Genomic DNA, 72,089 nt, shown 5'->3' on the forward strand with positions numbered 1-72,089 from the left:
AGAAAGAAGATGGTGAGAGTTTTAGATATAAACTAGAGTTTCTGATAGACTTGTTGCCCGAAACAACACCAATAGCGAAAGCACCCTACAGAATAGCACCGACATAGATGGATGAGCTTATGATGCAACTTCAGGAGTTGTTGGACAAAGGTTTCATTAAACCTAATTCTTCACCATGGGGAGCTCCAAGAAAAATTATGGAAGCATGAGGATGTGTATAGATTACAAAGAGGTGAATAAAGGGATAGTGAAGAATACATACCCATTTCCTAGGATAAATGACTTATTCGATCAATTGAATGTTGCAAGCTATTTTTTAAAGATTGGTCTCAGGTCATGGTATCACTAATTGAAGGTAAGAGAGCAAGATGTCGAGAAGACAAGTTTCAAAACAAGATATGGACACTACGAGTTTTTTGTTATGTCATTTGGACTAACCAATGCTTCAACAAAATTTATGGATATGATGAATAGGGTTTGTAAACCTTTCCTCAATAGATTTGTAATAGTGTTCATCGATGACATTCTGGTTTACTCAAAGAGCCAGCAGGAGCGTGGAAAACACTTACGAGAAGTATTGGAAGTTCTAAAGAAGGATAAGTTGTATGCAAAGTTCTCCAAATGTGATTTTTGAATCTGAGAGCTTCAATTCTTGGGTCATATGGTTAACCAAGAAGGCATAATGGTTGAACCGTTGAAGATTGAAGTTGTAATGAAGTGGGAATGACCAAAAAGTCCCACTGAGATTTATTGAAGTTGGATATTACCGAAGGTTTATCCAAGGATTTTATTCAATAACTGCTCCATTGATAGTTTTGACCCATAAAGGAGCTACCAATACATGGAGTGAGAAGAACGAGAATCTTTTGAAAATCTAAAGAAGTGATTGTGTGAAGCACCAATCATTGATGCACCCGATGGAGTTGAATACTTTGCAGTTTATAGTGATGCATCTGGAGTTGGGTTAGGTTGTATTCTACCCAGAGAGATAAAGTGATAGCATATGCATCCAAACAACTGAAAATCCATGAATATAACTACCCCACTCATGATTTGGAGTTAGCAGTGGTGGTTTTTGCACTAACGATATAGAGACATTATCTTTATGGCACGAAGTGTAAGCTTTTCACCGATCACTAGAGTCTTTAGTATCTCATCGATTAAAAGGATTTGAATATGAGACAAAGACAATGGATAGAATTACTCAAGAATTATGACTGAGAGATACTTTACCACCCTGGTAAAGCGAATTTCATAGCGGATGCTTTGAGTAGAAAGTTAAACCTGGAGAGGAAAAGGCTAAGAACATTGAGATTGAAATTGTCTTGAAAATTGTGGAAAGTATCAAGAAAGGTCATGAAGAAGCATGAGAAGGAGAAAACCGAAAGGAAGAATCTCACAAAACCATGTACTTTATTCGAAACAAACAACCACGGGTTGAAGGTATTCCAAAATAGAATTTGGGTGCCAAAGATGGGAGGTATAAGAGATATTCTCATGGAAGAGTCTCACAAAAACATGTACTTTATTTACCCTAGCAGCACCAAGATGTATATGGATTTGAAACCAATTACTGGTGGCTAACGATGAAGCTTGATATTGCAAAGTATGCAGCTGAGTGTGTGACCTACATAAGAGTTAAAGCGCAAAATCAAAAACCATATGGGGATTTGGAACCTTTACTAGTACCAATAGGTAAATAGGAAGACATCACCATGGATATTGTAACCAAATTACCCAGAACAAAAGAAGGCCTCAACATGATTTGGGTAATCATAGACCGATTAACAAAGAGTGCACAATTCATAGCAACTAATGAGAAATGATTTATGGAAAATATTGTAAAATTTTATGTGAAAGAGATAGTGAAAGCTCACATTGTTCCCTTCATAATTGTTTTAGACCGTGATAGTCGTTTTACTTATCTATTTTGGTGGACTTTACATGAAGAAATGGGTGCAAAAATGTGTTTGAGTACCGCTTACCATCCACAGACCAATGGTTAAAGCAAAAGGACGATTCAAACATTGGAAGATAAGTTTAGAGCTTGTACTTTAGAGTTTATGGGTAACTGGAATGAGCATCTACCATTGGTAGAATTTTTCTACAACAATAGTTACCATTCAAGCATTAAGATGGCACCTTATAAAGAACTATACAGATAGAAGTTTTGTACACTATCTTGTTGGCTTGAAGCTAGAGAGAATAAGTTTATGGGTCCTGAGATTGTTCATCATATCGCCATGAAACTGAAAGTGGTCATATAAAGGATGCTAGTAGCTCAAAACTATCAAAAGAGATATGTAGGTAAGAAGAGAAAACTAATTACATTTAAAATTAGAGACCAAGTGTTGCTTAAAGTCTCTCCATGGAAGAGAGTTATCAGATTTAGAAAGTAAGGAAAGTTGAGTCCAATATTCATTGGGTCGTTTAAAGTTCTTAAGAGAATCGGAAACCAAGCTTACAAGTTGGAGTTGCCAGAAGAACTGGAAGGAACCCATAACACCTTTCATATGTTTTATTTGAGGAAGTTCATGGGAGAAGTTCCCAATGTAACTCCATTTTTAGAAAAGAGGATCGATGAAAACAAGAGGTTGATTCAAGAGCCTGAAGCGATTGTTCACCGAAATATGAAGAAATTACGACATAAGATGGTTGAATTGGTGCTTATGCGATGGAAGCATACGGTATGGCCAAATCTCAGCTGGGAGGCAGAAAGCAAAGTGAGGATTCGTTATCCACATCTGTTTGTTGATGCATGATTCCAAGATGGAATCATCCTAAGGGGGGGATAAGTGTAACACCCATGTTTCTCACTAGGAATTATTAGAATATCTAACCAACGTTGGTCCATAATTGTAATCCTTACATGAATAAATAAAAGGAAATTGTTTAAATCTATGTAATTTATGTGCTTATATTATGTGTATATAATATTAGGCGAAAACTTAATAAATAGGGCTACAACAATTATTGAAATAAAATATTAATTATGATAAATAGTCTTGATGAAAGTTAAAGTAGTCGTGATGCGGATTCCAAAGATATAAGGAATGCAAAAATCTAACTTCATAGGAAGAAGTTATGATAGTTTGAAGTTTCGCTTTCAACCCGATACGATAAAGTGTGTTGTATAATTGAATTTTAAAAAAGTTGCCTATTAGCCTAAGCAATCTAAACAAAAGTCGTATTAATCTTAAAATTGAGAGTGTAACTATAAAGAACGTCTAAATCTGACTTCATACGAGAAAGTTATGATTTTACAAAGTATCAGCGCAGTTATGTTAACACATAAATCGAATTTTAGATCGGTTGGTTGTTATCCGAAACAATCTAAATGAGAGTCGAAGTCCTCATCAATAGGAGTCCGTCGATATAAATATAGTCGAGAACGGATGTTGTATGAGAAAGATATGAATTTTAAACAAAGATTAGCAGTCTAAGCCTTCTAAAATAATAAATTAAAAATAAAGTGAGAATTAGCCAACAACGTCTAAATGAAAGTTGTAGAACTCGTCGATAGCTACACGTGGATAGAAATAAAGTAAAAAGCGGAGTTCATATGAAGAATTTACAAATTTTTGAAGTTTACCTAGTGCGCCACGTGCAAAAAGGTGCGACGCGACCTTTTAAAATATTCCATGCAACACCAGCCAACGAGGGATACGTGTCGGCAAGCGAATGGATCATCTTGTATGAAGGTTACAGTGGGCACCTCTAAGAGGCACGATGCGCCTATAAAAATTTTGCCTATAAATAATGTCACACCCCAAAACCGATGGCGGAAACGTTCCGGGGCGGAGGACTTCATGTAAGTATCACAACCAATGTACATAGTAAGCATAGTAAACACAACCATTACATTACATAGGAAAATTTACATTTGTTTAAAAGTAAAGTAATACATGTTTTATATATATACATTTGTATATCAAAAGTAAAGACGAGACTTCTATATGCTCCATCTTCTCCAAAAGAAAGCGGGTTACTTGTCTAACGTGAACCTGAGAATACAAGCAGTTTTAGAAATATCAGCATAAAGCTGGTGAGTTCATAAGCAGTTTGTTTCTGTGAAAGAAAAAGTTCCTTTAAGTTTGCAAAAAGTTGTTTCCCAAGAAAATCTCATATTTTCTTATAAAAGAATTGTAGTTATCCATTTGATAATCAGCCTGTTTATGACAAGTCAAGTTAAGTTATCCCAGGAAAAACCCTTATTTTCCTTAAAAGTAGGTGATTGGTCATCGATCTGGAATGAAAAGTACAAGTATCTACCATACTTGCAGTGTTAAGTAAAGTTTCCCTGAAAGTTTAGTTATCCTTGGAAAGTACATTAGTTTTAACACGTATATAAAACTAATAAGTAGGTTGTGAACTAATACCTAAGGGTATTACTGATACCCTCTAGTAATCAAACAGTTATTACTTTGAGGTTAGTTCACTAAGTTCATTATTACTTAAAAGTAAATCTCCATTATCTAAGTTGCGAATTCCATAACCATACGATAAACTAGATATGGCAATAAGAAGTCCAATATCATTTTATGACTTTTGTCACCCGTAGACCTGTCGGTCCCACTGTAGCTAGCAGTAAGGTGTGGGGTAGTCAGCCCCGTATAGATCTATACAATCAAGTCACGTTCTCCCTCCAGGAGATTCTAGTTACAGGGGCGGTCCTCCACTCGTGTATCTTCGTGGAGTGTTACCGAGGACGTGTCTCCAATCTTAAGAATAATGAATTTACAAGTAATAATACGGAAAAATCCAGTTTTATGAATGGTATGTAATCCTTTGTGAAATATAAAATATAACATTTTATAATAAGTTTCACATTTAGTTTGAAAACTAACTCTGCAAGTTAAACGGTTGGTAATACAATTTTCAGTGTTAAAAGCATACTAAACATGTAACATTTCATACGAAATAATAAGTTTGAGTACAAGATTTCCTTGTACTTTTGCTTGTATTCCCCCCCTGAAAACATGAAAAATACGGAAAAAGGTGTAGGGGTATGAACTCACCAGACGAGAAATGTGCCGGCTAGGATGCTAAGTGTCAGTTTAAGGCTTGAACACGCACGAGGTTCCTATGTAACATAAGGAGATACATAATTGTATCTAATTAGACCTTGAACTACTAATTGAGTAAGAAATACACTCCGTTACACGAAAACACTTCATCTCAAGTGTTGGAAGTGGTACGGGTTGCATCTAAGGGTGTGTAGGGCCTAGATAAGAAGTTTACTCTTCGAGTGTAAACCCTTAGGGGTGTTTACGGCCCAAAGACCATATCCCCATGATTTTATGGCCGTAAACTCATGGGTGGTGTGTTCTTGGATGTTTAAAGGTCTTACAATGCACAAGGGAAGGTTTTAAGGTTGCATCGAAGGCTTAGGAAGTGATCGGGACTTGAATTGACCTTGGAAAAGGGGTTTACGATTCTTGAAGGACCCTTGGGGAGTTTACTACCGTAAACACATGATTTTACGGCCGTAAACTCATGTTTGTCCATTATTCATGTGTTTTGGTGGTTGTAGGTTAAGCATGCAAGGTTCTAGACCCAAATATAAGCCATACAAGGTGTTAGGGGCACTTAAACACCCTTTAGAGGTGTTTACGGTTTTGGGAGACCTTCCCAAACCGTAAACTCAAGTTTTGTTCATTTGTTCATGGATTGGTGCATCACATGAAGGAATAAAAGTTTCTAGGCACTCATGGAAGCATTTGGAGGTGTTTAAGGGGCAATTTAACACCTTAAAAGGTGTTTACGGTCTATGAAGGGGTGTTTACGGTCCAAGAATGTTCTTGGGCCGTAAACTCATGTTCACTACCCAAATGGCATGATTTTGGTGTTCTAAGATCGTGTATGCAAGTCTTTAAGTCATAGCTAAACACTAGAAAGGATTTGGAAGGGTTTTGGGGCTTCAAAACCCCTTTAAAGGAGTTTACGGTTTTGGGAGATGTTCCCAAACCGTAAACACATGATTTTGAGTGTTTTGAATGATTTAAACACAGATTTTCATGCTTAACAAGTTAAACAACAAGCTAGGATAGATTACTTACAATGTTGGAGCTTGAAAGGGGTGTTTTTGGATCAAACTCGAGTTTTACAGAGAGAGTAGAGAGAGAAAGTGATGAGGAGGTGGGAAAAAGTTCAAATGAAGTCTCTCATCCTTTATATAAGGTTTGAGTTTGTGGCCAAGTGGGAATCCACCAAATACCGACGTTAAACGGGGTTTAAAAATTTTACCCGATTAAATTACCGTAACCCGACTTAGTAACTAAAACTTTTCCAAATGAATATTTAGGGTGTTTTAACGTGTTTCTAATGTGTTCCGACGCTTAGGAAGTCACAATAAAAGTCCCATTTTAATTAACTTACTCCAAAAGTTAACGGAAATTTTTAATAAAAATAAATTTTATTAACGGAAATGGAATATTGTGACAGAATAAATTTCGGGTTGTCAGAAATAACCTTTTTCTGCTCATTATTTTCCCCACGCCTCTCCATTTCTCTATCAAACTTTCTACTTCCTTAGCCTGAAAATTCTTAGCATTTAGGATATTTTGGCGAAGCCTTGAGGTCCCTGAGAGCCTGGTTATCCAAAGTTCTACCAATTCAATTTTTCGGAATTTTGTCAGGAAAATCTCTGTAAGTTAAGCTACACTTATATTGCTTTCAGTGTAAATTATATTTATATTTATAGTTGTTATTATGAATTTATAAATAAGATTTTTCAATGATTCCAAATCATATTACTGATTGAACTAGTTGTGGGGGTGATGTCTAGGCTAGATTTAGTAAGGTATTTAAAGCGGAATTTCCAAACAGACCCTACCTCCAATATGATCTTACCTGGTTGCTCCTTACTTGATAGATCTTGATGTACATATTAGGAGTGTTGAGGAATCTAGACAAATCATTAGTCATAAAAAATAATAAACTAATACTTAATGATAATCGAACCTAGGTCAAATCAAATGAAAGGCTAAGTGTTGAAGCGAAGCGCTGCCCAACTTTCCATTCATCCATTTTAACAAGTGAGTGAATAGTTACTTTCAACTTACACATAGATATAAAGTATGTAGATGATTAAATGTTATATGTGCCTATTATATGTTAACCTTGATATTTATGTTACATGAATTATATTTTTAGTACTTGATTTAATTGTATATGTATTTTCATATATAAAACATATTGGGTAGTGATGGGTGATAAAAGTGATGAGATGATGATAAGAGGACTTGACTATTGATGAACCATTGGAAACGTTGGCAGACTCACAGCCTGTAGGTGTTAATGAACTATCTATATATTTTATGTACGCTATCCTCCTATAGTTGCCTTATTGACTTATATTTCTAAATGAATCCCCCAACCAGTATTGTCTACCCGTTGCTGATAATGATCTTTAGGATACGTCCCTTGAGATTAGTATTTTATGATCAGTATGTGAGAATAATGAGAATGGGTAATCGGGTGAACTATTTGTTTTGAATTATATAATTAAAGAACTTAATTATTGTAGTTTGAAAACCCTATGTGGTCACTAGGCCCCCAAGCCTGAAAAACTCAGTTTCTTTGTATCATAGGTAGTGGTACGAAGGCATAAGGATGATGAGTGATTTGAAGAGTTTGTTGTCCATTAGTATAAATAAATGTTATAAGTTCTGTAAGACAATGTTTATGCTTATGTATCTCTATTGACGATGACATCCCAAGTTTTTATATATAAATGAAAAATGTTTCTTCAGTAATATATTATGTTTTGGGAACAAATTTCGCATTAAATTTTATACTCTAAAATAAATAAGCATAGATAAAAAGTTTTTAAATTGGCCATGAAAATGGGGATGTCACACTATGGCTCATATGACACCCTCAATGTTCCATCTAGATCATGCACATCCCTATGCAGGACACGATAAAATGGTTTTCGGTAATGGTAATATTCTACCCATTTCTCATATTATAATAGCATATATTTCACCACATATTCCTTTAAAAAATATTCTTGCGGTTCCTACTTTAGCCAATAATCTACTTTATGGTCAGTTAATTCTCAAATGATTATACCATTGATGTCTTGTTTTCTCGCAAATCCTTCAATATCTAGGACCGAATGACAAGGAAAATTTTGGGAAAAGGCAGACATGAGCATGGTCTTTATGTTCTCAGTAATACATTCGAAGCTCTCTTGGCTACCACATCCAAGTTGCATGCATCTTTTGAATAATGGCATACCAAATTAGGCCATGCGAATTATGATATTATTTCTGTTTTGAATAATATTGGTTGTTTATCTATGATTTCTATTTTACCCAAAGCGAGTGTTTGCTCTTCTTGTCAGATTTCTAAACAACATTGGTTATCATTTGATATTAATGCAAAAGGGGCTTTACATGTTTTAGATATGGTTCATTGTGATTTATAGGGACCGGAACCAGTTATATGTGATGATGGGTTTCATTATTAAGTAATTTTTATTGATGACTTCTCACGCTTCACTTGGTTTTATCCTCGTACGCCAAAAGTGAGTATCCACGAGTACTAAAGTCATTTCTAGCCTTTATACAAACTCAATTCTCTACCAAACTAAAAGTCTTTCAAACTGACGGTGGTAGTGAATTTATAAATGATCAAGTACACACCTTGTTTAATGAAAATGGTACTCATATCAAGTTTCATGCCTCTACACACCTCAACAAAATGGTAGGGCATAACGTAAGCATAGGCATGCCATAAAACCTGGTCTTGCAATGTTATTTGGTTCCCACATTCCTGCCTCATTTTGGGTTGATGTCGCAATTCATGTCATTAGTCGATTACCATTAAGAGTTTTGAATAACAAATCCCCAATTGAACTCATTTATGGTCTTCCACCTAATTATGACAAACTTTGGGTTTTTGGTTGTCGGGTTTTCCCTTATGTATGGGATTATTCCACTCACAAACTTTCACCCCAAATCATTCCATGTGTCTTTCTTGGTTATGATACTCATTACAAAGGATATCGGCGCGTGGATCCAACCACTTCACATGTGTTTATTACCCGAAATGCCACATTTGATGAAAAATGTTTTACTTTTTCATCCACCGCTTCATATTTAGACCTTGAAAAGCTTCTAGTTACTATATATAATGAACTATGTAAAAATCCATCAGTTCCGACCCACCATCCTCATTAGCCTAAAATTAATGATTCACTAACGCCTCCCCACGACCAGACTCCACTGAGTCCAATTTGACTAGCCGTTACACCCTCTGCTTCCGTTCGTCCAATGCAAACTCGCTCCAAATCTGGTATTTTCAAACCAAAATATCATGATGGTATTTCCTTTGCTACTTAATCGAGTTTGCATCATGCTCTCTTCACATAAAAAGAGCCTATAGGTTTCAAAACCGCCTCTAAATATCCATCCTGGTTTAACGTCGTGCATGATGAAATCCAGGCTCTCCATGAACAACGCACTTGGGATCTAGTTCTGCGACCTACATTCTCTAATGTTTTCAGATCAAAGCGGGTTTTCATACCAAGTACAAAGTAGATGTTACTATTGATTATTTAAAAGCCCACCTTGTTATACAAGGTTTCAACTAAATACCTGGTTTTGACTTCTCTCACACTTTCAGCCTGGTAATAAAAGCCTCTATTTTTGGCATTGTGCTATCTAATGCTATCACTTGCAATAGGTATTTTCATCAAATAGATGTTAAAAATTCCTTCTTAAATGGGTTTCTCAACGAAATTGTGCACATGGAACAACCTTCGGGCTTCATTGACCCTAAGTCTCCCAATCATGTAAATTGCCTTAAAAAGCCTTATATGGTTTAAAAAAGGCACCCCATGCATGGTTTCAATAATCGAGTACGTTTCTTCTCCACTAAGGATTCATATGTAGCTAATTTGATACATCTTTTTTGTTTTTCACAAAAACTCGTGTATCTTATACTTGTTGGTTTACGTTGATGATATCATTCTCACGGTCAACGATGACTCATCCATCTGGGATTTTATTAATAGTCTTCATGCTGAATTCGCAATCAAATATATGGGTACTCTCATCTATTTTTTAGGCCTTGAAGTCTCCTGTACCATCAACAGTCTGTTTTTTAATAAATCCAAATATGCTCATGATATTCTTACATGTGCATGTCTACTAGAGTCCAAATTGATTGTTATGCCGTTGAGTACGAACGATATCTTTATTTCCTTTGGCACTCCTTATCATGATCCAAATCATTATTGTTCTTTAGTTGCTGCTTTACAGTATCTCACCATTACTTGACTCGATCTATCATACATTTTAAATCAAGCCAGTCAATTTTTGCAAGCACCAACGGTTGATCACTTTCATGTGGTGAAAGGAATCATGTATTATGTTAAAGGGACAAGTGCTTATGACCTTACTTTTTCAAATGTACCCACATGATCCTTAATTGGTTATTCAAATGTATATTGAGCACGTTGTATTTAAACTAGATGTTCCACATATGGTTATTCTATTTTTATGGGTGGCAATCTCGTTTCATGAAGTGCTATGAAACAACCAACTGTTACCTCATCAAGTTGTGAGTTCGAGTATCATGTTATGGATAACACTAATGTTGAGCTCATTTCGGTCACACATCTCCTTCTTGGCATACATGACTTACCTCTAGAACTCCCAAATATATTATGTGATAATCTCAGTGCCAATTTCTAAGTCAAAATCCAGTGTCTCACAAACGTGCCAAACATATTGACATTGACCACAATTTTGTTCAAGAGCTTGTTTCATCAGGAAAGCTTCACGCCAAATTTTTTCATACCAAGCTCCAAGTGGCCGAAATCTTCACCAAACCACTACCAAGGCCCATGTTCCAAGAATTTTGAGATATGTTACATGTGTCATCTCCACCGTTTGGATTAAGAGGGGTGTTAACGAGAATGTATAATATCCCCTTATTTAAATTGATTTTATTTCCTTTTGTATGTCTTTGTATTTGTATTTATACGATTGTAACTCTGTGTAAAAGATCAAGAAACGATAATCGTTTAATACCTTTTATAATATCATCCAACTTGCTGAGATTGTTAATATTTTACCTTTGTAACCTATAGTAGTCAATGGTAAGGGTAATATATGAATTGCTTCAACAAGTTGGATGATATATGGTGTACAAAAAAAAAGCAAAGAGGCTAAATTCAAATATAATCAAAGTTAATTACCCTCTTGAGTCGTTTTTCCTTACTTTGAATTTTGAATAAACACGTAACTCCCTAGTGTGATCGTCAATTCTGATGGGTTTTGAGCACTATAACAACCCTATGGTGCACATACAACCCTAATGATTTGGATCTAAGTTTTCTCAAATTATACATGCAATTTTCATTTTTCCAAAGCATGAACCCTAACTAGCATACAATTTAGAGATTTACAACATAAAGCAAGTTAGATGAATACCTCTTGTTGTAGCTTGTAGAACTTGGCCTTTCAAGAGCTTAGTACCTCAAGTGTGATACCTTAAATAAGTCACAATCACGAAAAGAAAGAGGAGGCTTATGAGAGAGAGGTTAGGAAGCAACAAAATCGGCTAGGGTTTCACCTTGGAAGAGATAGGCTGATTTTGGGAAGGATAGGGGTTCAATTTATAGTGTGGAATCCTTAGGGTTTCTGTAACATCCCAAAATTCAAGCCCAAAAATTTCATTTTTGATTAATTAATTCATAAACATTCTTTAGAAAATATTGTATAAACACGTCATCCCAAAACCAAGTATCATATTTGAAACCCACAACCATGAACAAATGTCATATCAGAGTACAATCCCAGAAAACACCGTGCGGAAATCATATGTGAGTGTGTGTGATGCCATGCTACGCCGTCGGCTCCTTCCCCTTGGATGAAGAGGTACCTGAAACCAAAAACTGAAACCGTAAGCACAAAGCTTAGTGAGTTCCCCCATCATACCACATACCATACAATACCATCGGTATCTTTCAACCGGTAATCATCATCGATATCTTTCAACCGGAAATCGTCATCGGTATCTTTCAACCGGTAATCATCATCGGTATCTTTCAATCGGTAATCGTCATCGGTATCTTTCAACCGGTAACTGGGGACTATTCCACCCCCTATCACTAGCATAAAATAGCAAGATATAAGCACACATTCAGACATATCCGAGTACTGACCTACCCCTTGGTCCTACGGACCACTGTTAGGGAAACTATCCCTATCATGCAACATATCATACAGATATACCTCATAACCAAATGCATACCAGGCCAAGATAAATTATCACAAAGACAATTATCTTCTAAATACTCCTCAATGGTGGGCTGACATTGTGGCCTTAGACCCACCCCTACTGGAAGGTAACTCACCTCGTAGCTGCTGAAGTTTGCGGGAATCCTATGACTGCTGCCACTACTGCTCTGGAAATCCTCCGGCTAAAATTCCCACAAAGCACTTAGTCAGAAACTGACATCTACCCTTAGGGTAAAAATGACCATTTTACCCCTTGACCAAGTCAAAGTCAAAGTCAACTTCTAGTTGACCTGACTCGCCGAGTTGACTCGTCAACTCGCCGAGTCCCTATCCTTCCATCAGACCTCATACGCGTCTCTACTCGTCGAGTTAGGTGATGATTCGACGAGTTTTCCTTCTAAATGAACACCGACTAAATCCACATCTGACTCGCCGAGTTTTATGAACAACTCGTCGAGTTCATCATCAACTGATACTCATGTCCTAACTTGACTCGCCGAGTTGTATGAACAACTCGTCGAGTTACTCTTCATCCTACGAACATGTTCTGACCTCGACTCGCCGAGTTGATGAACAACTCGCCGATTTCCATGAAGATTGTCTTGGACTCGCCGAGTCCGTTCATGCACTTGCCGAGTACCATGAACTCCCAGAACACTTTGCTTAGTCCAGAATGTGGGGTCACTCCCCGGGACTCTCTAAAACCCTTCCACACTCAACTGGCCCTTATGACCTTCATTGATATGGGACCAAAACCCTTGAACTCGCCGAGTCCAGGAATGGACTCGCCGAGTCTATCACATTCCTTACTAAGAACTTCGATTTCTGATGTACAACACTTAACCAAATGATAGATCCAGACCCCTAAACTCGATCTAGCACGTAAAGTTACAAACTTTACGTGCATGCATGGGACATTTGAGCTAAAAAGGCTCTAAAATGGTTCTTTTGTTGTATGGGGCCTTCCTTGGTGCAAAAAGCAACCTAGATCTGACTTGTGGCTCATAAAATGACATGATACAGAAGCCCAAACCCCCAACCATGTTTGCAAACATGGTTGGCCACCAAAAAATGGCTTATAAAAGCCCTAAATCACCCCAAAGAGGGATCTAACAAAAGAATGAGCAAGGTTCGGACTTTATACCTTCCAAAGACTGCAAATGATGAACCAAACTCGAATCCTTCAGTCCCCACTTGATCCTTCTATGCTCTTCCTTCTTCCTTGAGACCAAAACTCACAAAAATCACTCAAAAAGCCTTAGGTCTTCACAAAAACGGCTAGGGTTGATATGAGGAGTGTTTGGGAGCATAAAGGGGGAAAGGAGGCTGCATAAGGTTGTTTAAATAGGGTGCAAACCCCTAGATTAGGGTTTTTGTCCAAACAGCGGCTACTCGCCGAGTGCGCAACTTAAACCCCGCGCCTCATCCCGCTTCTACTCGGCGAGTCAGTCCTTCGACTCGCCGAGTCCAAGGCCAAAAACGCAAAAATAAAGGAGGATTTAATAACAGAATACATACCAAGAACCAGGTGCTACAAATCTCCCCCACTTATTTTAGACTTCATCCTCGAAATCTGCCGCTCGATCCTGAAACAACTCGGGGTAGTGCTCCATCATCTCATCCCTCGGCTCCCAAATCCATTCCGACCCCTTTCGGTGCTGCCACTGCACCTTCACGAGTTCTACTATTTTGTTCCTCAGATCCTTCGACTTCCGGTCAAGGATCGCCACAGGCCGCTCGATGTAATTCAGGCTGCCATCAACCTGAATGTCCTCCAAGGGTACCACCGCCGTATCGTCCACTAGGCACTTCCGCAGCTGAGAGACGTGGAAAGTGTTGTGGATCTGACTAAGCTCGGCTGGCAGATCCAACCGATACGCCACCTTGCCCACCCGGGCTACAACCCTGAACGGTCCGATATACCTTGGGCCCAACTAGCCCCGCTTCCTGAATCAGATGACGCCCTTCCATGGCGACACCTTCAAGAGAACCATATCTCTGACCTGAAATTCCAGGTCTGATCGGCGCTTGTCGGCATAACTTTTCTGCCAACACTGAGTAGTCTGAAGCCTGCTCCAGACCTGCTGAATCTTATCCGTCGTCTTGAGCACTACTTCGGTGCTCCCCATGACTCTCTGGCCAACCTCGCCCCAACATATCGGGGTCCTGCACCTCTTACCATACAACATTTCGATGGGAGGACGGTCGATGCTCGCATGATAGATGTTATTATACGAGAATTCTGCCAACGGGAGGTAGGTATCCCAACTACCCCCGAAATCTAAAACACATGCCCGTGGCATATCCTCCAGAGTCTAGATGGTCCGCTCGCTCTGTCCATCTATCTGCGGGTGAAAGGCGGTGCTAAAATGCAGACGAATACCCAGCTCTTCATGAAACCTCTTCCAAAATATGGAAGTAAACTGCACGTCTCTGTCTAAAATCACCAAAACTGGCACTCCGTGCCGCGCCACCACCTCCCTGATATAGATATAGGCCAATTTCTCGGCCGAGATGCTCTCCTGAATCGGAATAAAATAGGCGCTCTTGGTCAATCGATCCACGATGACCCATATCGAATCCATCCCCCGCGCGGTCCTGGGAAGCTTTGTGATAAAATCCATCATAATATCCTCCCATTTCCACAACGGGATATCCAACGGTTGCATCCTGCCGTGAGGTCTCTGATGCTCGGCCTTGACCTTCCTACAGGTCAAGCACCGCTCCACGTATCATACCACATCCCGCTTCATACAGGGCCACCAATAGTCCAGACGAAGATCCCTATACATCTTCGTCGCCCCGGGATAAATGGAGAATCGGGATTTGTGCGCCTCCTCCATCAGGACCTGGCGCACACCTCCATGATAAGGGACCCACACCCGATGGTGGAGAGTCAATAACCCTCAGCTGTCATAGACGAAGGAGGAAACATGCCCCACAATCTGCTCACTCTTCCGATGTTCCTCCTTCATAGCCTCCTGCTGAGCCTCCCAGATCCACTCCAGAAGCGGAGTCACCACTGTCATCCTTAGACAGATATCCCTGATCAGTGCTGCCTTGCAGCTAAGCACATCGGCCACAACATTAGCCTTCCCTGGATGGTAGAGGATCTCACAATCATAATCCTTCACCATGTCAACCCACTGATGCTGCCTCATATTCAGATTTGGCTGGTCCATGAGATACCTCAAACTCTTGTGGTCCGTGTAAACCGTAAAATGAACCCCATAGAGGTAATGACGCAAAATCTTGAGGGCTAACACAACAGCCCCAACTCCAAATCATGCGTCGGGTAGTTCGCCTCGTGAGGCTTCAGCTGCCTCGACGCGTAGGCGATGACATGCCCTCTCTGCATCAATACCGCACCCAATCCTACGATGGATGCATCGCAGTACACAACAAAATCCTCCATGCCCTCTGGCAGGGCTAAAATTGGCGCCTCGCACAATCTCTGTCTCAGCGTCTCAAATGCGGCCTGCTGCTCAGGCCCCCAGCGATACACCACCGACTTCTTAGTCAGTCGGGTGAGTGGAACTGCTATCTTGGAGAAGTCCTGAATGAATCTATGATAGTAGCCTGCCAAACCTAGAAAGCTCTGAATCTCAGATGGAGACCTCGGAACCTCCCAACTCATCACGGCCTCCACTTTAGCCGGATCTACCGAAATCCCGTTTTGGTTGACAAGGTGCCCAAGAAACTGCAGAACTCACACTTGGAGAACTTAGCATACAAGTTCTCCCTCCTCAAAATCTCCAGAATCTCCCGCAGATGCTCCTCATGCTGCTCTCACGTCTTGGAGTAAACCAAGATGTCATCAATAAATACTATCACAGACCAATCCAACATTGGTCTACACACGCGGTTCATGAGATCCATGAACGCGGCAGGAGCATTGGTGAGCCCGAAAGGCATCACCACAAACTCATAGGGGCCATAACGCGTCTGAAACGCAGTCTTCTGCACATCCTCCTCTCTGACCCTCATCTGATGATACCCTGAACGCAAATCAATCTTGGAGAACCAAGATGCTCCCTGAAGCTGGTCAAAGAGGTCATCAATCCTTGGAAGTGGGTAGCGGTTCTTCACCGTTACCTTGTTCAGCTCCCGATAATCTATACACATCTGATGCGACCCGTCCTTCTTCCTCACAAACAGAATCGGGGCTCCCCAGGGTGAACTGCTCAGTCTAATGAAACCCTTATCTAACAGCTCCTGCAGCTGCGTAGACAACTCCTGCATCTCAGGAGGAGCCAACCGATACGGTGCCTTGGCTATCGGAGCCGCACCAGGAACTAGGTCGATCCTGAATTCCACCTGTCGCTCCGAAGGTATCCCAGGCAACTCCTCGGGGAATACGTCCGCGAACTCCCGTACCACAGGTACATCGTCCACCGTCGCCCTACCCGTTTCCCGGGTATCCATAACATACGCGACATAACCTGCGCAACCCTGTTGAAGGTAACGCCTAGCTCTCGCTGCTGAACATAAAGCTGGTCCACGTTGTGGCCTATCGCCCTGAATCACCAGCTCTCACCCACTTGGGGTCTTGACTCGCACCAACTATTGCGCGCAGTCGATCACTGCCCCATTAGGGTTGAGCCAATCCATGCCTATAATCACCTTGTTCCCATGCAATGGAATGGGAACCAGGTCTATTAAGTAGCGCTCCTCAAATAACCTCAGCACACAATCTCGAAATACCGTCGATGCCCGCACCGAACGGTCGTCGGCAATCTCTACCTCTAGAGGGCAATCCAACATGCCCGAAGACTCAGAAAATCTCTTGCTAAGCGCAAGAGACACAAATGATCGGGTAGCGCCTGATTCAAACAAAACCAAAACCGGGATGCCATTCACATGGAACGATTCTAAACAGAGCACATATCGATAACACAATCACAACAAGAAAAAGATCGGAGGGAAAGAATCATACCCGTCACCACATCGGGTGCAGCGCGTGCCTCCTCGGCTGTCAGCTGAAATGCTCGGCTCCGCACCACTGGAACCTCTTCCTTGACCTTCCGGCCATCTGTAACCCGCGTCGTCGCTGAGACCGGCGCTGCCGTTGGCACTGCTGCTGACGTTGCTTTCAATCTCGGGCAATTGGCCCTTTTGTGGCCCCTCTGATTGCAATGGAAGCAAATCAGGTCTGTCATCTGTACCGCAGGGGCGGGGGCAGTACAATCCTTGCCAAAATGCCCCACCTTTCCACACTTATAGCAGCCTGAACCCAGCCCAGTGCGACAAGCTCCCTCGTGTGACCGGCCGCATTTCCCAAAATGGTCCCGTCCCGTCCTGCCTGGCCTTTCGACCTACTATCAGATCCCTTGGGCTTCTTCCCTAAAGCCCCTGTCATCATCCCCTCCACTGTCTTCCTCTTCTGGACATGCTCCAGATCAATCTCCCTCTCCCTAGCCCTGGCAATCATGGAATCCAAGGTAGGGTAAGCCAAAAAACTAACATGCTCCCGAATGTCAGTTCGTAGCATATCGTGGTAGCGGGTCCTCCTCATATCCTCATCACCCGCATACTGGGGCACCAGCAATGCCCTCTCCCAGAACTTGGCGGTGATCTCCGCCACAGTCTCCGTAGTCTGCCTCATATCCAAAAACTCACTAGCCAGGCGCTGAAGCTCCACAGCTCGCGAAAACTCTGCCCTGAATCTGGTCACAAAATCCGACCAAGTCATAGCCTCAACAGCCGAGGCTCCCAATGAGTCGCCAACAGACTCCCACCAATCCCTAGCCCTGTCTCACAAGCATCCTGTTGCATATCTCACCTTCGACCCCTCTGGGCAGAAGCTCGTCCGATGCGCATACTCAATGTCTGCGATCCATCTCCTAGCAGCAATGGGGTCTTTCGCCCCATGGAAATCCGGCGCACCACTCCCACGAAAGTCCTTAAAGGACAGTGTGTGCATACCCATCTGGCTAGACGCCATATCACTCCTGAATGATCGAAGACGATCCTCCATAAGCTCAACAATCCCCTCCTTGATCGACTCGAAGATGATAGGGGTCGACTCAAGGATGCCTCTCGTGATCTTAGACACGATGAACTCGCGTAGCCCGTCATCAACCTGCTCAGATCCCGAACCCGAGCCTGATCCTGATCCTGATCCGGAACCTCCTGCTCCAAGTTGTGTGGTAACCATACTGAAAACACACGCATAAACGTCAGGATCATACATATACTCGAGAGATCTAACACACTCCCCAAGGTTCCCGATTTCATCTAGGCCCTCCTTGATTCGAGTACGGGTCCTCTACTTTCAGTAGTACGGGCCCATACTACCTTCCACATCTACCCGTGCTTTCCTCAAGGATTTCTTCGACTCCACCAGGTCCCTTTACCGATACCCTTTTCCATTAACCTCATCCTAGGCTTCCCTATGGCACTCTCCGACCCACTCTCCGCCATCAGCTACACAGGAGCCCCTACCATTTCCCCCTAACTAACTTGCAGGTACTGTTACATATCCGCTCCTTAGTTAGTTGGAAATAGCCAGAACCCTTATAGCACAAAGCAAGCAACGTTCGTGCATCGAGTAACCAAATCAGGCATAAGCTATACAGGCCATCCTACTGCTGACTAAACAGCCCTAGCATACAACTCATACAATAGGCATACAAGGCATCCTCCTAGATCCTTAGCCCTAACTAGCATGCAATTATCAGAATAATATATCAGGCACACAAGGCATCTTCCTAGATCCTTAGTCCTATTCTAGCATGCAATTCTGAATCAAGCCATATGGCATAACATAACATGTATGGGTATCTTGGGGAAAACTTACTTGAGCCCGGCCGGTCGCATGCATCACACACCTTGTCTTTCGTAAAATCCTTTCGCTTAGATTTTTAGAAAACCATTTTATTGTAAAAATCCTTTAGCCCCTTAGTTTGAGTCCAGACACCCCCGAGGGCGTGTCCGAATCCCTCAAACCAGGGCTCTGATACCAACTTGTAACATCCCAAAATTCAAGCCCAAAAATTTCATTTTTGATTAATTAATTCATAAACATTCTTTAGAAAATATTGTATAAACACGCCATCCCAAAACCAAGTATCATATTTGAAACCCACAACCATGAACAAATGTCATATCAGAGTACAATCCCAGAAAACACCGTGCGGAAATCATATGTGAGTGTGTGTGATGCCATGCTACGCCGCCGGCTCCTTCCCCTTGGATGAAGAGGTACCTGAATCCAAAAACTGAAACCGTAAGCACAAAGCTTAGTGAGTTCCCCCATCATACCACATACCATACAATACCATCGGTATCTTTCAACCGGTAATCATCATCGGTATCTTTCAACCGGTAATCGTCATCGGTATCTTTCAACAGGTAATCGTCATCGGTATCATTCAACCGGTAATCGTCATCAGTATCTTTCAACCGGTAATCATCATCGGTATCTTTCAACCGGTAATCGGCATCGGTATCTTTCAACCGGTAACTGGGGACTATTCCACCCCTATCACTAGCATACAATAGCAAGATATAAGCACACATTCAGACATATCCGGGTACTAACCTACCCCTTGGTCCTACGGACCATTATCACGGAAACTATCCCTATCATGCAACATATCATATAGATATACCTCATAACCAAACGCATACCAGGCCAAGATAAATTATCACAAAGACAATTATCTTCTAAATACTCATCAATGGCGGGCCGGCATTGTGGCCTTAGACCCACCCTTACTGGAAAGTAACTCACCTCGTAGCTACTGAACTATGCGGGAATCCTCTGACTGCTGCCACTGCTGCTCCGGAAATCCACCGGCTAAAATTCCCACAAAACACTCAGTCAGAAACTGACATTTACCCTTAGGGTAAAAATGACCATTTTACCCCTTGACCAAGTCAAAGTCAAAGTCAAAGTCAAAGTCAACTTCCAATTGACCTGACTCGCCGAGTTGACTCGTCAACTCGCCGAGTCCCTATCCTTCCATCAGACCTCATACCTGTCTCTACTCGTCGAGTTAGGCGATGACTCGACAACTTTTCCTTCTAAATGAACACCGACTAAATGTCCTGACTTGACTCGCCGAGTTCATCATCAACTGATACTCATGTCCTGACTTGACTCGCCGAGTTGTATGAACAACTCGTCGAGTTACTCTTCATCCTATGAACACGTTCTGACCTCGACTTGCCGAGTTGATGAACAACTCGCCGAGTTCCATGAAGATTGTCTTGGACTCGTCGAGTCCGTTCATGCACTCGCCGAGTACCATGAACTCCCAGAACACTTTGCTTAGTCCAGAATGTGAGGTCACTCCCCGGGACTCTCTAAAACCCTTCCACACTCAACTCGCCGAGTCTATCACATTCCTTACTAAGAACTTCGATTTCTGATGTACAACACTTAACCAAATGATAGATCCAGACCCCTAAACTCGATCTAGCACGTAAAGTTACAAACTTTACATGCATGCATGGGACATTTGAGCTAAAAAGGCTCTAAAATGGTTCTTTTGTTGTATGGGGCCTTCCTTGGTGCAAAAAGCAACCTAGATCTGACTTGTGGCTCATAAAATGACATGATACAGAAGCCCAAACCCCCAACCATGTTTGCAAACATGGTTGGCCACCAAAAAATGGCTTATAAAAGCCCTAAATCACCCCAAAGAGGGATCTAACAAAAGAATGAGCAAGGTTCGGACTTTATACCTTCCAAAGACTGCAAATGATGAACCAAACTCGAATCCTTCAGTCCCCTCTTGATCCTTCTATGCTCTTCCTTCTTCCTTGAGACCAAAACTCACAAGAATCACTCAAAAAGCCTTAGCTCTTCACAAAAACGGCTAGGGTTGATATGAGGAGTGTTTGAGAGCATAAAGGGGGAAAGGAGGCTGCATAAGGTTGTTTAAATAGGGTGCAAACCCCTGGATTAGGGTTTTTGTCCAAACAGCGGCTACTCACTGAGTCCGCAACTTAAACCCCGCGCCTCATCCCGCTTCTACTCGGCGAGTCAGTCCTTCGACTCGCCGAGTCCAAGGCCAAAAACGCAAAAATAAAGGAGGATTTAATAACATAATACATACCAAGAACCAGGTGCTACAGTTTCTTACATAAAACCCTAATTTACTTAAGCCTTTAAGTATTCCAATGATCCATATGATAGGCCCTTTGGACTAACTCTTCATGGACTCTCACATAGATTTAGCCTATCCCTAATCAACATGGATCATTAGCCCAAACTATAAGTATTACTGACTTACCTAATCAGTTCGTGTAAATTTAATCAGCCTCTTTTGATCACTAAATTAATTCCAAATTAATTCTTGATCAATACCGATTAAATAATAATATATTATTCATATAACATATTAATAAATCACACATAACCTCTTTCTCAAATCTCCATCCTATCAAATTGCTCCGGTGAAGGCAACCCAAAATGATCATGTTATTATCGGGTCAAGTACATACCAATTATAGTTATGGGCTTAGATGCCTAAGCCAACAGTCTCCCACTTGGATAAGTCTAATAACTATAACTGCCAATGTAACTTCAAAATCCGATTAGCAATCATAGCTCTCAAAATCCATTGTAGTTTAGATAAAGTATCATATAATCCTTTTTTCTTCAAGATATCATGTGGATAAAGACATGGAATAAGGTCATACTCATTGTCCAACAGTTTGTTTCCCGATTTCTGATTTGTTTGACATACAACTTAATTGAACACATCAATTGAGTCCTGACTGGGCCCGACACATAAGTCAAAACAAAATCATCGACGGGCCCAAGATATCCTTTTTAATCCTCTTAGGATAAAAGGAACAAATAAACTTTGACTTATATGCTTGTACTAATTACTTGTTAAATTATACACAACAACACGTTTTATAACATCAAGTTACTGATGCGTTTTCGTACTATCAATTCACAACCAACTCGTAATAAACAACTCGTATATCTTGGTCTAAAGACTATACAATATTATATTCTCATAATCACTCGTGATAAATTTCATGAAGTGATTCATGTGAGTGTGGGTTTAATCAAATACTCAAATCTTATTTCAGGAGCACTCATGAACGTTGTAGCAAAATTTTTCTATGTCTAAACACCTTAGACAATCTACAAGCCAATTCATGACAGTCTAACCTCATAGCTTACTTCCAAAGTATGATTGAATGTGGATAGTTCGAATAATCATATTATTCTGGAAGTCAAAACATGCAAAAGTGAAACATAAAATAAACGATTGACAAAAGACAGTAAACTTTACTTATAAATAAAACCCTTATTATTTAATCATCAAATGTCAATTACATTTATTTATTACAAGTTTCTAACTGCCTATCTAATCACTAAAACTAATATCGTCTCTTAGGCCAATGCTCTTAGCATGCTGCAAATGCTTAACCCTACTCGGTCCCTTCGTAAGGGGATCTCTAGGTTATCCTCTGACGATACCCTCTTCACTACGAGGAGTCCCTCTTCTACTCAATGTCTTATGAAGTGATCTTTTTTGTCGATGTGTCAGGATCTGCCATGATCCTTTAGTTCCTTGGTTAAGGCGACCACACCCTCGTTGACACATAAAATCTCCATAGGCTACTTTACAGCTGGTACAACTCCAAGGTCTCCGATGAATTACTTTAGTCATATTCCCTCCTTCGATGCTTCGCTTGTTGCTATGTACTCTGATTCGCACGTTAAATCAGCTACAGTCTCCTTTTTGGAACTTTTCCTTGTTACTGCCCCTCCATTTAGGGTAAATACCCAGCCCAACTGAGAGCGGAAATTATCTCTGTCAGTCTGAAAGCTGGCGTCACTATACCTTGTCACTCTCAAGTTATTACTCCCACCGAGGGTAAGGACCCAATCCTTAGTCTTCCACAGGTACTTAAGAATGCTCTTTACTACTATCCAGTGATTTCTACTAGGATTCCCTTGATATCGACTAACCATGCTCAAAGCAAAAGCTACACCAAGGCGAGTACATTTCATAGCATACATGATCGAGCCAATGGCAGAAGCATATGGTACTCGACTCATTTATGCTATTTCAGAATCAGTACTCGGACTCTGAGTCTTACTCAGTTTGGTATTGCTCTGGATAGGCAATTCCCCTTTCTTGGAATTCTCCATGTTGAAACGTTTCAACAGCTTGTCCAAGTAGGTACTTTGACTAAGTCATATTAGTCTTTTACTCCTATTTCTTAATATCCTTATCCCCAGAATGTAAGCAGCTTCCCCAAGGTCCTTCATATCGAAACACTTCCCAAGCCAGGACTTAACTTCCTACAAGGTTGGAACGTCGTTTCGTAGGAGCAGTACGTCATCCACATACAATACTAGAAATCTAACTATACTCCCACTAGCCTTGACATATATGCATGACTCATCCTCCCTTCTCGAAAAACCAAACTCTTTGACTTTCTCATCGAAACAAAGATTCCATCTACGAGATGCTTGCTTTAATCCATAAATGGATTTCTCAAGCTTACACACTATATTAGGGTACTTCGTATCTAAAAAACCCTCTAGTTGACTCATGTAAACATCTTCAGCCAACTTCCCGTTAAGGAAAGCGGTTTTGGCATCCATCTGCCATATTTCATAATCATGAAACGCAACTATGGCTAGCATAACCCTTATATATTTGATCTTCGCTATTGGTGAAAACGTCTCGTCATAGTCAACTCCAGGAGTTTGAGTAAATCCCTTCACAACCAATCGCTCCTTATATATGTGTACTTTCCCATCCATGTCGTTCTTCTTCTTGAAGATCCACTTGCACCCGACTGTTTTACGACCTGGTACATTTTCACTCAAGTTCCAATCTTGATTGTGATACATGGATTGAATCTCGCTTCCCATCGCCTCTTTCCACTTTTCAGACTCTTGGCTCGCCATGGCTTCCTTGTAGTTGTAAGGTTCATCCAAATTTATCAATGTACTATCACTGACAAACGTATCACCTTCAGTAGTTATATGAAAACCATACAACATAGGTGGAACACTAACTCTATTAGAATGTCTTAGAGGTACAAACTCGTCAACTGGTTCAACATGAGTCTCATCCTCAGGTTGATTGCTAGTGTTAGAGGCTCCTTCATCTCTTAACTCTTGAAGCTCTTCAAGGTCAATTTGCCTCCCACTATCCTCTTGGCATATGAGTTCTTTTTCACGAAAGACACCCCTTCGCGCTACGAAGACCGCATTCTTACTAGGTGTATAAAACAAATATCCAAAGGATTTATGTGGGTAGCCGATGAAAATACAACGCTCACTACGAGGTTCGAGCTTGTCGTGAGTCTCTAGTCTTATGAAAGCCTCGCAACCCCAAACATTGATATGTGCTAACGAGGGAACCTTCCCTGTCCACATTTCGTGAGGTGTTTTGGCAACCTTCTTAGTTGGGACTAGATTAAGGATATGGGCGGCAGTCTCTAAGGCATACCCCTATAATGAGATAAGTAACGAAGCTCGAATCATCATGGAACGAACCATATCCAACAAGTTTCGATTGCACCTCTCAGCCACACCATTAAGTTGCGGTGTCCTAGGTGGCGTCAATTGTGAAACAATTCCACATCCATTAAGATAGTCATGGAACTCGATACTAAGATACTCACCATTATGATCGGATCGGAGCATCTTTATCTTTCCTGCCTAATTGATTCTCCACTTCTTGCTTAAACTCTTTGAACTTTTCAAAGGTTTCCGACTTGTGCTTGATTAAGTAGATATATCCATATCTGCTATAATCATCGGTAAAGGTTACATAGAAGCGGTTAACATCCCTTGTGGCGGATCTAAAGGGTCCACACACATCGGTATGTATGAGATCCAACAAACCCTCACCTATTTCATAAGTACCAGTGAAAGGTGACTTGGTCATCTTTCCAAGCAAAAACGATTCACACGTGTCATCCGAATTTAAGTCAAATGACTCCAGCACTCCATCCTTTTGGAGTTGGGCTATGCGCTTCTTGTTGACATGTCTAAGACGACAATGCCACAAGCATGCCTTGTCCAAACCATTGGACGAATCAATATGCAATACATTATTTCCTCAGTTGTCTACAACCATCACAGTTTCATATATACCATTACAAGGCAATGCTTCAAAATAAAATTTATCATCACAAAAGCATTAATAGAACCAATTTCATTGTTAAATGAAAATCTAAAACCTTGTTTTTACAAACCATGAAAAGAAATAACGTTTCTCGTCATATCTGGCGAGTAGCAACAATTGTTCAAATCTAACCCTATCCTATTACTAAGAAATAAAGAATAAACTCCAATCTTAGTGACAGGTGAAACTTTCCTATTCCCCATGATCAAGTTCATCTTCTCGTGCTCCACATCCCTACTTCTTCTTAGACCCTGCAAATCGGAACAAATGTGAAAACCACATCCTGTATCAAGGACCCAAGAACTAGCATGCGATGAGTTATTAGATTGATAATGTAAATACCTGGGAAGGTGGGCTTTATCTTTCCATCCTTAATGTCCTGCAAGTATTTAGGGCATCTTTGTTTCCAATGCCCTTTTTCATGACAATGGAAGCACTCTACTTCCTTTGGAATGGATGAGGGAGTAGCAGAACCACCTGTGGACCCACTAGAAGAGGATCCATCATGAGACTTTCCCTTTTGATTCTTTGAGGAAGCTTTCCTCTTCTTTCCCTTCCCATGTTTAATTGCCAGGACTAGGGCAACAGTAGGAGCGGATACAACAGACTTGCCCTTTTAAATTACTTTCAGCAGTTCTCAGTAGGCCTTAAAACTTACTTATAGTGATTTCCTCTGTATTTATATGATAAGTTATTCTGAACTGATCATAACAAGGAGGTAAGGAGTGTAGGATAATGTCAATAGCCAGCTCTTCATAGAAATTGACATTCAACTTTTGTAACGCCCATAGATCAGGGCTAGTCAATTTAGAGACGATTAGCGTCCAAAAGTGACTTTTTGATAGAATATTATTTAGAATGAATAATCTTAACTAAGTTTTAGTATATGTTACAAGGATTCCGTGCATATAAAGAACGCCAAAATCCGAGTTATAACGAAGAAGTTATGACCTGTCGAAGTTTCGAGACAAAACTGGCACGACGCTGAGTGACGTAAAATGTGAAATTTACAATAGAGCGATATTTAGCCTTAGTGATCTAAATGAAAGTTGTAGAGTTCGTTAAACTGAGAGTGTGCATAAAAAGATCGTCCAAATCTGACTTCGTATGAGGAAGTTATGATTTTTCTAAGTTTCGACTTAGCAGTGTGCAACCCGAATACTCGATTTGAGATCGAGCGGTTTTTAGCCGAAACAATCTAAACGTGAATCAAAGATCTCGTCAATGGTAGTGCAACGGTAAAAAGACAGACGAAAACGGACGTCGGATGAAGAAGTTATGAATTTATAACAGAGTTTTCCTGTCCCGGCCTACTAAAAATAAATAATAAAAAATAAAGTCAAAATTAGCCGATGAAGTCTAAACGAAAGTTGTAGAGCTTAGTCTCACCTACGCGTGGATATAAAGAACGTCGAAAACGAAGCTCATATGCGAAAGTTATGCAAGTTTGAAGTCTGCTTAATTGAGTACGCCCAACGTAATTTTGGAGTACGCCCAGCGTACCCGGAACCGCTTCAGCTACGCATGCAATGACGTCATTCGAGTACATATGCAGGCAATGACGTCGCGTATGCCCAACGTAAGGCTTAGTACGCCCAGCGTACCTGGATTTACGCCCAGCGTAATCGAGGTTTCAACACCCTATAAATAGATGTCGAGAGGTGCCGATTTCTTTTGTTTAAACACTTCTCTCTCACTCGTCTTTACCCCATTTTACGTGCAAGAAATATCCCGAAGCCTCGGTATCATTCCTGAGCCCCGAAGCAAGTCTCGAAGCCCCGAAGATCCCGAGAAGTGCAATTCCCAAGCCGAAGCTCTGCCCGCGAGAAGCCCGGTTTTTGTGAAGATCTCCCGGTTTCACCGAAGAATACTACTTCTACAAGCCGTAGCGCTGTCCGATCATCTTCTGATCAGGTATGATAGAACGAATAAGAAGAATCAAATTAGGCAGAAGGATAAAAGTTTCTCAAATATAAAAAGATGGGAGAGTACTTTAGTATCATGTTTTAAGATCATCTTAATGATTTTGAGACCTTATCACAATTTATCATCTAAGTGCATTATAATAGTTAAGAAGAGGAGTTATGAATTGTTGAAGTGGTTAAATCAAGAAGATGATTCATACTTCGTTCCAAAAACAATTCATAGAGTTATACTCTAAGATTGTAACTTGAGTGACATGTCTTAAAGAAGGTTTAAAACACTTGTCAAATGTAAGAGTAAAAGTTTTCTACTCTTGTACATTTGAAATCGGTAAGTTGTGATGTTTTGGATAAAACAAAGACCAACTAAGGCTAATTGTGTTAAGTGTCTGTCTTGATTAGAATCCACACTATCTCTTGAATATTTGGCAAGAAAGTCTTATAGGTCAAGGAGACAGTGGGAGTCTAAAAGATCCTGAAAGGGTTTCAAGAAGTAATCAAGAATAAAACTTGTATTTCATCACTAGCACACAACTAGGGGTTTATAACCTATCGTGTTGACATTTCTGTGCCCATTCCAGTTAAGTTGGCTATACATTTGAGTTCTACATGTTCTCAATTGTTTGCATAGCTACTTGGAAGCAATGGCAGGCCCTTGAGCTGCCAGGTGGCAAGAAGTTAAGATTGCACAAGTTCAATCCAGATGAGTTAGGATTTGTCACTAACCTAGTCTTGTGATTATGGTTTGACAAATTCACATGGATAAGAACACATACACCATAAAATCTAAGTGTCATAAGGTTTCTCTCCGATTCATGAAAATGATGGTGAGGAAATTCTTTCACTAAGTAGATTTTGAGTAGATAGCAATTGTGGTAATGACAAAAGGTCTAAACATTATGATTACGACATCCCTCTTCATAATTGTTTAGACACACCTGTGAGCTATTTACAATAAGGTGTATGATTTTGATAAAGTCTTATCAAATCAATCTAGTATCAGAAATTTGAACTTTTGTAAGAAATTCAATAAAGTATTGATTTCAAGAAGTCCACTAATTTCTGAATACATGCGAAGCTAGTGGGAGCATAAGTATATGTTGATAATTAATCATCATGTTAGTGGGAGCATGATAATTATGATAAGTATTGCAAGTTAGCAATGTTAATTATAGAAAACAAAAGTTTCAATTCGTGAGGTTGCAGGGGTTGGAAAAAAGTTGTTTTGCTATAATTAACGGAGAGAAAATTATACTTCATTTCAATTCTAAAAGGCTTAGATTGAGATTTTTAATCATTTTAGTCAAGAATATATATATATATATATATATATATATATATATATATATATATATATATGAATTTCATGTTGGATTGGTTCAACTTAAGGAAATTCTATATATTGCGTTCTCAAAATTCGGTTATGATTACAGCATCCCTCTTCATAGTCAAATTTTGAAAACATGGCAAACAAAAATTGTTGTGGCAAAAGACTGGTCTAGAACCATGTCTTTATGTAAAACATCATGAAACGTGTTCCATTTACTTTGGGTACAAGATCGATTACATGTGCTATAATATTTATCCTTTCTGAATTTTCCAAATGCCTTGGGGCATTAAGGAGGAAAATGTCTAGAATTGGATATGACTAAAGTGATTAAGCAATTGTCGAGGACAATCTAAGGTTAACCAAATATTGGTTGCTCAAGGACAGTTGGAAGTATATTGTTAATATTGGAAGGACCATATTGACATATTCTAAAAAGAGGCAACTCTTGTTCAGAAATGATAGTCAAAATGGGAATATGGAAAGGTGGTAGGTGGTCAATAAATCTGTGTAAGACTAGAAAAACCTTAATGCAAGAAGCATGTTCAATGCAATGTACTTTGAATATGAGACTTAATTTCCGTGAAGTTGATCTTCATTGAACTACCCTATAATGACTGTTGACAAGTCTTTGTGACTTTGTTCATATTAATTACAAGAGGGTCTGTGCATATAAGTTTAAAATCTAAACAGATTTCGTTAAATGATAGGGATTTGGAATTCTTACATTTACAATAAGGATTTGTGAGTGTGAAAAGAGAATCATTGGAATTATGTTCAATTGATCTAGTTCACAAAGAAAAGGATCATAGACAAACATAGATTTCATACTTGGTGTATAGCAAAGCTATTGTTTAGAAAACATAGTGTACATGCTTGGAGCATGGGACACCTAGTGTTTTTAATTCAAGTATAAGTTGATAAAACCGAAACAATGAGTAATGAGTAATCAGTATGGTGATAAATAGAAAGTGTTTTATTTATATTCATAGGTTTTGATACCATATTAGATTCATTTATTCTTGTGTTTCACTTTGCATGTTTTGACTTCCATAATAACTATGTTATTCTTCTGGAATGACTAAGTTATTCAAATCATCCACGATCGGTCATATGTTGGAAGTAGATATGAATCAAGACTGTCATGGGTTGGCTTGTAGAGGTCCAAGTTGGTGGACAAAATTGTGCTACAACACTCATGAGTGCTCATAAGTTCTGAGTATTGGATTCAACCCGCGCTCATTTGAATCACTTCATGGATTTTATCACGAGTGATCTTGAGACGATAATATCTTATATTCTTCAAACCTAGAGATATGAGTTGTTACTATGATTTGATAGTACATTGATTGCACGAAAACGCATTGGTAACTCGATGTTATAAAACGTGCCTTTGTGTATGATTCAATAAGTAGCAGAACAAGCCATATGAGTCGAAGTTTATCCATTCCTTTTACCTTCGGGATAAAAGCGATATCTATGTGCCCCTCGATGATTTAATGATGACACATGTGAGTGCTTGGCCAAGCCAAGACTTATTTGATTTGTTCAATCAGTCAGTCATCATGAATCAGAAATCGGGAAACAATAAATGGACAGATAGAATGATTATAATCCATGTCTCAGTCCATATGATATCTAGAATGGAGGAATATATGATCCCTTATCTAATGGACAAGTCATTCACAAGGTCAGAGTTCGATAGCGGCTTTAAGAGCTACGATTGCTAGTTTGGTTTTAAAGTCATACTTAATAATAGTTTTAGACTTATCCAAGTGGGAGACTGTTGGATTAATGTCTAAGTCCATAACTATATTTGGTATGTACTTGACCCGACCCGGCATGGTCCATTTGGGTTGCACTTCACCGACACAATTTATATGGATAGTCTTTTGAGAATAGTATTTATGATTTATATTAATATATTATAAGCTCTAATATATTAATATATAATCATATTATTTAATTAGTGTTGATCAAGAATTAATTTATAATTAATTAAGTGATCAAAAGGAACTAATTAAATATGGACTCTTAGATATATATATATATATATATATATATATATATATATATATATATATATAGTGGGCCAAGTTCATTTAGGTTGGGCTAAGTCTTCATGGATAGTCCATGGAGCTTTAACCCATGGATCCTAGGAAATGAAAGGTCATGGGTATTAGGGTTTAACCCTAATCCTCCACACTATATAAAGATGTCCTTGGTTGGTGAAATGGGCACTAGTGTGGGTACACTAAGAGGGCTACCTGATTTCACTAGAAAGAACCAAAGTATTCTTATTCTCAAAGTCTTCCAAGGTGTTTTGGTGATTTGTGATTCCACTTGAGGCTTCCACACTATTGGGGCTAAGCTCTTAAAGCTTGAATACATCAAGCTACATCAAAAGGTATGTCATCTAATTGGTACTTTGTAATATAAGAGCTGCATAATATGCTAGTTAGGATTAAAGCCTTGGAAAGTTCTTATTTGCATGTATGATAGAGAAAACATATATCCAAGGTTTTTAGGGTTGCATGTACACCATAGGAGTGTTAGAATGCTCAAAACCCAACAGAAATAACATGTGGAATCATTATGCAAGTCCTATTTCATTGATGATTCTGGGACATAATCATCCTATGGGGGAGATAATTGTAACGCCCGTAGATCAGGGCTAGTCAATTTAGAGACGATTAGCGTCCAAAAGTGACTTTTTGATAGAATATTATTTAGAATGAATAATCTTAACTAAGTTGTAGTATATGTTACAAGGATTCCGTACATATAAATAACACCAAAATCCGAGTTATAACGAAGAAGTTATGACCTGTCGAAGTTTCGCGACAGAACCGGCACAACGCTGAGTGACGTAAAATGTGAAATTTACGATAGAGTGATATTTAGCCTTAGTGATCTAAAAGAAAGTCTTAGAGTTCGTTAAACCGAGAGCGTGCAAAAAAAAATCATCCAAATCTGACTTCGTATGAGGAAGTTATGATTTTTCTAAGTTTCGACTTAGCAGTGTGCAGCCCGAATACTCGATTTGAGATCGAGCAGTTTTTAGCCAAAACAATCTAAACAAGAATCAAAGATCTTGTCAATGGTAGTGTAACGGTAAAAAGACAGATGAAAATGGACGTCGGATGAAGAAGTTATGAATTTTTAAAGGAGTTTTCATGTCTCGGCCTACTAAAATAAATAATAAAAAATAAATTCAAAATCAACCGATGGAGTCTAAACGAAAGTTGTAGAGCTTAGTCTCACCTAAGCGTGGATATAAAGAACGTCAAGCCCGGTTTTTGTGAAGATCCCGAAGCCCCGAAGATCCCGAGAAGTGCAATTCCCGAGCCGAAGCTCTGCCCGTGAGAAGCCCGGTTTTTGTGAAGATCTCCCGGTTTCACCGAAGAATACTACTTCTACAAGCCGTAGCGCTGTCCGATCATCTTCTGATCAGGTGAGTGTGTAGTTACTTTCTTCTACCGCATAGATATGAAGTATTTGCTATGAAATACGTGTTATGTGTTTATACGTTGTTTGCTTATTAGAGATGAGTGTGGAATGGACGTTTTATATAGTTTTTAAATGAGTTATACTGTTTATGTATTTTATATCTACAAATATGTTGGGTGGAACATTGGTAGATGAGATAGTTGGTATGTGATAAAATAATGAGGCATGAAATATGATTAAGAATGATATTGGCAGATGCACCAATTAGAGAATGTCATAATACTAGCAGATGCGCTTAAGAATAATATCGGTAGATGCACCAAGTAGTGAATGTCGTAATCCTGGCAGATGCGCTTATGGGATAATGTCGGTAGATACGCCAAATAGAGATTGTCATAATACTAGCAGATGTGCTTATAGGATAATCCTGACAGATGCGCTTATACGATAATGTCGGCAGATGCACCTAAAAGAGAATGTCATAAACCTGGCAGTCGCGCCTCATAGTGTATGACGTAATCCTGGCAGAGGCGCTTAAAGGATGATGTTGGTAGATGCGCCTTATGTAGCAATGGATTTTGTGCCAATTCCTTAGGTCAATCCTCAGGAATGAATGAATGAAGGATAGTTGAATTCTTAGGGTAAAACCTTGAGAAATAAAGAAGATAATGGGGATGGGTAATTTGGTTGATTGTTTGATGGTTGAATATAATAATTATATTATTGTGGGTCGAAAAACCTATATGCTCACCAGGCTCCCAAGCCTGACCCTCTCAGTTTTCTTTGTATTACATGTTATGGCACGTGAGCATAAGTTGGCTAACATAACGAGAGATTTTGGATTATAGGAATGTAGTTATGAATAACCGTTGTAAGGTGTATTTTGTTTTGTTTATGCTTTTGGTCTGTATTGAACATGACATCCCGAGATTTTGTTATATAATGAAAATACATTTCTTTAAAGAAATGTTTTGATAAATTCTTATCATATTTTGTTTTGGGAACAAATTCCGCAACTGTTTTCTGTAAAAGATTACTCTGATTTTGAAAACAAAGCATAAACAAATCGGTCTTTTCTGGCTGTGAAATTGGGGATGTCACAACTTTAGCAAGCGGTCCACATATCTTTGCATCTTTTGCAAGTGGGCCGTGATGGACTCTCCATCCTTAATTTTTGTTGTTATCATGGAGGCAATGATTTCATACATTTCTTATCGAGCACTCTGATGGTACCTTTCCATCAAGTCTTGGTTCATCTCGAAAGGTCAGAAGTCCTCGTAGGACTTCTGAAGCTCAGAAGTCATAGTGGCTAGCATGATGCACGACACCTTTTTCGCGTCCTTCTCATGAGCCCTATACTCAGTCAATGGGTTAATAATATAAAAGCCCTAAATTTTTAACGCATAATTGGAAAAAGCCCATATATTTTTTTTATTATTCTTGTGGCCACAACTTTCTCGCAAATTATCACTCTAGCTCACTTAACGAGTTTCATGGTTAAGTTGGTTAACTTTTTTGCAAAATTAGTCCTAAAAAGTTCAAATATAGTCCCTCAGGTTTGAAAAAAATTACACCACATGGTTTTTTAACTTTATTTTTCGTTTTTTGTATACTTTATTTATTTTCGGTTTTTTTATAAATATATGTACATTTTTTATTTTCTATTTATATATATACTTTATTTATTTTCATTTTTTAACTTTATTTTTCAACAATTTTTTTTAACCTTTTTTTTTTCCTATTTTTAAGTGTATATATATAGAGTATATTAGAGTTGTTTTTTAGGTTATTTCATATTTCTTTTCGTATTATATTTTATTTGTTTCAACTTTTTATTTTTTTATTTTTTTTAATTCTTTGTTATTTATGGTTTTTCTAATATTTTTTCTAAGGTTTTTTCATATTATAATTTTTGTTTTCTATTTTTTTCCTATTTTAGTTATTTATGATTTTTTTAATGTTTTTATTTACTTTGATTCAAGTAAAAGAACTTGAATTCAATATAAATTAATATAACAAGTTTTTTTTATAAAGATCGACTATTATTATTATTATTATTTTTTGTTTTTTTAGTCTATTATCAAATTGAAAAATATTATCTTGAATTTAATCTATTGATATCACATATAAAAATATGATTTAATTTGCAAGTTATATAACACATTGAAACACTAATTCTTAGTAAACAAACTATTTTTTTTAATTTTCATTTTTTCGTAACATAAATATAATAGCACTAAAGAAAAAAAAAAGAAAAAAAATAATAAGTTGGACCGAAATTACAAATATAAACATAACTACTTTATTTACTTGAATATAAATAAAAAAACAATTACAAAAACTATAAATTATCAAAATTGTAATATACTCTAATATATTAATACATTTTATATTTTTTGAAAAATGTCAATAAAAAGATAAAAATACAAAAAAACAAAAAAAAACAAATAAGAAAAAAAATAAAAAAATAAAAAGATGAAAAAAATAAAATATAATATGAAAAAACCTAAAAAACTCTAATATACTCTATATATACACTAAAAAATAGAAAACAAAAGGTAAAAATGTTTTAAAAAGATGTTGAAAAATAAAGTTAAAAAATGAAAATAAGTAATATATATATATATATATATATATATATATAATGTACATATATTTATAAAAAAAACCGAAAATAAATAAAGTATACAAAAAAAGAAAAATAAAGTTAAAAAACCATGTGGTGTAATTTTTTTCAAACCTCGGGGACTAAATTTGAACTTTTTAGGACTGATTTTGCAAAAAAGTTAACCAACTTAACCATGAAACTTGTCAAGTGGGCTAGAGTGAGAATTCTACAAGAAAGTTATGGTCACAACAATAATAAAAAAAATATCAGGACTTTTTCCAATTACACGTTAAAAATTTAGGGCTTTTATAATATTAACCCCTCAGTCAATTGCTCAGGAGTAGCAGTTTCTTCATCAAACTCCTTTAGCTAGTTGTCGAGGACATATTCCTTTTCCTATATCGAATAGTCATACGAATGTTTCGAATCCGGTCATTGAAATTTGACCCATCGAAAATGACCCTTCCACATAAGTTCATGAGAGAGAAAGAGCCAGAAGCATTTGAATTTGAAGCGTTGTTTGAAGCAGACATCTGAAAAGAAAGACAAGTTTCATTAGATAAAAATTCCTTAATATAACACCCAAATGAAATATTAAGGCTAGGACTCAAACACAATATTTCACAATTCGGAAGAGGGATGCTGTAATCCAATTGCAAAATATTTGAAGGTAGGTAAATGACGATTTACCAATTTCACCACCCAAAACTAAAATTTTAAAGAATTAAGTTTTATGAAATTCCTAGTTCTTTGATATTCATTGAACTTTTCAATGGCATGTTTAAATCTCGATTATCCCCTTCAAGTTTGTGACTAGGATACCGAAGATCACAAACAATGTGTGAATAACCATGCAAATATGTGTGGCACTCTTGATGTCATTTATTACCTAATTAATGTGTCAGTGAACCACACACGATCCATTGATCTATGACAAACATCGAGCCACCCTTTTCCACCCTTATTAGTCCAAATTAGCGTGTCAGTTAACCACACACGCTCCACTAACGACTTGGCAAGGTGCAAAGTGAAATTTCATGGAATAGCACCGTTTTCACATGTTTCCTAAAGTAACTAAGATTGTGAATTTAGAAAAACATTTAGTTACTTTTATAATTATCATTATACTTTTTAATGAGAATTAATGTCCTATTATACCCGTTCGGCTAATGACACTCTACTAGTCAAGGAAGAGGTGTGTAAGAGTGGACACCCATTCAATCGCCATTTTATAGACAATTTCCTTATACCCCCTTATAGACCAGCTTCATGAATGAGGCTTACTAACGATAAGACTGAGTGTCTTTTATATATATATATATATATATATATATATATATATATATATATATATATATATATATATATATATATAAGTATTAAGTTATTAAATTAATTCCAAATTAATTCTTCATCAGTACCAATTAAATAATTATATATTATTCATATAAAATATTAATAAATCACAAATAACCTCTTTTTCAAATATCCATCCTATCAAATTGCTCCGGTGAAGGTAATCCAAAAGAACCATGCTAGTCAATTAAATACCAATTATAGTTATGGACTTAGACACCTAATCCAACAAATTCGACACACTAGACAACAAGAGTAATGTCAAATATTTTCTATGGTAATTATATTGTTTTATTATCCGACAAGTAATATAATTAGTTATTTTTTATTATTAGTATTAAATTTAATTATATATTAAATTAGTTTATTAAATTGTTATAATATAAATACATGGATATATTGAGAATAATTAAATTTATATTTTTTAATCCTTTTTTTATTAATTTTTATACTTATAAAACTAAACAATAATTGAGTCCATTAGCATTACTCTCGTTCTCAAAAGTGATTGATGATGCTAAGTAACTTTCCATTGAAATGAATATTGATCCAATATTCTTTTAAAATCATCCTATTGATAAAAAAAATAGTTTGATGAAAATTCAAGTAATAAAGGTGTCATGTTTTTTGTCGAGGATAATTTTAAAGTTACTTACTATATAAGATTATATATTATATTATCATTCTTTTCTTTTTTATTGTTTCTACAGAAATTGTCAACTTGTCATAGTATTCTTGAATTTTTGCTTTTATATATATAAGAAAACTTTAGGGGCCAATTTTTTATTTTTGTATAGGGCCTCCAAAACCATCGGGACACCCGTGTTTGGGCTTAGTACAATTATGTTAGTTATCCATCTCTAACAGTTAAATCTTCTAAAACATGTGGTTACCTTCATATATTTTTTTCTCTAACTGAATCATTGATTGTTGAAAAGACAATAAACCATACGATCCCTTATGACATAGATGTCAGTAGGATCCCAAGCCAATCAATATTTAACACATTAATTTTCTAAAACCTGTCTCATCCTTTTTTTCTTAATAACTCTTATTTTAATCTATTTATCTCTAATAAAGAAGATCATCCAGATCAATATGATTCATGGTAAATCACCTATTTTGAACAATATTCATTTGAAACGTACACATTTTCAACTTATGCTAATTAACTACATAATTAATTGAAATATTTTGCCTATATAAGAAGATTATTTCATGCTTTGTTACTTACATTGAAAGAAAATGTTTGAATGATGAAATATGTTTGGAAGAACTACAGGAGGATATGATAGTAAATTTTTGAAAGACTAAAAGGTATTTGAGTAATTTTCTTAGTTTCATATTATATTGATATATTTTCCGTTCTTTTTTCTTTACATTTCAAGAAAATAATTATGGTTGTACATTTTGAGCCAAAATAAAAAAAATGAATTGATTTAAATTTATTTGTTACAATGAGTTGAAGATGCATGTTTTTAGTTTGTAAAATCCTAATCTTTTTGTTTGATTCGGTTTCGTCATCGGGTGTGTAACTGATGTAATTAGAAAAATATAATTATATTATTGATGGATTTTTTTATTTGAATGTATATGTTTCATCTTAATAGAAACGAGAAAGTATTTAAGAGTAAAATGAAAACTATCAAAATTATGTTTAGTGATATTTCGTATTATAATTTCAGTGGATTAAAAGTATGGCTAAAAATGGCTAGGCCTCTAAATAGGATGAACTGATTTAGCAACCCTAAACTGAATGCAATTTTGTGTTGCAACATTCTAACGTCTCACTGATTTTCTTTAATAATTTGATTTGATGTTCAACTAATTTTTCTACCTTTTCCATTTGTTTCAAACATTTTAATAGGTACACTTATAAATTTACTTTGTTATGCCTATAAATTATACATAAAAATGAACAACCAAGGTCGACACTACTGACCACCATAATCATTAGAAATTTTGACAACATGATGATGTGTTCCATTTTAGTATAAAATGAATATATATATATATATATATATATATATATATATATATATATATCACTGCTGTAAAAATCCCGACTAGGTCCCGATTAATCTCCGATTAATCCTTAGGCGCTACTTGACCGATTAGAAGGCACCTAGCGATTAATCCTTGCATACATAATGTGTGAAACATTATAAAACGATGAAATTTTAACATTTCGAAGAGGTTTTATCTCAATGGAAACTATTTGAGGCATGATTAGTGTTGTATTAATCATATTAATATATTCTGTTATCATATTAGTGGTATTTATGAACTTTGATATGATATTGGTCATATTTAATTTTTTAAAATTCAACAAATTAACAATTAATGGTACCCGATTAATCCCCTGATTAATCTCCGCCTAGTCAATTAATCCTTTGATCCAGTCCACCGACTAGCTAACGTCGAACGTTTTTTACAACCTTGATATATATATATATATATATATATATATATATATATATATATATATATATATATATATATATATATATATATATATATATTAATAGAGATTTAAAAAAAACGCAAATAATAAGATCTTAAACTTAAATAATAGTATACATCAAATTAACATAATAGATGCGCGTGTATATATATATATATATATATATATATATATATATATATATATATATATATATATATATATATATATATATATATATATAACAACTTACAATCATGAAATTATAACAGCTAATAAGGGTCCAGTTTTATTTCTTAAGTATCTTTCTATTTTTATAATCCTTATCTCTATAAATTTTATAATGGATGTCATTTAAATTAATATGATTCAAGATAACTCATATATCTTGAACAATATTCATTTGAAACTCCTAACTCTTTAACATCCTACTAATTAACCATAACATTAATATATTTTAATACTAAACTCTTCAACTTTTAACTAAGACTAAATTGCACAAATGGTCCCTGTGGTTAGCTGAAAATTGCCACTTTGGTCCAAAAAGGTTTGGACTAGCACCACAGGTCCAAAGTTTTCATTTTGTTGCGAGTTTGGTCCGATTTACTTTAAACTTTTTTGAAATGACGATTTTACCCTTGATTTTGCTTTTTTAGTTTATTTATTTATTTAAATATTTGTATGATTACAAAAATAAAAAGTACCTCTCTCTCTCTCTCTCTCTTTTCTCTCTCTCTCTATCTCTCTTCTCTCTCTCTCTCTCTGCAACCATGTCCTCATCTTGTGTTCAAAATCGAAGGAGAGAGACGAAGGAGACATCCAAATCTTCACTGATGTACGTTACCGTCGTTGAGTTCTAAATCACCGGCGATGACGGCGTTTTCTGATGATAGTGAAGATTTAGGGGAAGTATGTGAAGCTTGTTCTTCCATTGATGGGGATACCAAACACGCATCAACCGATAGTTGGGATCATGGATTTGGAGGCTCTCATGGAGTATGTGTTCATGAGTAATCATTTATAGTTTTTTTTTTCAAAATCAAAAATCTTGTATGGGTTTATTCAAAATTTGGGTTCATTTGTGTGTTGAAGAACAGATACATAATTTTGGAGTGTGTGTGTTTCAAAAAAAGCAAAAAATTTCCATGTTTTGTTTGAAAGATTTCTTGAATGGCTTTCACCTACAAAACTTTTATGATTTGTTGACATTTGCTACTTCCTTTTTATTCTGTATTATTAACATGAAGTAATTACAAATCCAAGAGAGCAAAAAATGGAACAAATTTTTTGAACTTCTCTATTGTCGCGAGAGAGAGAGAGAGAGAGAGAGAGATAGATAGAGAGAGAGGTATTTTTTATTTTTTTAATCATACAAATATTTAAATAAATAAATAAAGTGAAAAAGAAAAAGCAAGGGTAAAATCGTCATTTCAAAAAATTTTAAAGTAAATCCGACCAAACTCACAACAAAATGAAAACTTTGGACCTGTAGTGCTAGTTCAAACCTTTTTGGACCAAAGTGACAATTTTCAGCAAACCAGAGGGACCATTTGGGCAGTTTAGTATTTAACTAATTAACAACTAAAACTCAAAAAAAAAAAATAACTTATGGTATTTAATTGTTACTTAGTTCTACTATATTTTCTTAACAACAAATTTTATATTTTATCCATTTGTATCATCCCTAAATGTAAATTACTTTTATTTTACATCATGAATGATATATGGATATCTGATTTAGTAAAACAATATAGGCATAATGACATTGTATCCCTATAATGTTTTATACATTGCTCATTCAATCCCTTATGTTATTTCTGGGCCTTTTAAAGGAAAAAGTTATTAGTGACTTGTCTTTTTAGGCCATCTACCTTTAGTAACCAGTTTCAGTCCTTGTTAAGCAGCATTTTTCCATTTCAAAGTCAAATTGAGAAAGTAAAAGTCAAAATCACAGAATTCCAATTTTGCAATCAAGATTATCGGTCCATATTTTGTGGTTATCACTTCTGATTACCAGTTTAGTTCCGATTACTTGTTGGTGTCATCATTGACAGGCAAGAATGAGGTTGAGGACAATGAGATTATCACTTCCGAATTTTCCACAACCAAAATATCCATAACAAATTCAGTTCTAACATGCATCAAATTATAGCTTGTAAACAATTATGCCAAAAAACAAAACGCAACTGAGTAGTAATCAAATCTACAAGTTTAGATTTTGGCTTACCACCTCCTTCAAGCAAATCTTCAGACCTCGATTTTGGATTACCACTTCCCTTGATGTTTGATTTTGGATTTCAACAGCATGTGCATGATTTTCAACCTCATCAACCCACAAAAGAAACCCACTTCTAAGTCCCCGCATATTTTAATATCATAATTAGAAAAATTAGGTTAGAATTGAAAAAAAATCTAAATGTTTCTTGAGAATGGAGTACCATATTTGGGAAATCATAGTATTCCCTACCAGGATACTTCTTAGCGGTGGAAGTCCTTATGATTGCCATGCTTCCACAATCGCACATGACCATATTTTCTTGTGTTGGATGTTGCAGATGAAGACAGAAGAAAAAGAAGAAGAAAGGAGATGAAGAAAGTGAAGAAGAAGAAAAAGAAAGTTAGAAAAATAAGGAAGGAGATAAACCGATCAAATGGTCAAGTTGTCAGCTAGTTATCAGTTGACCCCTTCAGTTTTTACAAAAGGCCATATTCGACCCGAAAAAATCAGCTTTGTCCCTTAAAAGGCACGAAAATAATATAAGGGACTGAATGAGCAAATGTACAAAACATCGTAGGGTTACATTGTCATTTTTTGAACATATATTATATGTTTGGTTTCATTAATTATTCATTTATTTTTTGTTTGTTTATTAGAATTACAATCATTTAAATTAATGATCGTCAATGAGTCAATAGTTTATAGTTGATATGTAACTATGTACATCATATGTAATATTTTATATCTATATATCTAAAAAATGATTTTATGTTGTTCTATTAAACATTTGACAGTTCTTTGGTTTGTGGAAATTTTTTGAAATTAACATTATCTTATAAGAAAAATGATATAAAAATTATGACAATATTGTCAAGTTAGTAGTTAAACATTTAAATTTTATATTTTAGTTTTTGCGTAGAATCTTGATTATCATTAAATAATAATGATTGTTAAAAGTTGTATAAAAATTTATGAAAACATCTTAAAAATCTTCAACAATCTGTTTCTTATAGATAACTCTTGTCATAGGTGAAATAATTTAGGAGTAGATTAGTATATTTGCTATTTCAAAAAAAAAAATAAAAAAATAAAAAATAAAAAATAAAAAAATAAAAAACTCTTGTGTTATTATTAATGCATTATATTTTCTTTTAAATTTTAAATTTTAAGATCATATATGTAGTGTGTTCCTTTATATTTTGAATGTGGGATAGTTTATATGTAATTATCTTCAAATGGTGATTATATTTAGTTCGAGTTTTTGATGAAAATTCATTATTGATACATAATAATTGTTGTTAGTTGTGAAGACCGTTTTATATTTAGTTTTTTTTATATATTTTGATTACATCTAAAGTTTTTATGTTCATATATGATTTTTCGACATTTTTATCATATAATTTTACTCATGCGCAAAGCTTGGGTATACGTCAAGTAAAGTATAACACAAATATAATATAATTAGTTAAAGTATTTAAAGCGATGCGGTTAGGTTATTTTTGGTTTTTATAAAGATAAAAATCACACTGTACCGAAAATCTTCGGTTTTTGCAATTAGAAATCACACTTTCGATTTCGGTTTATACGATTTTTCAGTCGCGGAGCGTTTTTTTCTTAACCCTTGCACTTAGCCTTAATTTAGAAAATGAGATTTTATGTGTAGGTTTGTGAATGTTTAGTTATCATATTATAACTAACATATAAATTTCTTGGAATGGTGAATATTTGAAGCAATCGTATCTCTCCAAGAAGTAGAAATATTAAGAATACTAATACTAATATTAATGAAGAAGCAACTTACACCATGATCAATACTTTTAAATCTATAATGGATATAGTACTAGAAAATCAAGAAGAAAAGATGTTGGGATAAATTCAAGGAATGATAAAATAATTAAGAAGATGAGATGTATTTTACTACACATTTAACTAACTGATTCAAGAACATGACATAAACAATGCTTACAAAACAAGAAGAAATAATTCTTAAGGAACTCAAGAACATGATGAATTAACATAAGAAGGTGATAAGGGAGTTTGTGGAAGAACTCCAAGATGGGATGTACCAATGTAAAAAGGAAATCAAAGAAGAGATAGTAAGAGTTGTGTGGGATCATCCATCTAATACTAAAAATGATTTAAACAAAGGAGATAAAAAGTGCATATCACTGCTGAAGAAAAACCACCATCGAAGCCTAATTTACGGGAAGAATTTGAATGTAAGAACAAGTATCAAGAGTTTAATTGTTATCGAACTTCAAATTATTATGGAGCCCCCAACTCAATTGTAGTGCGTGATTAGATAGAAGAAATAGATATAGTTTTTTAGAAATGTGAATGCTAACATGACCAGGAATAATTTCAATAAAATAATTGGAACACCTTATACAAGCATATTATCATGGAATGAGTTTAAAGGCCTACTTTAGAAACAATTTGGAACGAAAAAGGAACTCATGCCATAGAAAATAACCCATTGAGTTGGAGAATTAGCGAAAAGGTGAGAAAAAACATATAAAATGAGAATTCTAAAATCAAGAGAACGAGAAATAGAATAATAACGGAAGGTGGAAATTCGAAACCAAACGGAATTGAAAATATTATTTGTTTCAAGTGTAGAGAGAATGTATGTTTCTTCCACACATCTACCATAATAAATTAAAATGTTATTACCACTTGTCATTCTCTCATTCAATTGGCCACATGTCATTTTGTTATAATTTTATGATATATTTATTTTACACTTGTCAATTATTTCATTATTTATTTCCAATATATCATTAATTTAGTTTCCATAAATTAAATCTACAATAATGACTATTAATTTCAAATTTGAAATTTGAAATTTGAAATTTCAATTTCAAATAAATTTATACTTTAAACCTTTGTATTTAACATTTTATTATAATAACTCGTTTAGTACACAGGTATGACAATTAAACATATAATTTTAATTAATTATTTTTTGAATGTTTATTTTCTCATAATTTTCACTTATTTCATATTTCAAATTCAAATAAACTTCCCATTTAATCGCTCTTATTTAACATTATGTTTTAATCAACCCGTATAATATACGGGTCTTACAACTAGTGTACCAATGAGACAAGATGTCTAAGTTGTCAAGAGTTTGGATATATTGTTATATGCTTTCCAAATAAAAAGAAGTCTTAAGCTATAGAGAATAACTTGTAACAAGGATACGCAATCCAAAGAAAATGTAAAGCATGTAGGACAAGAAAGCAAAAATAAAAATGTAACACCCATAAATTTCATGCCAAATTAAAACTTTTTCAAAACATTTAAAAACCATTCATCACTACAAAGGTTGTTTTCAGAATAATAATTATCAGAGTATCCCAGTATCAATCCATAAAATCATGACAGATATTAGTTTTTTCCAGAAACAAAAACAAATAATGAGGAGCGGTACAATCAAGCCTTTGCCTTCTCTCGATCACCAGAAGTACCTGAAACAACAAACTGGAACTGTAAGCCCGAAAGCTTAGTGAGCTACCCCAAAATACCAACTCCATACCAATATAATCATAACATATAACAATACAGAACAGCGTGCATAATGAGCCTTCAGCCTGACTGGACCGCCTCGCAGGGCCTACAGCCTATCTGGACCACTCTCGAGCCTTCCGCATGACTGGACCGCCTCGCAGGGCCTACAACCTATCCGGACCGCTCACCGGGTATGTTGGCCTACAACACAAAGCAGGATCGCCTCAACCCAACCCCCAATCAACAACCAAACATGTGCACATAATATCATACGCTAGCACATTTCATATAATAGTCAAACCGATCTACCATATCACTAATCATGGCAACGTCCCCAATAACCGGGGTATAGACCTAACCAGTCACTAACATAGCATCATCCTATACCCAGAACATTGACCTAACCAGGTCACTACGCATAAGCATATCACCATCCTAACTACCAGGATGTACTCGATAAACATAACATGCCATAACCAAATACAATCCAAAAAGGGCCGGCCTTGGTGCCTTATGTTGGATTAGTGTCTAAGTCCATAACTATTTTGGTATGTACTTGACCCGATGGTGCCTGGTCCTTTTGGGTTGCCTTCACCAAAGCAACTTGATAGGATGAATTATGGAGAGAAAGGATTAAATATGATTTATTAATATATTATGAGAATAATATATTAAAAGAGAAATCATATTGTTTAATTAATATTAGTCAAGAATTAATAAGAATTAAGTTTGTGACTAAAAGGCATTAATTAAACTAAAGGGACTACAACTGTCAATTGTATGATAGTTAAATATTGAGCTAATGGACTCCTTATTAAAGGGGTTGACGAATTCTATGGGAAACCCATTAGAAATCGTCCCAAGGCCTTTAAGGGAGGAGCCCATGGATTGCTTAGGGCTTAAGCATCCAAATTAGGGTTTCCTTGTTAGATAACCCTAATAGCCTCACTATTTAAGGAACCCTTATGCCCCAAAAACGTGGACAAGCTTCCTTCTAGGGTTAGTACACGTTTTGGGCAGCCTCCATCCTCTCTCCTCTTCATCCTCTTGCTCTTGGTGTTTGTGAACCATTAGAGGAGTGACATTTGTGACTCTAAGCTTTCTAAAGTCAATGAAAGAAGGATTTGGGATTGTTGTTGCTATATAACAATTAAGGTAATATCTTAAACCCTAATACTATTTTGGTATGTACTTGACCCGATGGTGCCTGGTCCTTTTGGGTTGCCTTCACCAAAGCAACTTGATAGGATGAATTATGGAGAGAAAGGATTAAATATGATTTATTAATATATTATGAGAATAATATATTAAAAGAGAAATCATATTGTTTAATTAATATTAGTCGAGAATTAATAAGAATTAAGTTTGTGACTAAAAGGCATTAATTAAACTAAAGGGACTACAACTGTCAATTGTATGATAGTTAAATATTGAGCTAATGGACTCCTTATTAAAGGGGTGGACGAATTCTATGGGAAACCCATTAGAAATCGTCCCAAGGCCTTTAAGGGAGGAGCCCATGGATTGCTTAGGGCTTAAGCATCAAAATTAGGGTTTCCTTGTTAGATAACCCTAATAGCCTCACTATTTAAGGAACCCTTATGCCCCAAAAACGTGGACAAGCTTCCTTCTAGGGTTAGTACACGTTTTGGGCAGCCTCCATCCTCTCTCCTCTTCATCCTCTTGCTCTTGGTGTTTGTGAACCATTAGAGGAGTGACATTTGTGACTCTAAGCTTTCTAAAGTCAATGCAAGAAGGATTTGGGATTGTTATTGCTATATAACAATCAAGGTAATATCTTAAACCTATTCTTATGTTAATATGATTACTTGTATGCTAGAATTAGGGTTTATAGTCTTGGATAACTTGCATGTACAATAGAGAAACCTAGATCCAAGCATTAGGGTTTGTATGAGCACATAGGATGTTCTTATGTCCAAAACCCATCAGTGGTATCAGAGCCTAGATTGGTTTCCATTGTATTGATGCCTTGTATGTTGAAAACATTCGATTTTTGTGGTTCTGCATGATGGACTCGGCGAGTCCCACTGTGGACTCGCCGAGTTGTCCCCTACTCGGCGAGTCCATGGGGGTACTCGGCGAGTTCGAGCGTCAGATGGAGCTATTTTCGAGATTTCTTGCTGTTTATCTTTGAGATACTTGCCTTTATCATATTAGATCAATATAAATCCGATTTTATGATATATGACTATATTCTTGATCTAATTGAAGATATTTATCAATTAATAAAATATTTGTTTCCTTATGTGATAATTGATTAATTATTTTAATTAAATTGGTAAATTGTTTTGCAAGAAATCATTAAATAAATCAAATATGGATAATTATGTGATTAAATGTTAATTAAGATTATTTGTTATTTGATCCTTGTGTTATGAAAAGTTTCATATTTTCCCCTTTAGGTTTTATAGTTTAAATTTGAACTCAAAAGTTTAGTTTTGAAATTTAAATAGTTGAAACCCTAATATTTTGAAAAAGGTTTCAAAACTTGCCCTCAAGTTTTGGAATTTAAATTTTGATTAAAAGTTTAATTTTGATGTATATTTAAATTCTAAAACCTAATGTTTTGAAATGTTTCAAAAACTTGTCCTCAAGTTTTGGAATTTAAAAGTTGATTAAAGGTTTAATTTAGGAATGTTAAATTCTAAAACCCTAATATTGTTTTGAAAAGTTCAAATCACACCCTTATGGTTTTATTAATTAATTAAGGTGTATAATTAAAAGAGGTTTAATAAATCCATAAAGTTTTTGGTTTAAAATTTAATTGAATTAAAAGTATAATTGTTAAATTTGACCATCTAGTATTTTAAAAAGTATAAAATACACCCTATACTATATATAACATTAAAAGTCTAACATTATATATATGTATGAGTAAAAGTCAGTCTTACCGTTAGTAGGCCTCATTCACGAAGCTGGTCTATGAGGGGTGTTTAAGGAAATTGCCTATAAAATGGTGATTGAATGGGTATCCACTCTTACCCACCACACTCTTGACTAGTGGAGGGTCGTTAGCCGAACGGGTAGGATAGGACGAAACCTTCCATTATAAGTATAATGAATTACAAAAGTAACTAAATGTTTTACAAATTCCCAATCTTAGTTACTTAGGCAAAAGTGAATTGATGCAATTCCATGAAATTACACTTTGTGCCCTTGCGAAGACGTTAGTGGAGCGTGTGTGATTTACCGACACACTAAATGGTTCTAAGCAAAGGTAGCAAAGGGTGACTCAATGTTTGTCATAGTTCGGTGGAGCGTGCGTGGTTTACCGGCACATCGAATAGGTGACTGTAACATGTGGGGGCACCATGTAGTTTGCATGGTTATTCACACCCGCTTTGTGATCCTCAGCATCCCAGTCACAAACAAGAGGGGCATATCGAGATTTAAACATGCCATTGAAATGTTCAATGAATCTCATAGGATCTAGGAGTTTTCATAGATTTAAAACTTCAATTTCTTTTTTCGTTTTTCATGGTGGAAATTAGTGAACGTCATTCACTTACCTTCAAATGTTCTGCAATTTGGGTTACAGCATCCCTCTCCCGAGTTGTAGAATATTGTGTTGGGTCCTAGCCTTAGTATCTCATTTGTGTGATTTACTAAGGACTCAATCAATCAACTAACTTGAATTCGTTTTCTTCCGTTTTGTAGATGTCAAAGTTCGACAACTATGGTCTTCCTAAATCCCGTGGAACAAGCATTCCACATGAAGATGGTATTCCACGATTCGATCGAGGAACAAGAAATCATGCTTCACTTCCTCCACCTCCTCCAATTGTTCTCCCTAACCCACAAGATCGAAGAATTGAAAGGCTCAATATCACTAAAGCCCTATTGGAAATGGAACATGAAGATGGTAAACCCGTGTATGCCCACGTTCTAGGAATGAAATCACACATTGATAGGTTGATAATGTTGGGTGTGTCATTCCCGAATAAGTTGGCTGTGAACTGGGTTTTGCAGTCACTCCCTGAATCATATAATGAGTTCAAAAGAAAGTGTTATATGATGGATCATGACGATAACCTCATTGACCTAACTTACATGTTAATTACTGCTGAATCAGAAATGATTTGGCAAAGCAATGGAGCGTATTTGTTGGGAAAGTCAACCAACCATGCTTCCGAGGACGTTCTAGGAGAATCGACCTGCGTTTGCTGCCAAGAGAAAGGGCGTTGGATAGAAGTCTGACGTAAGAGCCTGAAGATTCCAGAAGATGGGAGAGTCAAAGAGTATGGCTATGCTTCAGGTAAAATCCACTATCTAACTCCATTAAGTTCCTATTCGTTGATTCTTAATACATGATGTGATAAGATTGCATTTGAATGTTTTGCAGGATTGGTGAAAAGAAAGGAAGCTTGATGAAAGAGCAAGATGAGTCTAATCACAAAGAAATGGATCTCGATCGCATGGACTTGAAGATTAGATTTTGAGTTTAGATAGTTATGATAGAGTTGTTAGAAATTTTCTTTTTGAAATACATAGTTTTCAATGGATTTTGCATTGTAAGGACAAATGTTTTCCGCTGCTTTTATGAATAAAATAAATTTTATTTTGACTTATTTATTTATTTGTCTATTCCTTGCAATGAAATCGTTATGAAAAATTGATGTTTGCATATTTCTACAACGAGTGGATATGATTCTTGTTTATGATGTTTATGGAAAAGTCGAGAATTTACCAAATAGGGAGAGTTTCTCATCGCCCAAGTTTCAATTGGACAGAAACTTGGAATCATGCAACTTGGTTGCATGATGAATGAGAAATTTCATATTTGGAAATTAGACTAATTCATTGACAACATGTCAAGTGAAGGACTAGGAGATCGGGTACACAAAGTTATGTGTTGATCAAAGTCCACCATAAGAGTAACAAAGATATTCGTCATGATTTACTAAAGGTTTAGTAAATATGATTATACTTATAAGATTAAGTGTAATTCTGAATTGATTGAAAAAGTTTAAATCAATAGCAGAACGAATAAGAAGAATCAAGTGGGCAGAAAGATAAAAGTTTCTCCATTCTAAGAAGAAGGGAGAGTACCTTTTATGCTTTATGATAAGTCTTAATGATTAAGAACCATATCTCAATTGATCCTCTAAGTGAATCTTAGTACAATTGTATGTCTAAGAAGAGGAATCAAGAATTGAAGAAATGGTTAAATCAAGAAGTCAATCATACTTCGTTCCAAAACAAGTCTTAGAGTTAAGATTGTGACATTGAGTGAATAAGTATTAAGAAGGTTTATCACATTCATCAAATATGGAAAGTTGTGATGTCTTGGATAAGACAAAGACCAACTAGGAACAATTTATGAAGTGTTTTGATAAAAGCTACACTAACTCTTGAATATTTGTTTGTCAAGAAATGGTGATTGACAAGAGAATCTTATATGTCAAGGAGTCAGTGGGAGTCTTAATGGTCTTGAAAGGTTTCAAGAACAAATCAAATAAACCTTATCGTTCATCACTAGCACACGAGTTGAGGTTTACAACCTATCGTGTTGACACTATTTTGTTTCTGTGCCATTCCAATTGGGTTAATCATGCATGTGAGTCCTACGAGCTCTCATTTGAATGCATAAAAGGCAAGCACCTTGATCAATGAAAGTACATTGATAGGAAAGGGTGAGCTGCTTAACTGCTTGGAAGACATGGTGGGCAGCTGTGCTACCATAAGGCAAGAAATCAAGATTAAGAAAGTTCGGTCCATATGAGCTTGATTTTGTCGTAAACTTTGGTTTTGACAAATTAAAATGGATAGGAACACATACACCATTAAAATCTAAGTTTCATAAGATTCCCTCCTTCATGAAAAATGATTGTGAGGAAATGCTTTCACTAAGAAAGATTTTAAGAAGATAGTGATTGTAAAAAATTGTATTCTCGAATTCGATTATGGTTACGGTATCCCTTTCCATAATTTGAATTGTGAGGTTTGGCAATTAGTCTGAATTGTTTAGACACACATATGAGCCATCTAAGGCAAAGGTGTATAAGTTTAAGAAGCCTTGATAAAAGATTATCAAAGCATTAAGTATTAGAAACATGAACTTAAGAGATTCAATAAGTATTGTTTTTCTGAAAGTTAAGCTGTTTTTGAATACATGTCAAAGCTAGTGGGAGCATAAGTGTTATGTTTATAATAATCATCATGATAGTGGGAGCATAAATGTTATGATTGTATGATTATTATGGAAAGTATTGCAAGTTAGCAATATTAATTATAGAAAAACAAGAGTTACACCTTGCAAAGTCGTAAGAGTTGTAAAGTTGTTTTGCTATAATTAAGGGAGAGAATATTATGCTTCATTTCAAATCTAAAGGCTTAGGTTGTGGAATGTTAATAATTTAGTCAAAGGTACATAGTGTGTTCTTAAAATTCGATTATGATTACGGCATTCCTCTTCACAATTCGAATTTTGAGAACATAGCAAGTAAAATATTATGGCAGAAGATTGATAAAGTATCAAATCTTTATGTAAGACACTATGCATCGTGTCCCGTACGCTTCGGGTATAGGATCGATTGCAAATGCTATAATATTTGGCCATTCTAAAATTTTCCAAATGTCTAGCGCATTTAGAGAGAAAAACGACAAGAATCGGCTTTGACTAAGATAATTAAACAACTATCAAAGGACAATCCAAAGTTCGCTGATGATTGGTCGCTTGTGATTAGTTGGAAGTATAGTATTGGATGGGCCATATCGACATTATTATGAATAGAAAAGATTCTATTAAGAATGAGTTGTCATATGGTAAATACGGAAACGTTTCCATATTGGGAATTGAATATTGAAAACCTATGACTAGATTAGAAACTTTTATGCAAAAGGATGTTCAAAGGAATGTTCTTTGAGTGAGAGACATCATATCTAAGGAATTGTATTGTAACAATCTCCGATAGAGGATTTTGTAATATCATTGGCAATAGTCATTGTGACTTTGGTGCAGTGACATTACGAAAGGATCATTGCATAAAATGTTAGAATCTAGCATATTCTGTAAGTAGCAAGAATTTGAGATTCTTTCACTTATGGAAAAGGATTTGGAGTTGTGAAATGAGTATGATTGGAAATGTGTTCAATGTGATCTAAAGTAAGAACCATAGGTAAACATTGTGTGCATGCTCAGAGCATGGGACAAGTGTAATAATTCAAGTAAGAAGTTGATTACCCGAAACGACAAATAATGAGTAATCGATATGGTGATAAATAAAAGGTGTTTTATTTATGCTCAAAGGTTTGAGGCCATATGGGATTAGTATTATCCTTGTGTTTCACTTTGCATGTTTTGAATTCCTGAATAATTTAATTGGTTTAAAACAGTCAAATTATTCGAATGGGCCACAGTCGTTCATATGTTGGAAGTAGGTATGAGTAAAGAATGTCGTGAATTGGTGTGTGGATTGTCTAAAGAGTATTAGACATAAGCAAATGTTTGCTGCAACGTTCATGAGTGCTTATGAATATGATTTGAGCATTGGATTAAATCCACGCTCACTTGGATCACTCCATGGATTTTATCACGAGTGATTGGTGAGACGATAGCATCTTATATTCTTGAAACCGAGATGTGTGAGTTGTATCTTGCAAATCGGTTGCACATTGATAATACGTAAACGCACCAGTAACTTGGTGTTATAAAACATATTGTTGTGTGTAATTCAGTGAGTGAGTGCAAGCAAGCATTGTATCAAAGTTTATCCGTTCCTTTTATCCAAAGTAGGATAAAAGCAATATCTTTGGGCCCCTCGATGATTTAGTGATGACAAACGTAAATGCTCGGCCGGGCTAGGGCTAATTTGATTTGTTCAATTAGTCAGTCGTCATAAATCGGAAGTTGAGAAATAGTACAGAGAGAATGATTAGAAATCATGTCTCATATGATATCTAGAATGGAGGAATATATGATCCCTTATCTAATGGACGCGCGTATCTGATAGGATCAGAGTTGACAGCGGCTTTGGAAAGCTACGATTGCAGATCAGGATCTGAAGTCATACGCATAATAATTATTAGACTTATCCAAGTGGGAGACTGTTGGATTAGTGTCTAAGTCCATAACTATTTTGGTATGTACTTGACCCGATGGTGCATGGTCTTTTTGGGTTGCCTTCACCAAAGCAACTTGATAGGATGAATTATAAAGAGAAAGGATTAAATATGAGTTATTAATATATTATGAGAATAATATATTAAAAGAGAAATCATATTGTTTAATTAATATTATTCAAGAATTAATAAGAATTAAGTTTGTGACTAAAAGACATTAATTAAACTAAAGGGACTACAACTGTTAATTGTATGATAGTTAAATATTGAGCTAATGGACTCCTTATTAAAGGGGTTGACGAATTCTATGGGAAACCCATTAGAAATCGTCCCAAGGCCTTTAAGGGAGGAGCCCATGGATTGCTTAGGGCTTAAGCATCCAAATTAGGGTTTCCTTGTTAGATAACCCTAATAGTCTCACTATTTAAGGAACCCTTATGCCCCAAAAACGTGGACAAGCTTCCTTCTAGGGTTAGTACACGTTTTGGGCAGCCTCCATCCTCTCTCCTCTTCATCCTCTTGCTCTTAGTGTTTGTGAACCATTAGAGGAGTGACATTTGTGACTCTAAGCTTTCTAAAGTCAATGCAAGAAGGATTTGGGATTGTTATTGCTATATAACAATCAAGGTAATATCTTAAACCCATTCTTATGTTAATATGATTACTTGTATGCTAGAATTAGGGTTTATAGTCTTGGATAACTTGCATGTACAATAGAGAAACCTAGATCCAAGCATTAGGGTTTGTATCAGCACATAGGATGTTCTTATTGATGGGTTTTAGTCCTAAGAACATCCTATGTGCTCATACAAACCCTAATGCTTGGATCTAGGTTTCTCTATTGTACATGCAAGTTATCCAAGACTATAAACCCTAATTCTAGCATACAAGTAATCATATTAACATAAGAATGGGTTTAAGAAGTTACCTTGATTGTTATGTAGCAATAACAATTCCAATTCCAATTCCTCCTTGTATTGACTTTAGAAAGCTTAGAGTCACAAATGTCACTCCTCTAATGGCTCACAAACACCATAAGCAAGAGGATGAGGAGGAGAGAGGATGGAGGCTGCCCAAAATGTTTTCTAACCCTAGAAGAAGTCTTGTCCCCGTTTTTGAGGCATAAGGGATCTATATATAGTGAGACTATTAGGGTTATCTAATAAGGAAACCCTAATTTGGATGCTTAAGCCCTAAGCAACCCATAGACTCCTTTAATTAAGGCCTTGGACGATTTCCTTATGGGCTTCCCCATAGAATTCGTCCACTCCTTAACATAAGGTAATCCATGGCCCAAATTGCAATTATCTTATAATTACAATTTCAGTCCCTTAAGTTTAATTAATCTCTTTTAGTCACAAAACCAATTACTAATTAATTCTTGACTAATATTAATTAAACAATATGATTTCTCCTTTAATATATTATTCCCATAATATATTAACAAATCATATTTAATCCTTTCTCTCCATAATTCATCCTATCAAGTTGCTTTGGTGAAGGCAACCCAAAAGGACCATGCACCATCGGGTCAAGTACATAACAAAATAGTTATGGACTTAGACACTAATCCAACAGTTTCCCACTTGGATAAGTCTAATAACTATTATGCGTATGACTTCAGATCCTGATCTGTAATCGTAGCTTTCCAAAGCCGCTGTCAACTCTGATCCTATCAGATACGCATGTCCTTTAGATAAGGGATCATATATTCCTCCATTCTAGATATCGTATGAGACATGATTTCTAATCATTCTCTTTGTACTATATCTCGATTCCCGATTTATGACGACTGACTAATTGAACAAATCAAATTAGCCCTAGCCCGGCCGAGCATTTACGTTTGTCGTCACTAAATCATCGAGGGGCCCAAAGATATCGCTTTTATCCTGCTTTGGATAAAAGGAATGGATAAACTTTGATACAATGCTTGCTTGCACTCACTCACCGAATCACACACAACAATATGTTTTATAACACCAAGTTACTAGTGCGTTTACATATTATCAATGTGCAACCGATTTGCAAGATACAACTCACACATCTCGGTTTCAAGAATATAAGATGCTATCGTCTCACCAATCACTCGTGATAAAATCCATGGAGTGATCCAAGTGAGCGTGGATTTGATCCAATGCTCAAATTCATATTCATAAGCACTCATGAACGTTGCAGCAAACATTTGCTTATGTCTAATACTCTTTTAGACAATCCACACACCAATTCACGACAATCTTCATTCATATCTACTTCCAACATATGAATGACTGTGGCCCGTTCGAATAATTTGACTGTTCTTAACCAATTAAATTATTCAGGAAGTCAAAACATGCAAAGTGAAACACAAGAATAATACTAATCCCATATGGCCTCAAACCTTTGAGTATAAATAAAACTCCTTTTATTTATCACCATATCGATTACTCATTATTTGTCGTTTCGGGTAATCAACTTCTTACTTGAATTATTACATTTGTTCCATGCTCTTAGCATGCACACAATGTTTACCTATGGTTCTTACTTTGTGAAATAGATCAAATTGAACACATTTCCAATCATTCTCATTTCATAACTCCAAATCCTTTTTCATAAGTGTGAGAATATCAAATTCTTGTTACTTATAAAATATGCTAGATTCTAACATTCTATGCAACGATCCTTTCGTAATGTCACTGCACCAAAGTCACAAAGACTATTGCCAATGATATTACAAATTTCTCTATTGGAGATTGTTACAAGATAATTCCTTAGATATGATGTCTCTCACTCAAAGTACACTCCTTTGAACATCCTTTTGCATAAAAGTTTCTAATCTAGTCATTGGTTTTCAATATTCAATTCCTAATATGGACACGTTTCCATATTTTCCATATGACAACTCATTCTTAATAGAATCTTATCTATTCATGATAATGTCGATATGGTTCATCCAATACCATGCTTCCAACTACTCACAAGCAACCAATCCTCATCGAACTTTGGATTGTCCTTTGATAGTTGTTTAATTATTTTAGTCAAAACCGATTCTAGTCCCTTTTCCCTCTAAATGCGCTAGACATTTGGAAAATTTTAGAATGGTCAAACATTATTGCATTTGAAATTGATCCTATACCCGAAGCGTATGGGACACGACGCACAATGTTTTATTTGCTATGTTCTCAAAATTCAAATTGTGAAAACGAATGCCGTAATCATAATCGAAATTTTAAGAACACACTATGTACCTTTGGCTAAATTTATTAACATTTCTCAACCTAATCCTTTAGATTTGAAATGAAGCATAATATTCTCTCCCTTAATTATAGCAAAACAACTTTACAACCCTTACAACTTTACAAAGTGTGACTCTTGTTTTCTATAATTAATATTGCTAACTTGCAATACTATCCTTAATAATCATACAATCATAACATTTATGCTCCCACTATCATGATGATTATTATAAACATAACACTTATGCTCCCACTAGCTTTGACATGTATTTAGAAACAGCTTAACTTTCAGAAAAACAATACTTATTGAATTTCTTAAGTTCGTGTTTCTAATACTTAGTGCTTTGAAAATCTTTTATCAATGCTTCTTGAACTTATACACCTTTGCCTTAGATAGTTCATATGTGTGTCTAAACAATTACCAAACCTCATAATTCAAATTATGGAAAGGGATACCGTAACCATAATCGAATTCGAGAATGCAATTTTACAATCACTATCTTCTTAAAATCTTTCTTAGTGAAAGCATTTCCTCACAATCATTTTCATGAAGGAGGAAATCTTATGACACTTAGATTTAAACGGTGTATGTGTTCCTATCCATGTGAATTTGTTAAAACCTAAGTTTACGACAAATTCAAACTCATATGGATCGAACTTTCTTAATCTCGATTTCTTGCCTTATGGTAGCACAGTTGCCCATGATGTCTTCCAAGTAGTTAAGCAACTCACCTTTTCTTATCAATGTACTTTCCATTGATCAAGGTTCTTGCCATTTATGCATTCAAATGAGAACTCATAGGACTCACATGCATAATTAACTCGATTGGATTGGCATAGAAACAAAATAATGTCAACACGATAGGTTGTAAACCTCAACTCGTGTGCTAGTGATGATCGATAAGGTTTATTTGATTTGTTCTTGAAACCTTTCAAGACCATTAAGACTCCCACTGACTCCTTGACATATAAGATTCTCTTGTCAATAAACATTTCTTGACAAACAAATATTCAAGAGTTAGTGTAGCTTTTATCAAAACATTTCATAAATTGGTCCTAGTTGGTCTTTGTCTTATCCAAGACATCACAACTTTCCACATTTGATGAATATTATAAACCTTCTTAATACTTATCCACTCAATGTCACAATCTTAACTCTAAGACTTGTTTTGGAACGAAGTATGATTTACTTCTTGATTTAACCATTTCTTCAATTCTTGATTCCTCTTCTTAGACATACAATTGTACTAATACTCACTTAGAGGATCAATTGAGATATGGTTCTTAATCATTAAGACCTATCATAAAGCATAAAAGCTACTCTCCCTTCTTCTTAGAATGGAGAAACTTTTATCTTTCTGCCTACTTGATTCTTCTTATTCGTTTTGCTATTGATTTAAACCCTTTTAATCAATTCACAATTACACTTAATCTTGTAAGTATAATCATATTTACTAAACCTTTAGTAAATCATGACGAATATCATTGTTACTCTTATGGTGGACTTGATTAACACGCAACTTTGTGTGCTCGATCTCCTAGTCCTTCACTTGACACTTTGTCAATGAATTAGTCTAATTTCCAAATATGAAATTTCTCATTCATCGTGCAACCAAGTTGCATGATTCCAAGTTTCTATCCAATTGAAACTTGGGCGATGAGAAACTCTCCCTATTTGGTAAATTTTTGACATTTCCACAAACAACATAATTAAGAATCAAATCCATTATTGCTAATATTAGAAACATTCAAAAATCAATTTTTCATACACGCCATTGCAAGGATAAATAAATAATATAAAATCAAAATTTATTTTATTGCGGAAAAATTTGTCCTTACAACGTAATTCATTGAAAAACTATGCTAATACATATTTCTTAGCAGTCTAATTCTAACTCTAAGTAGTAGCTCAAGAATCTAATCTTCAAGTAACGCGATCGAAATCCATTTCTTCACGGTTAGATTCTGCTCACTTCTTCCCTTAAGCTTCCTTTCTTTTCTTCGATCCTACAAAACATCAATTGTAATCTTATCACATTATGTATTAAGAATCTAGAATAGGAGCTTAAAAGAGTTAGTCAATGGATCTTACCTAAAGCAAAGCCATACGTTTTGACTCTCCCATCTCTTAGATCTCTTAGGTAAATGGGGCAGCTTCGTCTCCAATGCCCTTTCTCTTGGCAATAAAAGCAAATTGACTCTTTTGGAATAGGACACGGAACTAGTTCATACATTGTCTTTCTCTTATGATCAAACTTTTCGATCATAGCATGTCTTTCGTTGCCATTGTCAATATCCATAGAGGTCTTGAAGGCAGATTCACCAATCAACTTTGTGTTTCTATTGCGCCAAACCATTTCTGATTCAGCAGCAGTAAGCATATAGTTGAGATCTATAAGGGTCACGTCGCAGTTCATCATATAGTACTCTCTCACTATATGAGTTAGGAAGTGACTGAAGAACCCAATCAACAGCCATTTCCTCACAGACAACGGATCCCGACATTCTTATTAACATATCAATGTGTCACTTCATCCCTAGGACGTGTGCACACACCGACTTTCCTTCTTTATGTTTACTTGCCAAAAGGGCTTGAGTGATCTTGAACTTTTCAAGCCTTCGAACTTGTGGGTTAGGGAGAATAATTGGAGGAGGAGGAGGAAGTGAAGTATGATCTCTTGTTCCTCGATCGAATCGTGGAATATCATCTTCATGTGGAATGCTTGTTCCACGGGATTTGAGAAGACCATAGTTGTCAAACTTTGACATCTACAAAACGGGAGAAAATGAATTCAAGTTAGTTGATTGATTGAGTCCTTAGTAAATCACCCAAATGAGATACTAAGGCTAGGACCCAACACAATATTCTACAACTCGAGAGAGGGATGCCGTAACCCAAATTGCAGAACATTTGAAGGTAAGTGAATCACGATTCACTAATTTCCACCATGAAAAACGAAAAAGAAATTTAAGTTTTAAATCTATGAAAACTCCTAGATCCTTTGAGATTCATTGAACATTTCAATGGCATGTTTAAATCTCGATATGCCCCTCTTGTTTGTGACTGGGATGCCGAGGATCACAAAGAGGGTGTGAATAACCATGCAAACTTACATGGTGCCCTCACATGTTACAGTCACCTATTCGATGTGCCGGTAAACCACACACGCTCCACCGAACTATGACAAACATTGAGTCACCCTTTGCTACCTTTGCTTAGAACCATTTAGTGTGCCGGTAAACCACACACGCTCCACTAACGTCTTCGCAAGGGCACAAAGTGTAATTTCATGGAATTGCATCAATTCACTTTTGCCTAAGTAACTAAGATTGGGAATTTGTAAAACATTTAGTTACTTTTGTATATCATTATACTTATAATGGAAGGTTTTGTCCTATCCTACCCGTTCGGCTAACGACCATCCACTAGTCAAGAGTGCGGTGGGTAAGAGTGGATACCTATTCAATCGCCATTTTATAGGCAATTTCCTTAAACACCCCTTATAGACTAGCTTCGTGAATGAGGCCTACTAACGGCAAGACTGAATTTTACTCGTACATATATATAATGTTAGACTTTTAATGTTATATATAGTATAGGGTGTATTTTACAACTTTTAAAATACTAGGTGGTCAAATTTAATAATCATACTTTTAGTTCAATTAAATTGTTAACCTAAACTTTTATGGATTTATTAAACCTCTTTTAATTATAAACCTTAATTAATTAATAAAACCATAAAGGGAGTGATTTGAACTTTTTCAAAACAATACTAGGGTTTTAGAATTTAACATTCCTAATTAAACTTTTAATCAACTTTTAAATTCCAAAACTTGAGGGCAAGGTTTGAAACATTTCAAAACATTAGGGTTTAGAATTTAAATATACATCAAAATTAAACAATTAATCAAAATTTAAATTCTAAAACTTGAGCGCAAGTTTTGAAACCTTTTTCAAAACATTAGGGTTTTAACTATTTAAATTTCAAAACAACAAAACTTTTGGGTTCAAATTTAAACTATAAAACCTAAAGGGGAAAACATGAAACTTTTCATAACACAAGGATCAAATAACAAATAATCTAAATTAACAAGTAATCACATAATTATCCATATTTGATTTATTTAATGATTTCTTGCAAAACAATTTATCAATTTAATCAAAATAATTAATCAATTATCACATAAGGAAACAAATATTTTATTAATTGATAAATATCTTCAATTAGATCAAGAATATAGTCAAATATATCATAAAATCGGATTTATATTGATCTAATATGATCAGGCAACTATCCTTAAGCAAAAACAGCAAGAAATCCCGGTTTTCCCTCCTTCTGACGAGCCGACTCGCCGAGTCAGGCATGGACTCGGCGAGTTCATCTATGGACTCGGCGAGTCCAGCCTCCATAACCACAAAAATTGAATTTTTCAATCGTACAATTCATCAATACAATAGAAACCAGTCTAGTCTCTGATACCACTGATGGGTTTTAGTCCTAAGAACATCCTATGTGCTTATACAAACTCTAATGCTTAGATCTAGGTTTCTCTATTGTACATGCAAGTTATCCAAGACTATAAACCCTAATTCTAGCATACAAGTAATCATATTAACATAAGAATGGGTTTAAGATGTTACCTTGATTGTTATGTAGCAATAACAATTCCAATTCCTCATTGTATTGACTTTAGAAAGCTTAGAGTCACAAATGTCACTCCTCTAATGGCTCACAAACACCATAAGCAAGAGGATGAGGAGGAGAGAGGATGGAGGTTGCCCAAAACATGTTCTAACCCTAGAAGAATTCTTGTCCCCGTTTTTGAGGCATAAGGGATCTATATATAGTGAGGCTATTAGGGTTATCTAATAAGGAAACCCTAATTTGGATGCTTAAGCCCTAAGCAACCCATAGACTCCTTTAATTAAGGCCTTGGACGATTTCCTTATGGGCTTCCCCATAGAATTCGTCCACTCCTTAATATAAGGCAATCCATGGCCCAAATTGCAATTATCTTATAATTACAATTCCAGTCCCTTAAGTTTAATTAATCTCTTTTAGTCACAAAACCAATTACTAATTAATTCTTGACTAATATTAATTAAACAATATGATTTCTCCTTTAATATATTATTCCCATAATATATTAACAAATCATATTTAATCCTTTCTCTCCATAATTCATCCTATCAAGTTGCTTTGGTGAAGGCAACCCAAAAGGACCATGCACCATCGGGTCAAGTACATACCAAAATAGTTATGGACTTAGACACTAATCCAACACTTATGTCCAAAACCCATCACCTTAGACCCTGTTAATATAGTGAGGATAACTCTCCTCGCAACTGTCGACTCGTAAGATAAGCCCGAACTCCTGGATCATTGCCACAATCTTTCCAATATGTCCTCCAAAAGTCATCTGGTTAACCCATGGTCAAAGTTAAAGTCAAATGTCAAGGTCAACAGTCCATGTTGACCTCAACTCATGGAGTACCCTTAGTTACTCGCCGAGTTCTTTGCATAACTCGCCAACTCGCCGAGTCACCTGAGTGACTCGTCGAGTTCCTAGTGTCAGTGGCCGCAACTACTTGGCCAACTCGGCGAGTTTTCCCCCTACAACTCGCCGCGTTCATACGTGTCCAAAGATTGAGAAAACCCTAGCCGACTCGCCGAGTCATCGACTGACTCGCCGAGCCCAAGGCAATCTTCATCGGGCTCGCCGATTTGTTCATCCAACTCGTCGAGTTCATGACCATCTTCATATGACTCGCCGACTCAACCTTGCGACTCGCCGAGTCCCTTTAATCCTTCATCCATACAGATGCTTTTTAAGCCATGCAAAGGTTCCAGATTGCAGATCCAACCTCCTTAGGCATGCTTATCACGTAAAGTTGCAAACTTTACGTGCGTGCAAGGCTTTGAAGCCCTTAAATGACAAAACTAAGCTTGCAATGAAGTCTCACACTTGAGGGAATGCTCATACTAGGCAAGGCTGCTAACTTTATCGATATAGAGGTCAAATCGAGTCCAGATCTGAAGTTACAACTTCAGATCTTAGCTCAAACATAAAAAGCCTTTCGTAAAACCCATCCAAAAGAGATTTTTGATGAACATGAGCCAAGGAAAACAGTCTAATACCTTCAAGAGAATGTCCACTGATGTAGATCTTGAATCCCACGAGTTCTTGCTTCTACTTGCCTGATCTCCCCAAGTGTTTCCTCCTCCAAGCTTGTACACACCAAAAGAACACACACACACACACACACTCGATTTAGGGTTAAAGAGGGACAAGAAGCAATAAAGGGGAGGCTGGGGGAGGCCAATGATCCTTTAAATAGGGTGAAATTCCCCGAAATCTAGGGTTTCATCTGCCAGCTCCTACTCGCCATGTCCGCTCTTGGACTCGGTGATTAGATCATTAAAACACGCGGACCAACCCGCTACTACTCAACGAGTATGGCGGCCAACTCGTCGAGTAGACCCAAAAACCGAAAAGACCCATACATAAATCAATACCTGAGAATCAGGGCGTTACAATTCTCCCCCACTTAAACTAAACTTCTCCCTCAAAGTCTACTGGGGCAAACAACGCCGGGTAATGCTCTCGCATCTCTGCCTCCGGCTCCCACGTCCACTCGGATCCTCTCCGATGTTCCCACTGCAGTTTTACTAAAGGTATCTCTTTGTTCCGCAGAACTTTCATCTTCCTCTCAAGTATGGCCACAGGTCTCTCCATGTAATTTAGTCGTTCATCAACCTAAATATCATCCAATGGCACCACTGCCTCCTGATCCACAATGCACTTTCTCAACTGCGAAACATGGAAAGTGTTGTGGATCCGACCAAGCTCCTCCGGGAGCTCTAGTCTGTACGCCACCTTGCCAACCCTGGAAATGACCCTGAACGGCCCAATATATCAGGGACCCAATTTCCCTCTCTTCCTGAAGCGAATCACACCCTTCCAGGGCAAGACCTTCAGGAGTACCATATCATCCACCTGAAACTCTAACTCAGAACGGCATCTATCAGCGTAACTCTTCTGTCGACTCTAAGCAGTCTGCAATCGCTGCCTAATCTGCTGAATTTTCTCAGTAGTCTGCAAAACTACCTCTGTCCGTCCCATCACCCTGTGTCCAATCTCACCCCAACAAACCGGGGTGCGACATTTCCGCCCATACAGCAACTCGAAAGGCGGGGCGACGATGTTGGAGTGATAGTTGTTGTTGTAGGCGAACTCTACAAGTGGTAGGTGGGAATCCCAACTCCCACCAAAGTCAATGACACACTCCCTCAACATATCTTCGAGGGTATGAATGGTCCGCTCGCTCTGACCGTCTGTCTGGGGATGGAATGCTGTGCTGAAGTGCAACCGCGTACCCAGTTCCTCGTGGAACTTCTGCCAGAAGCGGGAGATAAATCTAACATCCTGGTCGGAGACAATGGAGACCGGAACCCCATGGCGAGCAACGATGTCGCGGACATATATGTCGGCCAACTTCTTGGCCAACGAACTCTCCCGTATTGCCAAGAAATGGGCACTCTTGGTCAATCGATCTATGATGACCCATATAGCATCAAATCCCTTCGCCGTCCTCGGTAGTTTGGTAATGAAATCCATCGAGATCTGCTCCCATTTCCACATGGGTATCTCCCAAGGCTGCAACATACCATGCGTCCTCTGATGCTCGGCCTTGACCATCCTGCAAGCCAAGAACCTCTCGACATACCAAGCGATTTCTCGCTTCATACATGGCCACCAATAACTCAAACTTAGATCTCGGTACATCTTGGTGCCCCCCGGGTGAATAGCGAAGTGAGACTTATGAGCCTCCTCCATGACTGTCTGTCTGACCCCACCAGACATTGGAACCCATAGCCGACCACATCGGGTCAATAATCCCCGACTATCCTGCACAAATCGGGTGTTCTCACCCTTGATCCTTTCCAACTTCCAGTTCTTCGGTCGCATGCCCTCAACCTGAGCATCCCTGATCAAGCTCATAAGCGGAGAATCCACCGCTATCCTCATACACACTGTTGAGGTGGAAGGCCCTGTTGCCTTGCGGCTCAAAGCATCCACCACCACGTTCGCTTTACCAGGATGGTAAAGGATCTCACAGTCGTAGTCCTTGACTACATCCATCCACCTGCGTTGCCTCATGTTCATGTTCGTCTGGTCCATGATGTGTCTCAAACTCTTGTGATTCATGTATATGGTACAACAGACCCCATAAAGGTAAAGTCCCCATATCTTGAGAGCGAACACCACCGCTCCTAGCTCTAAATCATGCGTAAGGTATCTCGTCTCATGCGGCTTCAACTGTCGTGATGCGTAGGCTATCACCCGTCCTCTCTGCATGAGGACTGCCCCCAAACCTGTGATGGATGCATCACAAAATACAACAAAATCCTCCACACCCTCTGGGAGTGTCAAAACTTGGGCCTCGCACAACCGCTGACGGAGGGTCTCAAACGCCCTCTGTTTCTCAGGGCCCCACCAGAAATCCACCCCTTTCTCGTCAGACGAGTGAGGGGTATTGCAATTTAGGAGAAATCTCGAATGAACCTCCAATAGTACCCTGTCAATCCCAGAAAACTCCTGCTGTCCGAGAGAGATCTCGGCACCTTCCACTGCATGACTCCCTCAATCTTGGCCGGGTCGACCAAAATCCCCTCCTGGTTGACGAGATGTCCGAGGAACTGGACCTCTCATAACCAAAACTCGCACTTCGAGAACTTGGCATACAACTGTTCTCGCCTCAGAACTCCTAACAACTCCCTGAGGTGCTCATCGTGCTGCTCTTGAATCTTGGAATACACCAAGATGTCATATATGAACACAATGACCGAGCGGTCAAGCATCGGTTTACAGACCCGATTCATCAGGTCCATGAATATTGATGGCGTGTTGGTGAGACCAAACGACATCACCACAAACTCGTAATGACCATAACGAGTTTAAAACGCGGTCTTCTCCACGTCCTCCTCTCTGAACCGGACCTGGTGATACCCTGACCTCAAATCAATCTTGGAGAACCAAGATGCACCCTGCAACTTATCAAAGAGATCATCTATCCTTGGGAGTGGACAACGGTTCTTCACCGTTAACTTTTTCAACTCCCTATAATCAATGCACATCCGGTGCGATTCGTCCTTCTTCCTAATGAAGAGGATCGGTGCTCCCCATGGAGACCTGCTCGGTCGGATGAACTTGTAACATCCCAAAATTTGAGGCCAAAAATTTCATTTTTAAATTAAGCAAGTCATAAAATATGTTACCAAAACATTGTCAATATTACATCAGGTTTAAACCACAATTTCGTGTCTCAAAATCATAACATCATAAGTGATGGAAATCAGAGTACAATCCCAGAAGCTCATTGCGGAAATCATGTGTGAATGTGTGATGCATTGCTACACCGCCATCTCCTTCCCCTTAGACGAAGAGGTACCTGAAACCAAAACTGAAACTGTAAGCACAAAGCTTAGTGAGTTCCCCCATCATACCACATACCATATGATATCATCGGTATCCTTCAACTGGTAACTGTCATCGGTATCTTTCAACCGGTATCTGTCATCGGTATCTTTCAACTGGTAACTGTCATCGATATCTTTCAACCGGTAACTACCATCAGTATCTTTCAACCGGTAACTGGGGACTATTTCACCCCTACCATTATCATACAATAACAAAATATAATCATAAAGTCAGGCATAACTGGGTACTGACCTACCCCCTCGATCCTAAAAGACCGATGTCAAGGAAAGACTAATCCATACCACTACCATTAACACACATAACATACCACACAGGCATATCTCATGACCAAAGCACGTAACCATACCAAGATAACTATCACAAAGACAATTATCTACCAAATACCCTTGTTGGTGGGTCGGCATTGTGGCCTTAGACCCACCCCTACTGGAAGGTAACTCACGTCGAACGAGTAGTTGCTGATAATCTGTGTGGGAAATCTCTTACTGCTGCTGCTCTGAAATCCTCCGGCTATAATCCCCACAAAACACTTAATCAGAGTCTGATATCTATTCTTAGGGTAAAATGACCATTTTACCCCTGACCAAGTCCAAGTCAAAGTCAACTTCCAGTTGACCTGACTCGCCGAGTTGGGCCGCCAACTCGTCGAGTCCCTATCCCTTTAACTGCCCTCATCCACCTCTCTACTCGTCGAGTTTAGCAATGACTCGACGAGTTCTCCTTCTATATAAATCATCGAAGGATCCTTTATCCGACTCGCCGAGTTATATGAACAACTCGCCGAGTTTATCCTCATCCTATGAACCAGTCCTGTCCTAGACTCGCCGAGTTGTAAGAACAACTCGTCGAGTTTATCTTCAAATGTTGGGAGATTGCCTTGGACTCGCCGAGTCGGCTCATGCACTCGCCGAGTCCTATGAACTCCACGATTATGGCTTATCCCAATACGTTTGGGTCACTCCCCTAGACCCTCTAAAACCTTTCTAACACTCAACTGGGTCTCTTTGAACCATAATAGAAAGGGGAGTCTAACCTCGGACTCCCCGAGTCCCAAGAACGACTCACCTAGTCGATATTGTCCAAGTCTATTTCTTCGATTTCTGGTGTACAACTCTTGTCCAAATGATAGATCTAGGTCCCTCAACTTGATTTAGCACGTAAAATTACGAACTTTATGTGTATGCATGGGACTTTGAGCCTAAAAGGCTCTAAAAGAGACTCTTAAGTTGCATGGGGGCTTTTATGGGTGCAAAAGCAGCCCTTTTCTGCCTTGTGACTCCTTCATGGACCTAGATCCGAAGCCTCAACCCCCAACCATGCTTGCAATCATGGTTGGTTACCAAGAATGGCTTATAAAAGCCCTAAATCTCCCCAAAAAGGGATCTAGCAAATGAACAAGCAAGGTATCGACTGTATACCTTCTGGGAACTGCAAATAGTGCACAAACTTGAACCCCCTTGGTCTTCTCTTGATTCCTGTAGGCTTTCCTTCTTCTTTGAGTTCAAAATCACCAAAAAGCACCACAAATGCCTTATCTCTTTACACAAACGGTTAGGGTTTGCTATGGGGGGTTTCTGGAAGCAATAGGGACGGAGGGTGGCTGGATGAGATGCTTAAATAGGTGCAAACCCTTATATTAGGGTTTTGTCCAGTCAGAGTCTACTCGTCGAGTCTGGAAGCCGACTCGACGAGTCCGTCATTTAAATCCCGCATCAAATTCACTTCTACTCGACGAGTTGGGACTTCAACTCGCCGAGTCCCAGGCCAAAATGCAAAAATACTTAAATAAAATACATACCAGGAACCAGGTGCTACAGAACTGCTTGCCCAACAGTTCCTGCAGCTGTGATGACAGCTCATGCATCTCTGCGGTGCCAACCGGTACGGCGCCTTGGCGATAGGGGCCGCTCCAGGCACCAGATCAATCCTAAACTCAACCGGCCTCTCCGGAGGTATCCCTAGCAACTCCTCAAGAAAGACGTATGCAAACTCACTGACTACCGGAACCTCGGAAACTGATGTCTGATCCCTGACTCGCGTATCCACCACATACGCCAGAAAACCCGCACACTCGTGCTGTATGTACTGTCGAGCCCTGGCAGCTGAACAAAACCCTGACCCCATTTTGTTGCCCTCACCATATACAACCAGTTCTCCCCCACTTGGGGTTCGAACTACCACTCGCTGGCCCTCACAGTCAATCATAGCACTGAACCGACTGAGCCAATCCATGCCCACTATTACACACACCTCCCCCATGGGAATGAGAATCAAATCTATCGGAAAGGACACTCCGAAAATCTCCAACTCGCACCCTCGGTAGACTAGAGAAGCATAAACCCCGTGTTCGTTGGCGATAGAGACTCGCAACAGACACTCCAACTCGCCCTCTGGCACATTAAACTCCCTACTAAACAACTGAGATATGAAAGACCGACTCGCCCCCGAGTCAAATAAAACCAAAGCGGGCAAGGAGTTCACTAAAAATGTACCTAATCACAGGTATAACAGATAAGCATAACATAGATATAATAAAGGAGATAAAGGATAGAAACATACCAACAACCACATCCGGTGTTTCCCTAGCCTCCTCCGCCGTAAGCTGGAAGGCACGCCCCTACGCCTTCGGAGGATCGGCCTTAACAGGCCTCCCATCAGCAATCCTCAATGTATTCGGCGCTGGAACCTGCGCCGGTTTGGCTGTGAGCTGTGGATAGTTGGTCTTTATGTGACCAACCTGATGACACTAATAAAATATCCTCATATTCGATGCAGGGGCGGACTGGCGAAAATCCCTAGCATAGTTCCCCTCCTTTCCATACTTGTGGCATCCATTACCCGAACGACAAACTCCAGAATGACTCTTGTCGTACTTTCCACAAGTGCGGCTATGCTGACCCCCGGTCCTAGAATAAGCGGTCTTAGATCGCTTAGGCGCCGGCTGCGACTGCGTCGGGGCCTGCCGTTGCTCCCTCATCTGCAGCTCAATCTCCAACTCACGCCGTCTAGCAGCCTCCTGCAACTCCAACAGAGTATCACATCGCTGGGTAGACACAAACTGACGGATATCAGCCTTAAGCATGCTCAGATATCGGGTCATCTGAGCCTGCTCAGAAGCAAACTCTGGTCAAAACATTGCCATCTCTGTAAACATGCGGGTGATCTCCGTCACCGACTCCCCATCCAGCCTCAAACTCAAAAACTCCTATGACAATCGTTCCCGCTCGACCCGAGGAATGTATCAGGCATGGAACATATCCCTGAACTGCTCCCAGGTAACAGCAGCTCTCTGATTATCAGTGTACGACACAGTCGCCAGTCTCCACCAGTCCTCGGCCCCGGAGCTTAGCAGGTTCAAAGCACACCTGACCTTCTGATCAGTAGGACATGAGCAGGTAAAGAAACACCCCTCCACATATGAAATCCACCTCATAGACTTGATGGGGTCCTGTGTCCCATCAAAAGTAAGGGGCTTCGTGTTATTGAAGTCCCTGTACTGGAAGCTCCGAGTGACTCCTCCTCCTCCCCATGTCGCTGTTACAGTCGATGCAGCTGCAGCGGCAGCCGTCTCCGCAAGGGAAGTACTCGACCATAGCAGTCTTAATAGACCCAAACGTCTCCTGCAGCTGTGCCCGAAACATAACAACAACCTCATCATGCAGGATCTCTCGAATCCTGACATCCAACTCCTCTATACCCATCTGCACTACAGGCTCAGGTGCTGTTGGCCCCTCCTGGCCTCCGTCTCCTGCTCCTGATCCTGAACTGGATCTCGTCACAAAGCGTCTCGTCATCACCATTCTGAAACATACCAAATGATATTAGATAATCCACATAATAACTGGATTCAACTCCCGACTATACCCTTGGGGTTGTGACTTCCTTGCCACGCGTATGGGTCCTGTGCTTTCAGTAGTACGGGCCCATACTACCTTCCGCACCTACCCATCTTTGTCTCAAGTATCACCACAACACCCTAACAATACACATAACCATAATGAGCGCTCCATCCTTACTCCTAGAGGAATGCTAAATGTCTTGCGACTGGCCTACCGGCCTCACACTACTCACTTATCCATAAAACTTCCACCCAACCCTACAACACTCATGTATGCTAGCCATACATAACGCTGGATCCTATAGACTTTCGAATATCCGATCCTGTCAAATCAAACATTCACAGGCTATAAGATCTTAATTAAATACAGTCACGATGCATACACAAGTAACTACAGTAAGAATGTCAATATCATATAAAGAAAACCCTAGGCTAGTAGGCATCATATAATCAGGCAATTCTATCATGCAATCCTTGAAGATACCTAGCCTAGTACTAGCATATTGTTCTAACTTATCACATAATCAAATAACTGTATGGTATTTTGGGGGTCTACTTGCTGACTCCGGCTGATCGTACATTCCGCGTCCTCTTTTACTTATTTTGAAAACCACTTTATAAATCATTCTGAAAACCATTCCTTGATTTGAGACTGGATTCACACGAATGTTCCTCCAATTCACTCAAACCAAGGCTCTGATACCAACTTGTAACACCCATAAATTTCATGCCAAATTAAAACTTTTTCAAAACATTTAAAAACCATTCATCATTACAAAGGTTGTTTTCAAAATAGTAATTATCAGAGTATCCCAGTATCAATCCATAAAATCATGACATATATTAGTTTTTCCAAGAAACATAAACAAATCATGAGGAGTGGTACGATCAAGCCTTTGCCTTCCCTCGATCACCAGAAGTACCTGAAACAACAAACTGGAACTGTAAGCACGAAAGCTTAGTGAGCTACCCTAAAATACCAACTCCATACCAATATAATCATAACATATAACAATACATAACAACATGCATAATGAGCCTTCAGCCTGACTGGACCGCCTCGCAGGGCCTACAGCCTATCTAGACCGCTCTCGAGCCTTCGGCATGACTGGACCGCTTCGTAGGGCCTATAACATATCCGAACCGCTCACCGGGTATGTTGGCCTACAACACAAAGCAGGACCGCCTCAACCCAACCCCCAATCAACAAAAAAACATGTGCGCATAATATCATACGCTAGCTCATATCATATAATAGTCAAACCAATCTACCAAATCACTAATCATATCAACGTCCCCAATAACCGGGGTATAAACCTAACCGGCTACTAACATAGCATCATCCCATAACCAAAACATTGACCTAACCAGGTCACTATGTATAAGCATATCACCATCCTAACTGCTAGGATGTAATCAATAAACATAACATGCCATAACCAAATACAATCCATAAAGGGTCGGCCTTGGTGTCGTAGACCCTGTTAATATAGTGAGGATAACTCACCTCGCAATTGTCGACTCGTAAGATAAGCTCGAACTCCCGGGTCACTGCCACAGACTTGACCACCTATATTTATTGTAAACCATAATTATAAGTTTCCAATCTTTCCAAAATGTCCTCCAAAAGTCATCTGGTTAACCCATGGTCAAAGTTAAAGTCAACTGTCAAGGTCAACAGTCCATGTTGACCTCAACTCGTCAAGTACCCTTAGTTACTCACCGAGTTCTTTGCATAACTCGCCAACTCACCGAGTCACCTGAGTGACTCGTCGAGTTCCTAGTTTCAGTGGCCGCAACTACTTGGCCAACTCGGCGAGTTTTCCCCCTACAACTCGCCGCGTTCATACGTGTCCAAAGATTGAGAAAACCCTAGCCGACTCGCCGAGTCATCGACTGACTCGCCGAGCCCAAGGCAATCTTCATCGGGCTCGCCGATTTGTTCATCCAACTCGTCGAGTTCATGACCATCTTCATATGACTCGCCGACTCGACCTTGTGACTCGCCGAGTCCCTTTAATCCTTCATCCATACAGATGCTTTTTAAGCCATGCAAAGGTTCCAGATTGCAGATCCAACCTCCTTAGGCATGCTTATCACGTAAAGTTGCAAACTTTACGTGCGTGCAAGGCTTTGAAGCCCTTAAATGACAAAACTAAGCTTGCAATGAAGTCTCACACTTGAGGGAATGCTCATACTAGGCAAGGCTGATAACTTTATCGATGTAGAGGTCAAAGGGAGTCCTGATCTGAAGTTACAACTTTAGATCTTAGCTCAAACATAAAAAGCCTTTCATAAAACCCATCCAAAAGAGATTTTTGATGAACATGAGCCAAGGAAAACAGTCTAATACCTTCAAGAGAATGTCCACTGATGTAGATCTTGAATCCCACGAGTTCTTGCTTCTACTTGCCTGATCTCCCCAAGTGTTTCCTCCTCCAAGCTTGTACACACCAAAAGAACACACACACTCGATTTAGGGTTTGATAGGGACAAGAAGCAGTAAAGGGGAGGCTGGGGGAGGCCAATGATCCTTTAAATAGGGTGAAATGCCCCGAAATCTAGGGTTTCATCTGCCAGCTCCTACTCGTCGAGTCCGCTCTTGGACTCGGCGAATCGATCATTAAAACACGCGAACCAACCCGCTACTACTCGACGAGTAGGTTGGCCAACTCGTCGAGTAGACCCAAAACCCGAAAAGACTCATACATAAATCAATACCTGAGAATCGGGGCGTTACAAAAAAGCAAGGATTAGGGGAAGAAACACGAGAGATGTCTTAAGAGGAAGATCATTGGAAGAGATTACACGTCACGAATATGGAGAAAATGGGCACCATCCCAATACATATGAAAAATGACATAAATGTTTCAAGTGCCAAGAATATGATCATATTTCAACCAAGTGTTCATCATTAAAGATGGTAATAGTGGGATAAGGATGCATCAAGATGTAATAAAAAAATATGGTTAAGACATTCCAAGATACTACAACTAGAGTTTGTGACATTGGTGACACAACTAGAGTACTTAATTCTATATAAATTCTACTAGCAAATTCTTATTCTTGTGAATCTATTATGAGTCATCACACGTAATTCGGGTGGTATCAATCTCTCTGTCTTAGTAATACCACTGAAGTGGCCAGTTCAAAAATAACAGATGTAAAAAACCAAAATAACTATCGTGAATTGATAAATAATACCCATGATTTGTGATTGCTTTGAAGCTAAAATGAGAAT

Source organism: Lactuca serriola, chromosome 1 (genome assembly GCF_051521515.1).
Source record: "Lactuca serriola cultivar US96UC23 chromosome 1, Lser_US96UC23_V15, whole genome shotgun sequence".
In the NCBI taxonomy this organism is placed as follows: domain Eukaryota; kingdom Viridiplantae; phylum Streptophyta; class Magnoliopsida; order Asterales; family Asteraceae; genus Lactuca; species Lactuca serriola.